The following is a 72,089-nucleotide window of genomic DNA, read 5'->3' on the forward strand; positions in this document are numbered from 1 at the left end:
AATAATAACAAACGGAACATAATCCTTAAATATTTTCAATAACCACACATTGCGCGCACGGATGTCGTAAAACCCCCGAAGATGTTTATGTTACTCGTCAAACTAATTGGCGGCATTATGACACGATTTCGTTACGACATCGATGTCGTAATGTAAATACACATCTAATCGTTATCCAACCGGGAGTCCCGCTGAGGACTGCTGATAACGTTGATTAAGAGACGAGATGATTTATTAAGGATATATCTAAATAAATATTTTGTAATGAGACTGCTAGCATCTTGTTAATATGTATTCAGGCGGAAACACAGTCATATTTGCGTGAACACGAACATGTTCTAGACCATTAATTTGTTTCACTTACAGCGCATGTTCGACGGTAACCAATTTATACATTTAATGCCTAACGAAATGGGTTTAAAGGTTAAGCAATTGTCCACACCTACTGATTTGAATTTAATATTCATTGTTACTATATATTGTTCTATGTATTCCATGCGTTTGAAGCTTTATACGACAAAATACCACAAAAAAGGAACGACACTTAACTCGTATACGCTTCCTGGCAGACCCAGCAAATAAATGTATGAAAAAAGAAATACATGTATTTAAAATCAACATCAGCAGCAATTAACAGTTACTGGCAGATCGAAACCAACATTATTGGAGAAAAAAAACGCAGACAATAAAAAATACAACAATACGGTTTTATGATTGAAATTCTGGTTTATATTTGAAGGCACAGTATGGGAGAAAAATTTAACGGATGCATATTGTACTTTTCCTTAGTTTGTCTCCCTTCTACTAAATAATCATTTTCTAAAGTCTGCATTACCTGCTGAAATACTGAAGAGAAAAATGCAATCGGCTTTTGAGAAATTCAAGTTGAACGTGTTTTTGTGGTTGAATATTTTAACAATAAATAATAAATTGTTTAGTTTTGGTCGTCGTTTTAATAACTAAAATATGATAATGCGTATGTATGTAAATATATCATGCATTGTTCAAAATTGATATGCTGTTGTTTTTATAACGAAATATTGATACAAACATATAGTCTTGATTGATGTTCATCTCGTAAACGAACGAAACATTACTATACGGTTAAACAAATCTTTAAAAAAAAATGTGTCGCATATCACAACATGTTGGAGGTAAGCACGTATGAAAACAAGAGCCGGAAGAAACAAACAAAAACATAATGTTTCATGGTTAAGTATATTTAACAAAGATTTCAAGAACATATAGTATCGTAAATTTCATGCAGTACAATTAGAATTATTGATACTAATAACTGTAACTGTTTGCAACGGTTGAAGTGTCAATAAATCAATCGTTTTCCCTATTTTGCACACGCTTACCGCAATATTGGCATTCAAAATAAAGAACGTGGACTTAAGTTTCCAGTTGATTACACTGAAGCACCTATGATCACTGACCTTAATTACAACTATTTAACCATCTTGTAATGTTTGGTCAGCGCCTTAACATTACGCCATCACTTGTATTACGCCATCGATTTGATGGCATGTTTACAGTACGGCCCGTCATTAAAAGCATTGCCAGACCCATTGATTTGTACCTTTCTTTATGGATACTCTATAATGCACTTCGGTTTATTGTTTCCTTTTCGTTACTTGGAGTCACCTAATTGTTGAAATATTGATAGATATTTATTTCAGTCCAAATGCATTTTGTCTGCCTACGATATAAACTTCTTAGTCAACAATTGAGCAATACGAAAAATAATATTACATAATTGGTGTGTTGACAAACGAATTCAATTATATCTTTGTATGTTATTCATAAATAGATTTCGACGTAAATGAATATATGCCTTTATTATTTTATTTAAACAGTTTTACAAGTCGCATATAAAATTTCACTCCTTGTCAAAATAATATCTCAAAATAAATATATTTCAAAATGTTCGTTTACTTTTGTCCAGCAATTAATTTCTTTCAGGAGCAAATTTGTTTTGTATTTAATATTTATCACTCGATATCACATGCGCACATTTTATGACATCGGCCCGGGGTGGGTGATTTTCTTTAGAGATATTTTTGCATGATTTGTCACAAAGTAAATTAAGTTGAAAAAAAAAAACTTATAAACTTTGATTGCCCGCGTACATTAAAGTCGAATAGTGTGATGTACACATGTCTGAATATCGTTGTTTGTTTACTGAACAACTTTTTAGCGACGTTTATTTTCTATTAATCTATGGTAGACACGCGTAATGTAAGCGTTATTGACCAATTTTGTTTTTGCAGCCGACGATGTTTTTTTTTTCATAGTATAGAGCAACGTTTGGCGGAAACTTATTTAATCTATTTATCCCGATGTGTTGTTTTAAGTACACAATTGAGGGGGGGGGGGTCTGATCAGTAAGGCGCCAAATTACGCTTGGAATTAACCCTTTAAACTTAGAAAACGCATTGTGACGCATTTGTAGTCCCATAGAAAGTATTATATTCACGTTTTAAAGGCTTCATTTCCAACACTGATGAGCAGCAAACAGCATTAAACCTGAACAGACTGCGAGTTACTCGCAGGCTGTTCTGGTTTTATGCTGTTTGCACATAGCCATTTTCACTTTGCTTCTAAGTGGGAAAATGATAAATGTTTTGTAAATACCACGCATGTACATGTTTACAATTAATAGTGATTTTATGTAGTAATATGAGGGGTTCAACAAACGATTACAATCAACAACAAATGAATTACCATCCTAATTTTTTAAACCCTGTATATATGATTCCCAATTTTTCGTATTTATAAAAGAACCCATGTTTTGTTTCAATAACTATCTGTCAACATACCCAGTTAGCATACCGCAAAGAAAACGTTTCCTAAAAAGTGGACGTAGATCTAGGAAAAATTATAGCATTTTTCATTAATATTTTTTGCTGCTGCGATGGTTGTTTTTGTTGTCGCTGATGTTGTTACTGATGTCGTCGTCGTCGGTGTTGTTGTTGTTTTGATACATATTTATAAAAGTATTTACTGCATCTTAACGAATTCAACGTTCTTAATAATCCCACACGTGTATACTATCCTTTCGCGGGGATTCGTGATTAAGGATGCTTGTTGACCGATCACAAATCTTTGATGTGCGAAAAATCGAGATAGTTACTAGTAGGCAAAATCGGGCGAAATCACAATTTGATCAAGTTATTGACAGATAGTTGGTGTTATTGATTTATATTTGATCGTTTCTTTAATCTGCTATCTGCATAACCATTCGACAGATGAGTGATGTGCAAACAAACAATATTGCTGTAACATTTAACAAATTTAAGAACAAATATGCGTTCAAAATCTCGCTGTAATATTTAAAAAATATTAGGAAAATAAATGTTCAAGATATCGCATTTTAGCAATGAAACTCAATTACTAATAACTTAACGTGCACACGCGTTCTGAAAGTTTTTATTTGATATAAAAAAAAATATCTGTTCGTCAGTGCTATTGATGTGTTTGAGATAATGTCTAATATATCATTGAAGTTTTTGTTATTAATCAGTATGTACTGCTTAATATTTATCATCACCTACACCACAACCAGCAACAACGACGGAAGCAGAACTAGCTTGGCATCTTTCTCTTAAAGTTATGCTTTTTTCAATACCCTGTATGCTTTCAATGTAATTCATACACATAGTTATTTCTAAAGATAGTGTAATTGCGTTTGCATAGCAACAATTACTTCATGAAGCCTGGTAGATTATAGAACAGTGGACAAGAATTATCATGTTTTCGTGCGCAAGTCTATGCAATCCCATAAAACGCGGAATTAATCCCGTTAATCTTTGGTTTTAAGGGCTCCGCACGGATTACCTTTGACCCTTAATCCGTAACTAAAAGAGAAGTGTTGAATGTATACTCTAAGAGTTGAACCAATAACTCTTTGCCGCTATCTATCATTCTATCATCAGGTCTTCCACATATACTATTGAATGTTTATTCAATATAGTTTCAAAACAACATTAAATATTTGTTTGTTAACATTGCAAAATAAACGTGAGTCATGTCGCAAGGCCGTAATCGTACTTCATCAACATATGAAGCATTCCACTCTTTACACAGAGACCAATACATAAGAATTTTATCTAACCAAGACATAAGAATATTATCTACTTAACATTAACGTGTATAATCGGGTATATCCCAACAATAAAAAGATTTATACATTTAATAATACTACATCGCATTATTGCATTGTGTATGTGCGGCGAACAAACGGGAGATAATAACAGCCATTAATTTCGGTTTTAAGATGGAATTGTACTAGTGACTGTCCCGAAATTTGATTCAATTTTTGTTTATTTTTCAAATGGCTTTGTTCTCTTTAAACGGACTAATGTCTCTTTCAATAGCATTTTATAGACTTCAAAGAGCAAACAAGTCCGTTAAACATCGTAAATATTTGGTAAGGTAACGCTGATTTGTAGACATAAATGACGTAATCTGTAATTGTTCTGCAAATTAATGCAATAACACAAGGCAGTAAAGATGATGAGATATCATTTTAATGACTTAAGAAATTCGCCTTTCGATGTGTGACATTTTCTTGGCTTCTCGTGCGAGTAGAAGGTAACGCATACATGGAAGCAGTTTGCTACGGTGAAGTCAAAGATATATGTGTGCCTGTTACAAAATATTTATACATGTAGCATAATTTTTTTATACAGTCACCATGTTGCATTAAAGTTTTGTCCAAACGACTGCTGTATATTAGTAAATCATCTGATAAAAGTGTTTGCATTGTTTTGATTTATGGCATACATTATCATATCAGAGTCTTTTGCAAGGTCAGTGTCTGTTTGGGTCCCGCTAAGATGATCCATTCAATCACCAAAATCGATGACAGAAACGATGATGTAACGAATTACTACGCAGTGTGTTAATCCCTTTACTGATAAGTATAACAAAACAGCAAGCTGCATGTCCAAATGTCATAATAATCAAACAAATGAGCGGTCGAGAATTTGTTTCTACATCAACAAGATCGAGCGTCACACTTTTAATTGTTTAATAAATGGTTCTATAAAGTATACCAAGGTTCCATGCTGAATATAAATTCTAAATGCATACGTCTGCATTTTTATTAAATCAGAAAATTAATGTTCAGATGAATGTCAAGTTTTTAATAGTATTTCATTTATTTGACGTTTATGTGACATATAATAAGGCTAACGGTAGTAAATTTGTTAAATTTTAAGGGCGTGAAGTAACAACAGACAGTGGTTACGTTTCACCATCACTTTATTAAATTTTATTGAAATGTGTATGTTGTTTAACATATAGGCTTAAACATTCTTTAAATGTGGAAAAAGTGCAAAGCGCAACTTTAACTAGCAACTTTAACTTAAAGTCCGTACTGATTTCTTGTGTAAAAATGGTGTGTGTTTCTTAATGTACAATACAATAATATGTACAATAAAACTGTTCTTGATGAAAGAAACACATATAATTAAACCAGTAACGAAATATGCACGACTTTATCAGATGTTTCTCTTTATCTTCGAACATTTACCAACAATAAAACTTCAAATAAAGGAATATATTAAGTAAATATATAAAACGTCGACATTTCCTTCAACACGTGGTATTTTTGGGCTACGAGAAAGAAATAGCCAGTCGATATAATACCGGTACAAGAGAGACGATATGTGAATAATTTAGCTTGTCTTTACAGGAAAATAGATAAAAAAAATATGGTGTCTGTTCAATAGGGGCATGTGTTAATAATATATGAATTGATATGAATTGTTTGCTGTTGTTTTCTGTTGAACAGTTCCGATAAAGCATATATTTAACAAGGTGGTCATATTTGTGACCATTTCCGTGATTGGCCTGAGGCTAAGCTTATCTATATTCTATTCTATTCTATTCTTTTTCTATTCTATTTTATTCTATTCTACTATATTTTATTATGTTTTATCCTATCATATCATATCATATCATATCATATCCTATCCTATCCTATCCTCTCCTATCCTATCCTATCCTATCCTATCCTATCCTATCCTATCCTATCCTATCTTATCCTATCCTATCCTATCCTATCCTATCCTATCCTATCCTATCCTATCCTATTCCATTCCATTTAATTCCATTGTTTTTTTCTTGTTTGCGTGTCAAAATTGTTCACATTGTTTTTCGAGATAAAATATCGTGCTGATCGCTATCAGATACTAACACATGTACTTGATGATATCTAGCCTCGTCTTTAAGCTGCTAATTGTTCCTATTGTATCTCGAGTAATTATATTTTTTGTCAAACATCAATTGCCGGTAGTAGAGTTGTTATCGACGCAATCTTTGATCGATAAATTCACAGAGATGCTTGATTTGCCCATTGTATTTTGGGCGTGTCGATAACAATATGTACATTCGTTCGTACACGCTTTCACCATGGAAATACTGAACGATTATTTTAATTAGAGGTTATTGAACACTGTGCAATTCACTGCATCAATTACGTGATTTAATTACAATCGAACCGGCGAGCCTCAGGTCACACCGGATTATTATCGGGTTTACTTTATCTTATTATTCGCGACCATGTTAAATGAGTTTTATTTACGTTTAAAGGGACTGTCAACCGCGATAGACGAAAAAATAAAAGTTTTAAAATACAGTATTTTTTTATTATTTATTTACATTGATTATAATATCACGACTGATATATTACATTACTTGAAAACAGATCATATGACATAACATAACATAACTTTATTCTGGCATAAAATAGCACAATGCATACTTATAGCCAACAATTCAATTATAGCGTGAAAAGTGTACATGTATGTAGGAACATGAAATATTATAAACATTATTCTGAGAAAAAAGTTCATATATTCAGTATATTTGGTAATAAAATTTCGCGATGTGAAATCGAAAGAACATCGCGAAAATAGGTGACATAACGATATACACACTATAAATAACACAAGTAGATTAATCATTTTATGTATATATAATATATATATACAATTCACTACGCATGCACAATTTGCATTCCTGGGTTTACCACGTGATCAATGATCAATCTACATGCGTTATTTATAGTAAACTGGTAGTTACCTGGTAGACATACTCAGTAACATTTATTACCGAATATACTGAAACTATGATAACCAAACAACGTTGTTCAAGTAATGTAATATAGCAGTCGTGATATTTGAATAAATTTTAACTAATAATTGTAAAAAAATAATGTATTTTAGAACTTTTCTTTTTTCGTCAAGCGCGGTTGACAGTCCCTTTAAAATATCTCTCGCCAGTTTGTGTGTATTGCGACAAAATGTTGTAAACATGGTTATATCGTTAAATGGTACATGCAATTATAAAAACACCTCTCTGTTCTGCTCGAGTATCAAGCGACAATGCAATTTCCGGCTTACGTCTTCTATTGAAGCTTAGATGCTTTGATACTCGCCTTCTTGCTTTAATAATACAATATGCTAAACATCTCAAAGTCATTAAGATCTCACTATTGCCATGTAAAGTAGGAGTTAAGCTGTAACGCAAAAGATTGTCATTTTTACTTTTCACCAACTGTATAAAAATGAGTAATAATCAAAATTGAATATACATGTAGTAGTGAGTCGGGAATATTTCGATTGAACTCTAACTGTGTATGAAATCCCTCAAGAATGTTAATGGCAAATTTATTTCAATTAATTCTTATTGACATTTTAACGTGTATATCTAGATAAAGATTTATGGAAGCCAAATATAATATATTCAAACAATTGTGAACATGTTATCACCTTAACAGCAAGTAATTTCAATTTTACGTAATAAAAGAACGTGTACTTCTATTAGAAAAACATGTTATATTTAATGTACCGTTAGAGAAAATAACAATTAAATACGGCACAGAAAGCTAACAATCAAACTTTAGATGACGTACTTGTCAAAAGTTATCAAGTCACATCTAGCGTCACATCAGCTTCAATGTCTACGTCAGTCAGCATGGCGTCAACACTTCATATGGCAGACGGTCTCCGACTCTGCTGATTTGTCCATGACAACCATTTTTCCATAGTCAACCGCGTTTTTCCCGACCATGACACATCTTATGAGTGGCGTTTTCTGTTCTGGCGTCGTCTATGAATATTGATTGACGTACATTATGCCTTTATAAGCATTTCAAGCCACTAATTCTTGTAAAAGTATGGAACTTTTATTACAGTGTAAAAACATAAAGTTTATCAAACTCATCAAGCAACACAGTGACAACAATTCAAATACAAAACGTACGTCGCGACTCAAAAGCTATTAAATTCGATGATTTGAAACAATAATCTTTACAACAAGTTTCTTGATAATACTGTGCAGTCCGCACAGGCTAATCAGGGACGACACTTTCCGCTTGTATGGTATTTTTAGTCTCAAGGAAGTCTCTCCTTACCGAAAATCAAGTTTAGGCTGAGAGTGTCGTCCCTGATTAGCCTGTGCGGACTGGGACGACACTTTACGCACAGGAATCAAGTCCAGTTTTCTCATGCAACGAAGTCATATTTGTATGAAAACGTCCATGTTCTTCAACACGGACGGACGGACGGACGGGCAGAAAGACAGACATACAGACAGACAGACAGACAGACAGACAGACAGACAGACAGACAGACAGACAGACAGACAGACAGACAGACAGACAGACAGACAGACAGACAGACAGACAGACAGACAGACAGACAGACAGACAGACAGACAGACAGACAGACAGACAGACAGACAGACAGACAGACAGACAGACAGACAGACAGACAGACAGACAGACAGACAGACAGACAGACAGGCAGGCAGGCAGGCAGGCAGGCAGGCAGGCAGGCAGGCAGGCAGGCAGGCAGACAGACAGACAGACAGACAGACAGACAGACAGACAGACAGACAGACAGACAGACAGACAGACAGACAGACAGACAGACGGACGGACGGACGGACAGACAGACAGACAGACAGACAGACAGACATGCAGACAGACAGACAGACAGACATGCAGACAGACAGACAGACAGACAGACAGACAGACAGACAGACAGACAGACAGACAGACAGACAGACAGACAGACAGACAGACAGACAGACAGACAGACAGACAGACAGACGGACGGACGGACATTTAAGAATGCAAATATAAATAAACACAATCAATTGCAAGAATTCTATCGAAGCGTTAATGGCATATATGAAACAGCATTATTTTTAATCGTATTTCTTACAACAAAAGCTTCTTTCATATATTGACAACCATTTAAAATTACATACTTACATACCGAAATTACTTACTCGTCACATGAAACTAGCGGTAATAACATGTGGAATGTATATACATATGGGTTTGTATAAAAATACGGCTAATATATTTTTCTTATATCAGTGTTACATCCCCATCAATTAATTGTAAGCTTTTGTTACCTTCGCTTATCGCATTGTTGGTGTTAGAAATAATGGACACGGACTTAACTTTCCAGTTGATTAAATCTGTGAATGTTTGGTGAGCGCGTTAACATCACATCATCAGTTGTATTATGCAATCAATTTGATTAAATAATTACAATGCTGTCTGTCATTTCGTTGCGTGGTTCCTACTAATTGTGGAAATGTTGATATATCACTTTAGATGCATATTGTCTGTCTACGATATAAACGTATTAGTCAACAATTGAGCCATATGAAATGGAATATTACATATTTTACGCGTTGTCAAACGAATTCAATTCAAGTACCGGTATATCTGATATATCGTTGATAGAGTGATATATAATATATATAATTTGCGCCTCCTCGTGTTTATGCTATGCCTGTATAGATCGTGGCGTAAATTGATATCGCCTCTATTATTTTATTCATATTTACATGTCGCATATAGAATTTCAAAATTAAGATTTGAACATGTTTGTTCAATTACCTTGAGAAATTGATTAAATTTTCATTCATATTTCTGTTATTTATTTTCGAGTTATCACAGACGCACATTTTATGACATCGGCCCGGGGTGAGAGATTTTCTTCAGAGATATTTTTTCATGATTTGTCACAAAGCAAGTAGAAAGTAAACGTATAAACTGCGAATGCCCGCTTTTATAAATTTTGTACAAATGTTATGTACACATGTTTAATATCGTTGTTTGTATACCTAACAAACTTTAAGCGACGTTTATTATTTATAATTATATAGTAGACTTGCGTAGTTTTAAGCGTTATTGGTAAAGCAATGTTTTATGTAGACGACAATTTTGATATTTTCAAAGTTTAGAGCAAAGTTCCGCGACAACTTATTTCTTCTATTTATTCTGCTGTGTGATTTTAATACAACATTTTAGGAGGATGCATGATTGGTATGGCGCCAAAGTGTACGTGAAATTGACTGCTTCGATAATACCACTTTCGTTGTTGTCGTTGTTATTGTTTTTACATATATATATATATATAGCCTATGATAGAGCTGATTAAAGAATGCAATGTTTATTATTTTCCCACACGTTTATATTTTCCTTTCTCGGAGATTCGCGATAAAGGATGCATGTTGACCGATCACAAATCGGTGAATGTGCGAAAAAACCAGATTGGCAAAAATCGACCGAAATCACAACGTGGTAAATTTATTGACACGTTGTTAATTGTTTTTTATTGATATTTGGTCGCTGGTTCAATCCGCTATCTACACAACTATTTGATCGGTGATTCCTATGTAAAGCTAAAATCCTTTCGTGATATTTTACAAATATTAGAAAATATATGTTCAATATATCGTATTTAGGCAAAAAATCATTTAAAAATAAGTAAAGTTTTAGATGTTTTTGTTATAAAGCAGTATCTTAATGCTTAATTTTAATCACCACCACCACCATCACCACCGGAAACAGCTTCTATCAGAACTAGCTTCCGATCCCGTATGCTTTTATTGTAGATATAGATATACATAAATATTTATAAAGATAGTTTGTTTTTGGTTGTATTCGAATATCACAAGTAGAAAAAAAAATCAAAAATTATATATTTGAAATTATATGATATACAATGGGAACCATGTAAAGCGTCGAAATCAGTTGATTTGTTTGCAAAGAAGCCATGAAAAATATTTTGACTTGCTAAAAATTATTCCGAATTCGCGGCAAGTCATAAAGTAAAAAGGAATGATTGCAATCAGAAATGAATGAAACTACACATGTATTGCGCAATAATTAAAAAAAAAGATTTGGGCCCGACGTGGCACGTTTAGTACTATTTTAATGGCTTGGTATGCATGGCAACAATTACTGATTGCAATATGGTAGATTATAGAGTACTGGACAAGAATTACTACTTTTTCCTATGCAAATCTATGCAATCCCCTTAAACGCGGAATATATCCAGTTAATCTTTGGATTTAAGGGCTCAACAAGGACCACTCGGGACTCTTAATCCGTAAATGAAGGGGCAGTTTTGAACATATACTCTCAGTGTTTTACCAAGAAGACCAAGCAACTGTCAATCCTTCTATCAGGTCTTCGATAAATGTGTTTGAATGTTTATAAGTCATGAGGTCGCAAGGCTTTACTATAGTTCATCAGTCAGACAGACGGACGGACGCTTGATTTCACATATCAACTCTGAATAGTAAACACCACACTTTGTAAATAATTAAGAATTAATATAAATAAGGAACTGAAGTATAAGCTTTATTATAACAATCCACATGTATGTGAAATAATGCAATATACACACAATCAGATATTCCGCATATCGGAGATTTGAACAATAATTCTAACCTTTGACGCCAGTCAAGATAGTAATGACTTCATATCAAGCATTCCGTTCTTTATACAGAGACCAAAATATTAGAATATTATCTACATAAAATGATTTGTATTATCGCGTATATCAAATCACAGCGCTGAAGGCACTGAAGTTGTTCGCTATTGCATAATTTAAGACGCAATTCATTTTTCAAAATTAATCGCAAGTTTGAAATGAACACACGTCATTCAAATTTATAAAGAGTGTGTCATAACGCACGGGTCGAGCTTTGTGTGCACTTTTTATCATCCTATTTATTTCATAGAGATAACTTTGACAAAATAATAACAATGTGGCCCTTTTTGGACGTTCTGAAAGCATACAAAGTATTATGTAAATGGTAGTGAGAACTGAATATAAAGACAATTTGCAATAACCATCATATTAAAGGAATATTGTTGGAATATCGAATACCTATCTCACTAAGAATATAATTTCATGATGAAAGTTTCCTGTACAAAACTTTTGATTTTTGACACCATATACAAATTTAACAAATTCAATAAGATCATTGATGAAAATAAATATTTAAAACAAATCTGCGAGCAATACTTTTTACTCACGAAGTAGGTAGTCATCAAGACAGCCCTGTTGACCCGTACATTGTTGTTTATCCATTACTTGTTACTCTAGCAGTTCACACGGTGTCAACAACTCTGATCTAAACATAGGTATAGAGCACTAATGCGATTTTTTTCGGCAAAGCTGTTTTACTCGGCGTTTCATCTTAATGACATTTACACCACGCCTGCAGACACGCATGAATATTTTCAAATATTTCATAGGCTGATTCGAGATAAAACCTCTGAACTTTGGCTTCAGCACTGTGTCTGTGCTCAGCGCAAAGGATGTAGCACTGTTCAGTGTAAGGAATATATATATATATCCCACTCAGCCGGCGCATCTCTCAGTCTGGTCTGGAGATACATAATGAGACCATAACATATTGAGTGATGTTTAAGCGAACAGCATCGCTTCTGACCTGACTGCGCAAATGCACATGTTGGATTAAAGAAACGCTGGCCGAAACGCATAAGACCCATTTTCGCATGACACGGCTATGAAAGTGTGAGTTAAGTGTGTATAAAGAAAACTGCGTTCACATCAAATATTAACATACGATGTATTTCGATAGTGAATAAATATACTCATAAGGCACGTGAGGACACATATGATGTGCAATCCCGTAGTATATTGTTTGTATATATTTACACTAATGTGTGGTTTGACAATGATAACACACATTCATGCGGTGCAACTTACAAGTGAAAAAAACAACACAATAGTTAAACTTTTGCTTTCATTTTATTTATTTATTTAGAAAAGTTAATTGAAAACTTTATTTCAAAGTCAGCGTTTACGCCGATTACATTTTTAAAAGATATTTCTTGTTATATTTAGTGGTTTTCGGTTTTAGCGATTATGAAGCATTTGTGATGTTGTCTATCGTATCCCTGTAGTTATTTTTGAACTCAACGTTTTATAAATTGAGAACTGTGAATATAAACAAACGGAATCTTATACTATTGCGTTGCTATCACCCGTGCCATTGCACTCTCCCTTGTTTATCGGCAGCCGCATCTATAATTGCCTCAGATTATGATTGAGCTGAGCTAAAATACTACGTCATGAAGACGCAGCAGAAAGTGGACTATTATTTTTAATAATTCATAAACAATCTCTTCCGCGACAGGTATAATACAATCATTGTTTATTGATTCTTTTCTATATAAGCTCCGTTCGAAACTATTACATTTAACACGATATTCATGTAACCCAGCCAGAAAAATCCCCGACCATACTGGGGATCGAACCCGGGACCTCCCGGTTCCAAATCAGGCAGACACTCTACCCGCGTCGCTATAAAAGCTAGCTCATATAGCAAGGCAGTATAAGTTCCCCTTATACCGAACCCTGCTACATACACCCCCTCTAATTATGAAATTCTTCCACGAATTTCTCATTGCCATGACATCTGTGGGACGTCTGACACACATGGTGGGTTTTTTACGTTGGGCGCCAATGTAACCCAGCCAGAAAAATCCCCGACCATACTGGGGATCGAACCCGGGACCTCCCGGTTCCAAATCAGGCAGACACTCTACCGCGTCGCTATAAAAGCTAGCTCATATAGCAAGGCAGTATAAGTTCCCCTTATACCGAACCCTGCTACATACACCCCCTCTAATTATGAAATTCTTCCACGAATTTCTCATTGCCATGACATCTGTGGGACGTCTGACACACATGGTGGGTTTTTTACGTTGGGCGCCAATGTAACCCAGCCAGAAAAATCCCCGACCATACTGGGGATCGAACCCGGGACCTCCCGGTTCCAAATCAGGCAGACACTCTACCGCGTCGCTATAAAAGCTAGCTCATATAGCAAGGCAGTATAAGTTCCCCTTATACCGAACCCTGCTACATTCATATTATGTTTCCATTTGTGAATGAATATGGTTGGAGAACTCAAACCTCTTGCATAAATTATACAACTCTTTCTCGCGCGGATACGGCATGTGTGGCTTTCCGTAGATAAGCCGAACCGACTTGAAATTTTTAGTAACAACATTAGTGTTCGCTTCGCGAACAACTAAAAAAGAAAACAATGATTATGTTTGTATATTTTATTTTAATACGTTTACTTTTAAACGTTTCCGAATCGATCTTATTACCTTGCATAAAACCCATAAAAATCTGCATTTAAACAATATCGTCACTAGCTAAAGAAAATTCAGCGTACAGTTTATATAGTATTGACAGACCTGTAAAGTCGTGCCAGTCAAACATCATAAAAAGAGATATTTAAAGTTATGGTAGCCAGAACTATATCGTCACCAATCAAAAAATAGCAGTTAACTACTACTTTTCTTCTTCTTCTTCTTCTTCTTCTCCTCCTCTTCTCTACTACTGCTACTGCTACTTCTACTGCTACTGTGCTACTGCTGCTGCTACTGCTACTGCTACTACTACTACTACTACTACTACTACTACTACTACTACTACTACTACTACTACTACTACTACTACTACTACTACTACTACTACTACTACTACTACTACTACTACTACTACTACTACTACTGCTGCTACTACTACTACTACTACTACTTCTACTACTACTACTACTACTACTACTACTACTACTAATACTACTACTATTACTTCTACTACTACTACTACTACTACTACTACTACTACTACTACTACTACTACTACTACTACTACTACTACTACTACTACTACTACTACTACTACTACTACTACTGCTACTACTACTACTACTACTACTACTACTACTACTACTACTACTACTACTACTACTACTACTACTACTACTACTACTACTACTACTACTACTACTACTACTACTACTACTACTACTATTACTACTACTACAACTACTGCTACTACTACTACTACTACTACTACTACTACTACTACTACTACTACTAATACTACTACTACTACCACTTCTACTACATTAAACTTTGAGATTTTGACGTTTTTATGACGTTAAATAAGACTACCGGTAGTAAATTTGTCAAACTTGGACCGCGTGAAGTAACATCAGAAAGACGTTACCTATCATTTTATTGAAATGTGCAGGCGTTTGCACTGATAGGTTAAAACATGCTTCAAATGTAAAAAAAAATCTAAACTGATTTAGTGTGAACACTTTTTCCGGCATAGCTGTTTAACCCAGCTTTTCAGCTTAAATGGCCTTTAAACCAGCAAACCCGAATGAATACATAAAAATATTAAATTGTCTATTGGCTGATTTGAGCATAATCCCCAGGAACGTTGGCAACGTCACCGCGTCTCTGTAGTATAGAATGTAACATTTCAGTGTTGGGAAATGCGGATTACTCTCACATTTTGGCACATTTACAATTACGCATTTACGGTAAATTCCATCCCCAAGAATTTCAGGGTCAGTGCTGGGTCAAGAAATCGTCAGTGGAAGACGGAATGTACTATCAATAAACGCCTTATATTGATAACAGGACATTGCTTTGATGCTTTCAATGTAATTAATAACTTTTGCCTCTTTTTATATCAGCTGGTACAGCACGCAAGAGCAGCCGAATTAATTCGCTATAATTAAAGAGTTACGTCTGTATAAGTGGTTAATAAGCGTGAATAACATGGCACGAACGTAAAACAAACGGTCGGCTGTTCGGCGTGTAAAATTTTTCACTTTGTTGTCCTGAATAATATATCGTTATTATTGTTATCGGATTCTAACACATATGCTTGATGAAATCTAGCCTCGTTTACAAGCTGCTTATTGTGCCTATTGTATCTAGTAGTAGAGTGATTATATTTTTGTACAACAGTGATTGCCCGTAGTAGGATTGTTATCGACGCCATCTTTGATCGATTAGCTCACCGTGCTGCTTGATATGCCGCATGCCTTTTGGCCGTGTCTGTAACTATTTGTACATTCGTTAGAACTCGCTGTCATCTAGAAATTGTGTGCGATTACTTAAATTAGACTTTATTTAACACTAGGAAAATTCACTGCATCAATAACGTCATTAAATTTAAAAAGAACCGACAGGCCTCGGGGCGCCCCTGATTATTAATCGGGAATTTCTTTTATTTCGTTATTCCAGACCATGTACAATGGGTTTTAATTACCTTTAAAATATGCAATCTATTGTCATCGCGAGATTGTGTGTATTGCGACAAAATGTCGTAAACATGGTATTATAGTAAAATGGTACATACAATTGAAAATACAACAAATATGTTTTCTGCTGTCTTAGGTGACAATGTGATTTCCGTCTTACAGCCTCTGGTGAAGCATATATGTTTTCATACTAGTCTTCTTTTATGGAAACGAATAGACTATGCTATTCATCACCATTGTTTTAGATCTTACTATTGCCATATAAATAAGGGTTTAAAGCTGTAACGCAAAAGAACGTCATTTGAATTTTACATCAAGTCTAATAAATGAGCAATCAACATTTGAAAACATGTAGCTGTGAATTCTGACTTATCTGTAACCCCCTTATTTTAGAATAATTTGGAATAAGTTATTTTAATTCGTTTATATTGAACTTTGAACATGTATTAAAAGATTAGTGTTTACAGCAATGATAACAATATATTTGAACAGTTGTGAACGCTATAACACTTAAACAGTAGTAAATATATACAAAACATGTTATATAACATGTATGGGTAGAGAATATACCCAATAAATGCTGCATAGACAGCTAACAATCATAGTTTACACGACATATTTGTCAAATGTCATATCAAACTTCACGTCAGCATCAACGTCTTCGTCTGTCAGCATGGTGTCACTGCTATGAATGACAGCCAAAGTCGACATTGGAGATTTCTGTAACAGCCATTTTCCCTTAGCAACCCCGTTGTCTCATATTTTCTCATGCCCATCGTTTTTGTTTTGGCATCGTATATAAATGTGTATTGCCATTTGGTGTACTTAATAACTGTATCAGCAGTTTAAGCATTTATTATTTAAAATGTATGCACTTTTTATTTGATTATTAAAGTTTACAGTTTATTAAACTAATCAAACAAGAAGGAAGAAACAATTGAAATGTTTTATGCACGTCCCGGTCCAAGAACTTTAATGTTTGATGAGTTGAAACATAAATCTCTTTAATACGTATCGAAGTGGTAAAGGGTTAAATACGTATCTAAGTGGTAAAGGGTTAAATACGTATCTAAGTGGCAAAGTGTTAAATACGTATCTAAGTGGCAAAGGGTTAAATACGTATCTAAGTGGTAAAGGGTTAAATACGTATCTAAGTGGTAAAGGGTTAAATACGTATCTAAGTGGTAAAGGGTTAAATACGTATCTAAGTGGCAAAGTGTTAAATACGTATCTAAGTGGCAAAGTGTTAAATACGTATCTAAGTGGTAAAGGGTTAAATACGTATCGAAGTGGTAAAGGGTTAAATACGTATCTAAGTGGTAAAGGGTTAAATACGTATCTAAGTGGCAAAGTGTTAAATACGTATCTAAGTGGTAAAGGGTTAAATACGTATCTAAGTGGTAAAGGGTTAAATACGTATCTAAGTGGTAAAGGGTTAAATACGTATCTAAGTGGTAAAGGGTTAAATACGTATCAAAGTGGCAAAGGGTTAAATACGTATCTAAGTGGCAAAGGGTTAAATACGTATGTAAGTGATAAAGGCTTAAATACGTATGTAAGTGGTACAGGGTTAAAGGAAATTCCAGGTAATGGTGTGTATACCGGTAAAACGTGTAATTGTCATTTTATGAAAGCATTTCCGACATTCAAGAATACCGTCTGTATAAAAAGCTTACATGAAAAAATAAAATATTAGAGTGCAAGTCACCAAAGAGTTTCCAGGAAAAAATATGTCGTTATATTTGAAATTAAAAAAAAAATGTACTTGTATATCTTCGTATAACAGAATACAAACATAATAAACATTACTGGGGAACAAATGGTGCATATTTGTGTGGATGTGATCGTAAAAAGTTCATTTTTTCAACACTGACGTTTCAGCTTCAAAATCTACACAGCTTTGCGTCACCGCGTAATACTTGTTTCAATGTCCACACTGAAGCTTTGTTGAAACCGAGGGCAATACTGCGATGATATCCTTGTTGTTGTTATTGCTGAACACCACTGGTGACGAAATTCCTGATGATCAGAAGTTTACCCATTTGCACATAACTTGTTCGAACACAGGTGCAAATTCCAAAAAATATTATTAAAAACATTTGAGCCGTGCTCTGTGAAAAGGTGGTTAAATGCATGTGCGTAAAGTGTCGTCCCAGATTAGCATGTGCAGTTCGCACAGGATAAGCAGGGACGACACTTTCCGCTTTAATGATATTTTCTGTTTAAAGAAAATCTCTTCTTAGCAAAAATCTAGTTTCGGCGGAAAGTGTCGTCCCTGATTAGCCTGTGAGGACTTCACAGGCATATCTGGGATGAAACTTACGCACATGCATTTAACCCCCTTTTCAGAGCGCACGCCCCGTATAAAATAAAAATATAAACAGATGAATGTAACAAAATCAGAATAACCTTCTTGAACGGTATAAATACAAACATAAAAGCTTTAAAACGTGTTGTAATTTTTTTTAATAAAGCCTGAACTGAAATAATTACGAACGGAACATAATCCTTAAATATTTTCGATTACCACACTTTGCGCGCACGGAAGTCATAAACCCCTGGAGATGTTTACGTTACTTCTCAAACTAATTGGCAATTATGACACGATGTCGTTACGACATCGATGTCGTAATGTAAATACACATCTAATCGTTATCCAACCGGGAGTCCCTCTGAGGACTGCTGATAACGTTGATAAAGAGACGAGATGATTTATTAACCCTTTGCATGCTGGGAAATTTTTCAAAAAGTACTATCAGAATAGCAAAGAGTTTGGATCATGATGAGACGCCACGTTTTGTGGCGTCTCATCTGGATCCAAACTGTTTGCAAAGGCCTTCAAAATTCGGTTCCAGCACTGAAAGAGTTAAGGATATATCTAAATAAATATTTTGAAATGAGACTGCTAGCATAATGTAAATATGTATTCAGGCGGAAACACAGTCATATTTACGCTAACAAGGACATGACTACTGATTTGATTTTAAGATTATTTTTTACTAAATATTCTTCTATGTATTCCGTGCGTTTGAAGCTGTATACGACAGCAATACCACACAAAAGCAACCACACTTAACTCGTATACGTTTATTGGCAGACGCAGCAAATAAATGCATATGCCCGTCTCGGACAAAAGACAATACAAGTATTGAAAAATCAACATCAGCAGCAGTTATCTGGCAGGTCGAAATTAATATGATTTAAAAAAAAATGCAGACACTAAAAAATTAAACAATACAGTGTTATGTTTGAAATTCTGGTTTGTATTGTATACTGTGCCAGTATGGAAGAAAACTTTAACGGATATATAGCTAACTGGTCCTTAGTCTTTCTCCCCTGTACTAAAATATCATTTTCTAAATTCTGCATCAACTATTCAATAATTTTACAGAAAAATGCAATCGGCTTTTGAGAAATTATATTTAAAAGTGTTTTGTGGTTGGTTACTTAAACTATAAATAATACATTAGTTTTGTTTTGGTCGTCGTTTTAATAACTAAAATATGATAATGCATAAGCCTGTAAATGTTATGTGCACTGTTAAAAAATGACACGCTGTTGTTGTTATAACGAAATAGTGATACAAACGCAAAGTCTTGATTGTTGTTCATCTTGTAAACGAACGGAACATTACTATATGGTTAAACAAATCTTTAAAAATGTGTCGCATATCACAACATGTTGGAGGTAAGCGTTTATATAAACAAGAGTCGGAAGAAGCAAACAAAAACATTATGTTCATGGTTAGGTATATAAAGATTTTAAGAACATATAGTATCGTACATTTCATGCAGTACAATTATTATTCTTGATTCTGCAATTTAGACTGTTATTTGTAACTGTGTGCTACGGTTCAAGTGTCCATAAATCAATCGTTACCTAATTTTGCATACGCTAACCGCAATGTTGGCATTCATTATAAAGAACGCGGACTTAAGTTTCCAGTTGATAACACTGAAGCACCTGTGATTACAATCATTTAACCATCTTGTAATGTTTGGTCAGCGCCATAACGTTACGCCATCACTTGTATAACGCCATCACTTGTATTATGCCATCAATTTGATGTCATGTTTGCAGTACGGTCTGTCATTAAAAGCATTGCCAGACCCATTGATGTGTATCTTTCTTTATGATACTCTTTTGTGCTCTTATGTTTATTGTTTCCTTTTCGTTGCTTTGAGCCGCCTAATTGTTGAAATGTAGATAGATATTTATTTCAGTCAAAATGCATTTTGTCTGCCTACGATATAAACTTCTTAGTCAACAATTGAGCCATACGAAATATAATATTACATTAAAAAAAACTGTATTTGATGTGTTGACAAACGAATTCAATTCAATTATATCTGATTATCATTGAAAGGTTTACGAATTCAATTCAATTATATCTGATTATCATTGAAAGGTTTACGCTTTAGTTTGCTTTCATTATCTTGTGTATGCAAGGCCTAAATTAATCTCGACGTAATTTAATATATGCCTTTATTATTTTATTTTAACAGTTTTGTCCATTAATTGATTTATTTCAGGAGCAAATTTGTTTTGTATTTAATATTTATCACTCGATATCACATGCGCACATTTTATGACATGGGCCTGGGGTGGGTGATTTTCTTTAGAGATATTTGTGCATGATGTGTCACAAAGTAAATTAAGTAAAAATAAAACTTATAAACTGCGAATGCCCGCGTATATAAAAGTCGAACAGTGTGATGTACACATGTCTGAATATCATTGTTTGTTTACTAAACAACTTTTGCGATACGCTTATTTGTTTATTAATCTATGGTAGACACGCGTAATGTAAGCGTTATTGACCAATGTTGTTTTTGCAGCCGACGATGTTTTTTTTTTCAAAGTATAGAGCAACGTTTGGCGAAAACTTACTTAATCTATTTATCCCGATTTGTTGTTTTAAGTACACAATGGAGGGGGTGTCTGATAAGTAAGGCGCCAAATTACGCTTGGAATAAACCCTTTATCACTTAGAAAACGTATTTTGACGCATGTGTAGTCCCATAGAAAGTATTATATTCACGTTTTAAAGGCTTCATTTCCAACACGGATGAGCATCAAACAGCATTAACGCTGAACAGACTGCGAGTTTTATGCTGTTTGCACATAGCTATTTTCACTTTGCTTCTGAATGGGAAAGGGTTAACTGTTTTGTTAATATCACGCATTCACATGCATACAATTAATAGTGATGTTTTGTAGTAATTTGAGGGTTTCAACAAACGATTACAATCAACAACAAAGATATTACCATAATAATGTTTGAAACCCGTATTTATAAAAGACCCATGTTGTGTTTCAATAACTATCTGTGAACATACTCAGTATGCATAGCGCAAAAAAACAACTTTTCCTATATAAAAAAAGAGGACATAGAAAAAATTGATAGCACTTTTTTATTTGTGTTTACATACTTTTGCTGCTGCGGTGGTTGTTTGTGTTGTTGCTATTGTTGTTACTGCTGTAGTCATCGTCGATATTGTTGCTGTTGTTTTGTTGCATATTTATAGGAGTATTTACTGCAGCTCTACGAATTCAACGTTTTTAATACGCTGTAATCCCACACGTGTATATTATCCTTTCGTGGGGGAATCGTGATTAAGGATGCTTGCTGACCGATCACAAATCTTTGATGTGCGAAAAATCGAGATAGGCAAAATCGGGTTAAATCACAATTTGATCAACTTATTGACAGGTTGTTGGTGGTTATTGATTGATATTTGATCGTTGGTGTAATCTGCTATCTGCATAACCAATCGACAGATGATTGCCGTGCAAACAAACAATCTTGCTGTGACATTTAACAAATATTAGAAAAATATGCGTTCAAAATCTTGCTGTGATATTTAAAAAAAAATGAAAAATATGTGTTCAAGATATCGCATTTTAGCACACACAAGTTTAAAAGTTTTAATTTGATATACAATATATATTTTTTATCTGTTCGTCAGCGCTATTGATGTGTTTGCGAGGATTTCTTATATACCATTGATGGTTTTGTTATAAAGCAGTATATACTGCTTATATACTTAGCATCACCTACACCACCACCGGTAACAACAACAGAAGCAGAACTAGCTATATCATCTTTCTCTTAATATTATGCTATTTCGATTCAACGTACGCTTTCATTTTAAATACATACACGTAATTATTTCTAAAGATAAAGTGATCGCATTTGCATTTAAATCTCAAAAGGAGAAAAGTATCCAAAATAATATACAACTGGAATTATATGTATGCAGTGGGAACCGTGTACAGCGTCGAAATAAGTTGATTTGTTTGCAATGAAGCCATGAGAAATACTTTAACTTGCTGATAATTATTCTGAACTACCAGGCATCTTAAAAAGGAATGATTACGATCCGTTCTGATTGAAACTATTGCGAAATACCTTTAAAATCACTACGTTGGCACAATATGCCACGTTTAGTCCTGATTTTCATTGCTTGACATGCGTCGCAACAATTGCTTCATGAAGCCTGGTAGATCATAAAACAGTGGGCAAGAACTATCGAATTTTCGTGCGCAAATCTGTTCAATCCCATAAAACGCGGAATTAATATCGTAAATCTTTAGATTTAAGGGCTCAGCAGGGATTACCCGTGACCCTTAATCGGTAAATAAAAGAAAAGTGTTGAATGTATACTCTCAGAGTTGAACCAAGAACTCCTAGCCGCTATCTATCATTCTATCAGGTCTTCGACATATACTATTGAATGTTTATTCTATATAATTTTGAAACAAAATTAATTGTTTATTTGTTTACTTTGCAAAATAAACTAAAGTCATATCGCAAGGCCGTAGTCGTACTTCATCAGCAAGACAGACGGACGGACGCTTTATTTGACATGTAAACTCTAAAAAGCCAAAACCACAGTTTGGTAAAAAAAGAAGGAAACTTGAATAAAAATATAGCACAAAGATTGACTTTGACTATATAAGAACATTGCACATGTATGTGAATATTATGTTATATACAGATAATCTGTTTTTCCGCATATCACAGATTCGAAAAATAATTATAACTTTTGACGCCAGTCAAGATATTTTATATCGTCTTATGAAAACAATAAATGACTTCATAGAAAGCATTCCACTCATTACACAGAGACCAAGAGATAAGAATATTATCTACTTAAAATGAATTTGTTTAATCGGGTAAATCCCAACACTAAAAGGAAAAATATACAAAGATTTATTCCTTTAATTATACTACATCGCTTCATTGCATTGTGTATGAGCGGCGAACAAACGGGAGATACTTAAAGCGATTAACTTCGGTTTAAAGATGGCATTTTACTATTTACTGTCCCGAAATTGTATTCGGCTTTTTTTAATTTTTTAAATAACTTTGTCAATCTTGAACAGATTAATTTCTCTTTCAATAGCGTTTACTAGACTTCAAATAGAAAACAAATCCGTTAAACATTGTAAATATTTTGTAAGGTAACGCTGATTTGTAAAGATAAATGACGTAATCTGTAATTGTTCTGCAAATTAATGCAATAGAAAAAGGCAGTTAAGATGATGAAATATCATTTTAATGACTTAAGAAATTCGCCTTTCGATGTTTCAGTCTTCAGGCAACACAGACTTTATTGCCGCAAAGAACATTTTCTTGGTTTTTCGCGCGAGCAGAAGGTGACGCATAGTAGTAAATAGATACAGTTTGCGACGTTGAGGTCAAATTTATATGGGTGCCTGTTACAAAAAATTCATAGCAGAATTTGTTGGTACGATCACCATGTCGCATTAAAGTTTTGTCCAAACGACTTCCGTATATTAGTAAATGATTTGATAAACTTGTTGACATAGTTTTGATTTATGGCATACATTATCATATCAGAGTCTTTGGCAAGGTCAGTGTTAATTTGGGTCCCGATAAGATGGTCCATTCAATCACAAAATTCGATGGCAGGAACGATTATGTAACGAATAACTACGCAGTGTGTTTATTCCTTTACTGATTTGTAGGCAAAGCTACCCTATTCAGTTGCATTGCATGACATTGCATTGCATTCCATTCTAAGCGTCACTGAACTGACAAACTTGGAAACCGGTGATCACGAAGATTAAATAGGAAGTGCAGCCTGATATTTCATTCACCCTTTTTTAGCCATCATTCTGTAGCTCTTTTCATATCAGCTGGTACAGAACGCTAGCAACACTCAATCAATTCGCAATAATTAAAATGTTTACGCTGCATAAGTGATTAAAGAGTGGAAATAACATGACACGATCGTACAAACGATTTTTCTTGTTTGCGTATAAAAATTGCTCACATTGTTTTCCGAGATAAAATATCGTTCTGATCGTTATCAGATTCTAACACATGTACTTGATGATATCTAGCCTCGTATACAAGCTCCTAATTGTTCCTATTGTATCTCGAGTAATTATATTTTTGTCAAACATCGATTGCCGGTAGTAGAGTTGTTATCGACGCCATCTTTGATCGAAAAAATCACAAAGCTGCTTGATTAGCCCAATGCCTTTTGGGCGTGTCGATAACGATATGTACATTCGTTCGTACACGCTGTCACAATGGATATACCGAACGATTATTTTAATTAGAGGTTATTGAACACTGTGCAATTCACTGCATCAATTACGTTATTAAATTACAATCGAGCCGGCGAGCCTCAGGTCACACCTGATTGGTATCGGGGTTTATTTCATCTTAATATTCGCGACCATGTACAATGAGTTTATTTACGTTTTAGATATCTCTTGTCAGCGCCAGATTGTGTGTATAGCGACAAAATGTCGTAAACCTGGTATTATCGTTAAATAGCACATGCAATTAAAAAAAAAAACACGTATTTGTTCTGCTCGAGTATCAAGCGACAATGTAATTTCCGGCTTACGTCTTCTATTGAAGCTTAGATGCTTTGAAACTCGCATTTTTTTTTAATTCAATATGCTATACATCGCAAAATCATTAAGATCTTACTATTTAGGAGTTAAGCTGTAACGCAAAAGATTGTCATTTTAACTTTTCATCAGTTGTATAAAAATATTAGTAATAATCAAAATTGAGAAAACGAGTAGTTGTGAATCGATAATATTTTGATTGAATATTTCGATTGCACTTTAAGTGTGTATGAAATCCCTCAAGACTGGTAAGGGCAAATTTAAAACTATTAGTTCTTATTGACATTTTAACGTTTATTTCTAGATAATGATTTGTGGAATACAATTATAATATATTCAAACAGTCGTGAACATTTATCACATTAACAGCAAATGATTACAATTTCACGTACTAAAAGAATGTGTTCATTTATTTAAAGAACATGTTTTAAAAAATGTACGGTTAGAGAGAATACCCATAAAGTATGACAAAGAAAGCTTACAATCACAATTTAGATGACGTTCTTGTCAAAAGTTATAAAGCCACATCGAACTTCACGTCAGCGTCAATGTCCACGTAAGTCAGCATGGCGTCAACACTACGAATGGCAGGCAGTCTCCGACTTTGCTGATTTGTCCATGACAACCATTTTTTCTAGTCAACCGCGATTTTCCATGACACGTCTAATGAGTGGCGTTTTCTGTTCCGGCGTGGTCTTTGAGTTTTGATTGACGTACATAATGCCTTTGTAAGCATTTCAATTCACGTATTCTTGAAAAAGTATGGATTTTTTATTTGAGTGTATATACATAAACTTTATCAAAATCATCAAGCAACACAGTGACAACAATTCAAATATTGAACGTACGTCGCGACTCAAGAGCTATTATATTCGATGATTTGAAACATAAATATTTACAACCTGGTAATACTGTATATAAAGTTAAAAAAAATATTTTGAGTAAGTCTTCACGACATTATAAAATAAAATAATGTCTGTACAAGATGCTAGCGTGCGAATCGGCGATTTGATTGCTTAGAATAATTGCTACACATTTAAAACAAAAGTCTCCAAAGAGTTTTCAGGAAATAATTGCTGTTATACTTGAACTAACCATACACGTGTTTGTCTTCGTACAACAGAATAAAAACAGAATAAAATAACAGGTGGTGACACAACGGCTACATATTTGTTGTGTTGCATGGTAAAATGTGTATTTATTCAACGATAATTGCAGCTTCGAAATGTATACAGCTTTGTGTCACCGCGTAACAACTTGTTTAAATAAATGCACTGAAGCTGCGTTGACCCTTATGGCAATCCTACGATGATTTTCTTGTGTTGATGTTTCATGGACACCACTAGCGACAAAATTCCGGACAGTCAGACGATTCGCCATTCACTGATAACCTATTCAAACACACGTGCACATTCCCAAAAACATTGATGTTCCAGAATCAGAATTAACTTCTTTTATTTGCCGCTATAAATACAAATATAAAAGCCAAATGTGTTATCAAATAGTTAAGAAAGCTTGAAGTCAAATAATAACACATAGACCATAATCCTTAAATATTTTCGGATTACCACACTTTGCGCGCACGGATGTCGTAAAACCCCCGAAGATGTTTACGTTATTTCTCAAACTAATGGGAATTATGACACCATGCCGCTATGACATCGATGACGTAATGTAAATATTCGTTATCTCACCAGGAGTCGCTCTGATGGTTGCTTATTAGGGTGCAGGATCAACGGGCTTTACAAAAGGGCTGGACAGAATGAAAAAAACACCGTTAAGAATGCTAATTTTGGAAATATCTCAAGTTATTGAAATATGTTTGCGAAAATCTTTAGTGAAATAAAGACAATTTTTCTTATAGTTATCTTAAGATTTAAGAAAACATTATTGAATACGCCTAAAATCAGTGCTAGAATTTCCTCATGCGTGCAGAATTACCGTGTATATGAATGTTTGTTCACATCGAATTCATGTATTCGGGAGGCAACTCAGTAATATTTGTGTGAACGCGGCCATGTTCTTCAACACGGACAGACGGACGGACGGACGGACGCACAGACAGACAGACAGACGGACGGACGGACATACAGACATACAGACAGACAGACAGACAGACAGGCAGACAGGGACAGACAGACAAACAGACAGATACACAGACAGACACACACACACAGACAGACACACACACACTTGCACACACACACAGACAGACACACAGACAGACAGACATTTAAGAATGCGAATATAAATAAACACAATCAATTTCAAGAATTATATCAAATCGGTAATTGCATTTATTTTGAATCGAATTTTTTATAACAAGGCTTCTTTCATATATTGACACACATTTGAAATTGCATACTTACATACTGAAATTACTGATTTGTCACATGAAACTAAAAACATTTGGAATGTATAAACAGATGGGTTTATATAAAATATTCGGCTAATATATTTTTCTTATCAGGGTTACAGCCCCATCAATTAATCGTAACCTTTTGTTACCAACGCTTATCGCATTGTTGGTGTTAAAAATAGTAGACATGGACTAAAGTTTCCAGTTGATTAAACAATCTGTAAATGTTTGGTGAGCGCTTTAACATCACATAATCAATTTTATTACGCCATCAATTTGATTAAATAATTACAATGCGGTCTGTCATTTCGTTGCTTGGCTCCACTTAATTGTTCAAATGTTGATATATCACTTAAGATGCATATTGTCTGTATACGATAGAAACCCTTTAGTCAACAATTGAGCCATATGAAATACAATATTGCATAGTTGACGTGATGTCAAACGAATTCAATTCACTCCCGGTGTTTTTTTTTCAAAATTAAGATTTGAATATGATTGTTCAATTACATTGGGCAATTGATTTCTTTACACGTGTCTTAATATCGTTGTATGTACACCTAACAAACTTTAAGCGACGTTTATTATTTATAAAAATATGGTAGACGTGCATAGTTTTAAGCGTGATTGATCAAGCCAATGTTGTTTATGTCGACGGCAATTTTGGTATTTTCAAAGTTTAGAGCAACGTTTGGTGACAACTTTTTTCTTTTTTTTTTTATTCTGCTGCGTGATTTTAATACAACACTTTATGCATGATTGGTATGGCGCCAAAGTGTACGTGAAATAGACTGCTTCGGAAATACCACTTCCGCTGTTGTTGTTGTTGTTGTTGTTATTGTTTTTACATATCTATACCCTATGATAGAGCAGATTAAAGAATGCAAAGGTTTTTTTTCCCCACACGTTTATATTTTCCTTTCTCGAAGCTTCACGATAAAGGATGCTTGTTGACCGATCACAAATCGGTTAGTGTGCGAAAAAAAACAGATAGAAAAAATCGGCCGAATTCACAACTTGCAATATACAGATAATCCGTTTTTTCCGCATATCGGAGATTTCAACAATAATTCTAACCTTTGACGCCAGTCAAGATATTAATGACTTCATAGAAACATTCCGCTCTTTATACAGAGACTAGTAATACTATTACTACTACTACTACTACTACTACTACTACTACTTCTACTACTACTACTACTACTAATACTACTACTACTACTACTACTACTACTACTACTACTACTACTACTACTACTACTGCTACTACTACTACTACTACTACCACTACTACTACTACTTCTACTACTACTACTACTAATACTACTACCACTACTACTACTACTACTGCAACTACTACTACTACTACTACTACTACTACTACTACTACTACTACTACTACTACTACTACTACTACTACTACTACCACTACCACCACCACTACTAGTAATACTATTACTACTACTACTTCTACTACTACTATTTGTCTGTTTAGTACGTCCAGATAGATATCGTATGCATATAAGATGTGTTATAATAAACGTTTACACATCTACATGTTTATAAATCAAACGCTACATCTATTGCGCAACGTTTGCCCGTTTTCCAAATAATTAATATTTGATATTGAATACAACATGGTACATACAATAAAGATGCAATACAGATTTGGTAATACTTTTTTGCATTTGACTATTCTGCAATAAACTCTAAATGCACACGTCTGCTTTTTATCAGATATAAGAAATTTTAAGTTGGATGTCAAGTGTTATCATGAATTACATTACATTTTGAGATTTTGACGTTTTTATGACGTTAAATACGACTACCGGTAGTAAATTTGTCAGACTTAGGACGAGTGAAGTAACATCAGAAAGTAGTTAACTATCACCGACATTTAATTGCATTTAATTGAAATGTGCCGGCGTTTGCACTGATAGGCTAAAACATGCTTCAAACGTAAAAAAAAATTATGCAAAACGCAACATCAACTAAAGATTTGTACTGATTTAGTGTGTGAACATGTTTTTGCTACTATTGACTGATTTGAGCATAATCCCCCGGAACGTTGGCGACGTCACCGCGTCTTTGTAGTAAAGAATGTAACTTTTCAGTGTAGGGAAATTCGGACTACTCTCACATTTTGGCCCAGTTATAATTACCCATTAACGGTAAATTCCGTCACCAAGATTTTCAGGGTCAGTGCTGGGTCAGTAAATCGTCAGTGGAAGACGGAATGTACTTTCAATAAACGCCTTATATTGGTAACAGGACATTGCTTTCAATATATCGAATAACTTTCTCTTTTCATATCAGCTGGTACAGAACGCCAGAATAGCCGAATGAATTCGCAATAATTAGACGGTTAAGTGATGAATAAGTGTTAATAACAAATGGCACGAACGTAAAAAACGATTGGCTGTTCGGCGTGTCAAATTGTTGTCCTTGATAAAATATCGTTCTGATTGTTATCAGATACTAACACATATACTTGATGAAATCTATCCTCGTTTACAAGCTGCTAATTGTGCCTATTGTATCTGGAGTGATTATATTTGTGCACAACAGTGATTGCCCGTAGTAGAATTCTTATCGACGCCATCTTTGATCGATTAACTCACAGTGCTGCTTGATTTGCCGCATGCCTTTTGACCGTTTCTATAACTACATGTACATTTGTTAGAAGTCGCGGTCATCTAAAAAAATCGTGTGCGATAACATTAATTAACATTAATTAACACTAGGCAAATTCATTTCATCAATTACGTCATGAAATTAAACTAGAACCCGGCCTCGGGGCACCGCGGATTATTCATCGGGAATTTCTTTTATCACATTATTCCGGACCATGTGCAATGAGTTTTAATTACGTTTAAAATATGCAATCAACTGTCATCGCCAGATTGTGTGTATTGCGACAAAATGTCGTCCACATGGTATTATCGTAAAGTGGTATGTACAATTGAAAATACAACTTAGGCGACAATGTCATTTCCGGCTTACGGCCTCTGATGAAGCATAGATGTTTTCACACTAGTCTTCTTTTATTGAAACGAAAAAAATATGCTATTCACAATTATTGAGATTTTACTATTGTCATGTAAACTAGGGTTTAAAGCTTTAACGTCATTAAATTTTACATCAAGTCTAGAAAATGCGCATGATGATTAGCTTCCGACAACATTGTAACCCCCTTATTTTCAAATACTATAGACAAAGTTATTTTAATTCATTTATATTGAACTTTGAACATGTATCAATAGATAAGTGTTAATAGCAATAATTACAATATATTTGAACAGTTGTGAACGCTATAACACTTAAACAGAAGTCAACGCAGTTGTAAATGTATACAAAACATTATATATAACATGTATGGATAGAGAATATAAGCAATTAATGCTGCACAGACAGCTAACAATCATAATTTAGATGATATATGTGTCAAATGTCATATCACGTTAAATACGGGTTAAATACGCATGTAAGAGGTAAAGAGTTAAATACGCATGTAAGTGGTAAAGGGTTAAATACGCAAGAAAGTGGTAAAGAGTTAAATACGTATGTAAGGGGTAAAGGGTTAAATACGCATATAAGTGGTAAAGAGTTAAATAAGTATGTAAGTGGTAAAGGGTTAAATACGTATGTAAGTGGTAAAGGGTTAAATACGTATGTAAGTGGTAAAGGGTTAAATACGCATGTAAGAGGTAAAGGGTTAAATACGTATGTAAGTGGTAAAGGGTTAAATACGCATGTAAGAGGTAAAGGGTTAAATACGCATGTAAGAGGTAAAGAGTTAAATACGTATGTAAGGGGTAAAGGGTTAAATACGCATATAAGTGGTAAAGAGTTAAATAAGTATGTAAGTGGTAAAGGCTTAAATACGCATGTAAGAGGTAAAGGGTTAAATACGCATGTAAGTGGTAAAGGGTTAAATACGTATGTAAGAGGGAAAGGGTTAAATACGCATGTAAGTGGTAAAGAGTTAAATACGCATGTAAGTGGTAAAGGGTTAAATACGCATGTAAGTGGTAAAGAGTTAAATACGCATGTAAGAGGTAAAGAGTTAAATACGTATCTAAGTGGTAAAGGGTTAAATACGCATGTAAGTGGTAAAGAGTTAAATACGCATGTAAGAGGTAAAGAGTTAAATACGTATGTAAGTGGTAAAGTGTTAAATACGCATGTAAGTGGTAAAGGGTTAAAGGAAATTCCAGGTAATGGTGTGTATAAAACTTGTAATTTTCATTTTATGAAAGCATTACCGACATTCAAGATTACCGTTTTCATAAGAAGCTTGCATGAGAAAAGAAAATTTCTTATTTTAGAGTTCACGTCTCCGAAGAGTTTCCAGGAAAAATTTGTCGTTATATTTGAAATTTAAATGAAAAATGTACGCGTGTATCTTTGTAGAACAAAATGAAAACATAAAAAATAACTGATGAACAAATGGTGCATATTTGTTTGGATATGTTCGTAAAAAGTTTTTTATTCAACTCTTAAGTTGCAGCTTCAAAATCTACACAGCTTTGTGTCACCACTTAACACTTGTTCCAATGTCTACACTGAAGCTTTTTTTACCCCGAGGGCAATTCTGCGATGATCTACTTGTTGTTGTTGTTGCTGAACACCACTGGTGACGAAATTCCGGATAATCAGACGTTTAGCCATTTGCGAAAAACTCGTTCAAACACAGGTGCACATTCCAAAAATATGAATTTAAATATATGAGCAGTGCTCGGTGAAAAGGTGGTTTAATGCATGTGCGTAAAGTGTCGTCCCAGATTAGCCTAGGCAGTCTGCACAGGCTAATCAGCGACGACATTTTCCGCTTTTATGATATTTTTTGTTAAAAGAAAATCTCTTTTTAGCAAAAATCCAGTTTCGGCGGAAAGTGTCGTCCCTGTTTAGCCTGTGCGGACATGCATTTAACACTCTTTTCGCAGATCACGGCCCATATAAAATAAAAATATAAAAATATGAATGTAACGAAATCAGAATTACCTTCTTGACAGGTATAAATACAAACATAAAAGCTAAACGGGATATTTTTTACGAAAGCTTGAACTGAAATAATAACAAACGGAACATAATCCTTAAATATTTTCGATAAACACACTTTGCGCGCACGGATGTCGTAAAACCCCCGAAGATGTTTACGTTATTCGTCAAACTAATCGGCAATTATTACACGATGTCGTTACGACATCGATGTCGTAATGTAAATACACATCTAATCGTTATCCAACCGGGAGTCCGTCTAAGGACTGCTGATAGCGTTTATAAAGAGACGAGATGATTTATTAAGGATATATCTAAATAAATATTTTGTAATGAGACTGCTTGCATCTTGTAAATATGTATTCAGGCGGAAACACAGTCATATTTGCGTGAACACGACCAGGTCTAGACCATTAATTTGTTTTACTTAAAGTGCATGTTCAACGTTAACTAATTTTTACATGTAATGCCTAACAAAGTCGGTTTAAAGGTTAATCTACTGCATACACCTACTGATACGATTTTAAGATTCATTTTTACTAAATGTGTCTTGTTCTCATAAAACTGGGCATAATACATGTGCGTAAAGTGTCGTCCCAGATTAGCCTGTGCAGTTCACACAGGCTAATCAGGGACGACACTTTCCGCCTTAACTTGATTTTCGGTAAGGAGGGACTTCATTGAAACTAAAAATACCATTAAAGCGGAAAGTGTCGTCCCTGATTAGCCTGTGCGAACTGCACAGGCTAATCTGGGAAGTCACTTAACGCACATGAATTAAGCCCAGTTTTATCAGAGCAAGACACAAATATTCTTCTATGTATTCCATGCGTCTTAAACTGTATACGACAACAATACCATTACAAAGCAACGCCACTTAACTCGTATACGCTTCCTGGTGGTTGCAGCAAATAAATGCATGCACCCGCCTCTGACAAAAGAAAATATATTTGAAAAATCAACAGCAGCAGCAGTTATCTGGCAGGTCGAAACCAACACGACTTGAAAAAATCCAGACAATAAAAAAAACAATACAGTGTTTTGATTGAAATTCTGGTTTATATTTTTTAGGCACAGTATGGGAGAAAACTTTAACGGATGCATATCTAACTGGTCCTTAGTTTTTCTCCCCTCTACTAAAATATCATTTTCTAAAGTCTGCATCAACTGTTCGAGAATTTTACAGAAAAATGCAATCGGCTTTTGAGAAATTCTATTTCAAAATAAAGAACGTGGACTTAAGTTTCCAGTTGATTACACTGAAGCACCTGTGACCACTGACCTTAATTATAATTGTTTAACCATCTTGTAATGTTTGGTCAGCGCCGTAACATTACGCCATCACTTGTGTTACGCCATCACTTGTATTACGCCATCGATTTGATGGCATGTTTGCTGTTCGGTCCTTCATTAAAAGCATTGCCAGACCCATTGGTTAGTACCTTTCTTTATGGATACCCTTTCGTGCTCTTCGGTTTATTGTTTCCTTTTCGTTGCTTGGAGCCACTTTATTGTTGAAATGTTGATAGATAGTTATTTCAGTTCAAATGCATTTTGTCTGCCTACGATATAAACTTCTTTGTCAACAATTGAGCAATACGAAATATAATATTAAATACAAACCTGTAATTGATGTGTTGACAAACGAATTCAATTCAATTATATCTGATTATCATTTAGGTTTACGCTTGAATTTGCTTTCATTATCTTGTGTATGCAAGGCCTAAATTCATCTCGACGTAATTTAATATATGCCTTTATTATTTCATATAAACAGTTTTTGATTTGGATAATTAACGGATTATATGTACTTTGCATGTTTTCATATAAATGTTTAATGTTCTAACATAGCTTAAGTTGAAACGTATTTGCTACGTTTATTCAAGTTTACTTTTTTAAACAAAATTTTTTACTAATCAGAGTATTCATGGCAAAAAGAGCGTCCGTCCGTCTGACTGATGAACTATATTAAGACTATGGCCTTGCGACTACATGATTGACGTTTGTTTTGAAATTTTTAAATACAATAAATGCAACTTATTTTTTAATTTTGTTAAAATAAACATTCAATGTTATATATCAAAGTCCTGATAGAAGGATTGACAGCGGCATGGAGTTCTGGCTACATTTCTCAGAGTATATATTCAAGGACAGTTCTATAATATACTGCGACATCTATATAGCACTTCTCGGGCAAGGGTTGATGTTAATGGATGTCAAAACTATGTGTCTATACAACTACCAAAGCACTTGAGATCTTACATTGCTCAAATAAGAACAGGTACCTTGCCGCTGCGGATTGAAACCGGACGGTTTAGAAACTTAAAAATCGAAGAAAGACTGTGCCTTCTGTGTAAAACACCCAATCAGGTCGAAACAGAATACCATTTCTTATTTGAATGTCCATTCTACCTTTGTTTAAGATTGTCATATTATAACTGTGTATCAAATATAAAAATAAACATAACTAGCATTCCATATAACGAGAGGATAACATGTATGCTGACTGATTAGAGACTTATTTATAAATCTGCATTGTTCATCCAAGATTGCTATATGAAACGATCGGAAACATTATATGTTCCGACTTAAATTAAAACAAATCAATATGTAAAGTATATTACCTATGTAAATAATATTAGTTATTTCTACATGAACTTGCAATACTATGATTGTAAGTCTACTTTTTAAATATTAACAAAAGTTATTCATCTAAACTATCCATGTTTATACTTTAAACAATTTAACTCTTTTTATTTTCGTGATCTGTACTGCACTATTTTGATGTAATGTTATGACTACACCGATAACATGTCAACTCAGTGACTCGTAAGCCATTTATATGGCTGGGTAGTACAATGTTTTTGTAAATAGTTTTGCTTATTATAATATTGATCGTATTATTGCTGGATTTGTGATTATTTATGTACTATGCGTCACTTTAAAAAATACCTTTATCAATGTTAATCAGCGAGGTATGCCGATTCGAAAAATCGAGCTATCTCAATCGGACTGGCTCGGTCTTTTACATAGGTTGCCATTGTGAAGAATTTTTTCATGATATGATAACTTAGACGATGCTTCGCAGCATCGTCAAAAATACAACTACTATTCAACACAGCTCCTTTATTTACGGATTAAGGGTCCCGGGTAATCTCTACTGATCCCTTAAAACCGAAGATTAACGGGATTTATTCAGCGTTTAAGAGGATTGCATAGAATTGCGTACGAAAATGTGATAATTCTTGTCCACTGTTCTATTATCAAACAGGTTGCAAGTAGTCACTAATGCCAAGCATGTCAAGCCATGAAAATCGTGAATACATATCATGCCCACGTGGTTGATTTCTAAAGTATTTCGCAATAGTTTCATTCAGAACGGACCGTAATAATTCCTTTATAAGATGCCTTGGAGTTAAGAATAATAGTTCAAAGTTCAATAATGTTCAGCCAGTCAAAGTTTTTTACATAGCTTCATTGCAAACAAATCAACTGAATTCGACGCGTTAAATGCTTCCCACTGCATACATATAATTCCAATTGTATATTATTTTTGATATTTTTTTCCTTTTGAGATTTAAATGCAAACGCAATCACACTATCTTTAGAAATAATTATGTGTATGCATTTAAAATGAAAGCGTACGTGGACTAGAAATAGCATAATATTGAGAGAAAGATGATAAAACTAGTTCTGCTTCTGTTGTTGTTGTCGGTGGTGGTGTAGTTAATGATAAGTATATACTGCTTATATACTGCTTGATAACAAAAACCTCAATGGTATATAAAAAAATCATCGCAAATACACCAATAGCGCTGACGAACAGATAAAAAATATATTTTGTGCATCAAATTATAACTTTTAAACGTGCACGTGTGCTAAAATGCGATATCTTGAACACATATTTTCCTAATAGTTTTAAAATATCACAACAAGATTTTGAAAGCATATTTTTCTAATATTTGTGAAATGTCACAGCAAGATTGTTTGTTTGCACAGCAATCATGTGTCAAATGGTTATGCAGATAGCAGATTAAACCAACGATCAAATATCAATCAATAACCCACAACAACCTGTCAATAAGTTGATCAAATTGTGATTTCGCCCGATTTGCCTATCTCGATTTTTCGCACATCAAAGATTTGTGATCGGTCAACAAGCATCCTTAATCACGAATCCCCGCGAAAGGATAATGTACACATGTGGGATTATTAAGAACGTTGAATTCGTTAAGCTGCAGTAAATTTTATAAATATGCAACAAAACAACAACAACAACATCGACAAGGACGACTGCAGTAACAACAACAGCAACAACAAAAACAACCACCGAAGCAGCAAACATAGGCAAACACTATAAAAAGGGCTATTATTTTTCCTATCTCATTTTTTAAGGAAACGTTTTCTTTGCGGTTTGCATATTGGGTATGTTCAAAGATGGTTATTGAAACAAAACATAGGTCTTCTATAAATACGAAACATTGGAAATTTAATTGTAACGGGTTTAAAAAAAAATAGATGGTTATGTCTTTGTAGTTGATTGTAATCGTTTGTTGAAACCCTCAAATTACTACACAATTGTTTACATGTACATGCGTGATATTAACAAAACATGAACTTCCAAGAGCAGTGTTGCGCCTTACCGATCAGACATCCCCCTAAATTGTGTACTTAAAACAACACACCGGGATAAATTGACAAAATAACGTTCAGTCAAACGTTGCTCTATGCTTTCAAAAACAAACATCGTCGGCTGCAAAAACAATATTGGTCAATGACGCTTACATTACGCGTGTTTACCATAGATTAATAGAAAATAAACGTTGCTAAAAAGTTGGTCAGTTAACAAACAACGATATTCAGATATGTGAACATCACACTATTCGACTTTCATGTACGCGGGCAATTGCAGTTTAAAAGTTTTATTTCAACTTATTAAATTTACTTTGTGACAAATCATGCAAAAGTATCTCTAAAGAAAATCACCCACCCCGGGCCGATGTCATAAAATGTGCGCATGTGATAACGAGTAATAAATATTAAATACAGAACAAATTTGCTCCTGAAATAAATAAATTGCTTGACACAAGTAAACGAGCATTTAGAAATATTTTTATTTTCAGATATTATTTTGACCACTAGTGAAATTTTATTACTAGTATGCGACTTGTGTATGAAAGTTTACCCATACCACAGGCTTGAACAATAATTCTCACAATTGACGACAGTCGAGATATTTTGTATTGTCTTAACCCATTTATGCCTAGTGGACTCTCCCATCCTTCTAAATTGGATCAATTTATTTCCAAAATTAGGGATGTCTAGTATATTTATTTCTATATAAAGAATATTTCTTACATAAATTCCTTTAAGCAAACAGCGCAGATCCTGATGAGATGCCGCATCATGAGGCGTCTCATCTGGGTCTACGCTGTTTGCCAAGGCCTTTTTTCTAGACGCTAGGCATAAATGGGTTTACAGAACAACAAATGACTTCATAAAAAGCATTCCGCTCTTTACACAGAGACCAATAGATAAGAACATTATCTACTTAAAATTAACTTGTATAATCGGGTATATTCTAAAAATAAAAGGAAGACAATAAAAATGGTTGCGTATTTAATTTAATACGTTTAGTTTCAAACGTTACCGAATCGATCGTATAACACTGATTCCAAAGCATTACGTCGAACACAATACCAGTTAATATATGCGATTAAGATTTTTTTTTGAATAATAAGAAAAAAATAATGGAAAATAAAATCGTAACGTTGGAATATCAACACAACTTCTGTTGCTACTACTACAATACTATAAATTCTACCAATATTACCAGGGTTCAGAATCAACGGGGTTTTCAGGGCTTTAAACTGGGGCCTGGCAGAATGTTAACATAATTTCACGTTGCGTGACCCTTATAAATGAATGTAGTTCACATAGAATTTTTTAACAAAAACACATGCTTATTAAATAAAGTAATTCTGATGTCTTTCACATTGCCATAAGCAGCATAAAAATCTGTATTTAATGCACCAGTTGAAATTATTAAAAAAACTGTTTTTAAAAGTTGTTTGAAGAAAAAACACCACCACTACTGCTACTAATAGATTCACTGATGGTTTATCAGTTATTAACAATAAAATTACCTATTAGTTTAAAACATGGTATGTTTCAATAAATATCTACAGGCATTTCAGAAACGTGCATTTATAATTTTGATCACATTGCAGTTGATGTATAAGCCCTCTTACGCGTGCATCGTCGCACGGTATATGGGCGGCGAACAAACAGGAGATAATACTAGCGATTAATTTCGGTCTTTATGATGGCATTATAATATTTACTGTCCCGAAATTTTATTCCGCCTATATTTTATTTTCAAAAGGCTTTGCAATTCTAAAACAGACTAATTTTCCTTTCAATAGCGTATAGTAGACTTCAAAGAGCAAACAAATCCGTTAAACATTGTAAACATTTTGTAAGGTAACACTGATTTTTAAAGATAAATGACATAATCTGTAATTGTTTTGCAAATTAATGCAATGGCGAAAGGCAGTAAAGATGATTAGATATCATTTTAATGTCTGAAGAAATTCGTCTTTTTATGTGTCAGCCTTCCGGCTAAACAGAATTTATTGCCGCAAGGAACATTTTCTTGGTTTCTCGCGAGAGAAGAACGTAACGATTTCAGCTCGCTAGGTGGCGGGCGCGCGTCAGCTGTAGGGCGCGTTTTGATTGGTCGAAATCCGATAGAGAGAAAACTGATGCGATACGGTTTCGATAAAGTCGATAAGTGTACATTGCTCGGTTTGTTGTGGTGGAAATTAGACGTATCGAGCGCAGGGAGGCTGTGTGCTATTTCTGTTAAGTGTAAATTGTGTTTGTACTGCGATGGATATTTGTAAGTGTTACGGAATTAAGTGTTATACTTGAAACTGGATAAAAGTAAGCGAATACACCAGCGAAGAGCCGTTTCAGCGGCTTATTTAGTGGATTTCGTGAATAGCGGTTTTATGATTTAAACAAGTGTAGCCTGTATGTTGTACAGCTGGGCTCTTGATATGTGCGGAATGATGTAAACACTGTTTTTCCGGAAGTATACTCAACTATGTTCGGAACGCTTCAAGAAAGTGTGTACGCCTTGCTCCTCTTGCTATATGTGGTCACGTGCCCACGAGTGACCGCCACGACATGCCCGGCGGTGTGCTTCTGTCCGTCTGTCTCCCGGGTGGTCTACTGCCCGAGGAAAGCGCTACCGTTCATTCCGGCGGGTATACCGACCGACACTGTCCAGCTGACGTTGAACGATAATAAGTTCCAGAATCCGGTCATAAGCCGGGCCAACTTCTCTAACTACCGAGATCTCGAGCAGTTATACTTGACTGATTGCGGAATCGAGTACATCGAACCGGACACTTTCGTGGACAATAAGAAGCTGAAGTGGTTGGACTTGGGTAAAAACAAACTGAAAAGGATCTCAGACTTTACTTTCAGAGATTTGACCCTTGACCACCTTTTCTTAAACGATAACCCCGGGGTCGAGATTTCGACACGGGCGTTTGGAGGTCTGAAAACCACGGGGTTGTACATGCAGAATAATGCCATGGATAAGTTGTCTCTGGAGGTCATTCGACCGATGAACGGTACCCTTAAGACGCTGTGGATTGACGGGAACAAGTTTGACAAGTTCAATCCGCAGTGGTTATTCTTGTTTAGGACGCTGAGCCACTTAAGGATCGGTGACAATCCGCTCCACTGCAACTGCGAGGCGCGGTGGTTGCACGAGTTCTACACAGCTTCCTCGAGAATCTTTGAGAACGTGCTCCCGCCCGCTTGCCGGTCGCCGGGTCAGCTTAGGGGCCAGACCTTTAAAGACCTTCACACCGACGACTTCAAGTGTCAGCTTCCGGTGTTCAAAAACGTCGACGTCATTCTCGAGAAAAACGTCGGCAAACTGACTTGTCTTGCAAGTGGCGACCCCGTGCCGACGATCTACTGGATGAAGCCTGACGGCACGGCGGAAGTGTTCATTCCAAAGTCGGAAGACATTACCAAAGATATGGAAGGAGTGATGTATATTCGAGATCCGAGAGCGGAACTGAAGAACAGATACCAGTGCGTTGCGAACAATCCTGCGGGTAACGTCACGTTCTCAATAAACGTTGCGTGGCCGGCTGACGAGGTTGACGTTACGAAACAGTACGAACAACACGATAATCCCGCCATTGAAAAAACAGACGATAAGAAAGTCGATGAAAAAGACGAGAAGAAAATACAGGACACAAAGGAAGGAACAGCAATTGAAGTGTTTCAATCAAACTCTAGTAAAGTGGTTGGAACAGAAATCGCAACGGTCTCTGCCGTTGTAAAGGACCGTTTTACGACATCGGACCTTATCGGTGCCGTTGTCGGTACGTTTGTGTTGACGTTACTGTTGTGTGTTATAGTGTTTTATGTGATTGTGAAATACCAACGAAAGCCGGGCACACCCGTTCATCATCATCACCATCATAATGGGGTCCATAATGGGGACATAAAAAGGGGCCCGCCCAGTCGTCATGAGCTCGACGAGGTTGAGCATACCATGAAAATGTTAGATAAACGGAGTTACGATATTCATGTATAGAGAGATCTCTACGGTACACAGGTCTGCTTTGTTTATAATCCCATATCTCATCAACACACGTGAACACAATCTTTTTTATTTTTATGCTCAGCTATTTTCTTATGTCTAATCCAAACCGTTGAATAAATTCAATTAATTAAGTTCAACTGTCTTTTCTATGGACTTAAGATATAAATGGTTAAAGTCAACAATCAATATTGTATGCCTTAAAGTATAAACTATTAAAGAAAATTGTATACATGTACTTCCCTAAATCATGTTATCATCTTGCCTTGTTGCTCCGTGGATCTTTCTCGTATATAGATAACTTCACGTCAAAAAGGGTCAGTAGGTTATTACGAAGATATAAAAGTACTATCAATTAATAATTATTATTTTCTGCATTTTAATGTTTGCTTTATTTATTACTATGTAGTCTGTACAATTGTCTGAAAATTCTGCATTAACACTGTGGAGTTTCTTTGACGTATTATTGAAGTTTTATTTCAAAGTTCATGGTCCAATTTTTTGCAATCTTTCTATGTTATGGTCTTAAGAACCAAAATGTGCTATCAATGCAACATGATAATTGTTTGTAATTATAAAATAATTCTTACGTTTTACCTATTTACGGATTATTTTAAGTTATTTGCATTAAATAAGTTGTGTTTATATGTCTTAAGATTATCTTTTTAAAACAACTATTCAGTTTCTCACAAAAGTAGTAAATGGGGTATTATCCATTTTAATTCTATAAAGCAACAAGAACAAAACTTTAATCTTGCTACTATGTGTTATTGAATTCTTTTTATTGCATTATGTAATAAGATATCATTGTAGTTTAAAGATTATTATGAAAAATAAGTATTTTCGAAATCGGTTTTAAATATATTCAAATAAGCCTTCATTTGGAGCAAACACCTGGTCGAAATAGTGCTAATCAAATAAAACCTGATCCGAATGTGTATTAAACAACACTTGAGATTGCTTTTGAATTGAAATAATGTAAGATTTCGCTGGGGTGGTATTTTGGTGTCACTTGAGAAAATAAGCGCGATATTTTTGCAGAGTGAACTAGCAAAGAACGGTGCATTCATTTACGAAGAGTATTATGGGAGTATTATGGGTTTAAGAGGAGAAGTATAAATCAGGATCCTACTGGGGCATTATGCAGTTCTTTTTAAAACTGGAATCTTTGACACTATACAAATATGGTAAGTCGTCACTTGAGACTCGGTGTTTGCTTGCAGACGCAGTGCGTTCGATGAGATAATTAAGATCGGTAACAATGACACGTTATTACTAAGCTAGGTCATGACAGCAAGCTGATATGCAAACAGCAATGTTAATTGGTAGTCCGAATGTCATTATCATCACCTGCGCGCGCTCGATTGCGATAACGCCCGTTTTATTCCATGACAAAAAAATGCATGTTAGCGGAAAGATAATTTGGACCGAATGTGTCGAAAAGACCTCGAGGGGTCGAAATTATCGGCAAGTTTTGAACCATTAAAACGTTTTGTGAACTAGGACAATAGCATCGATGATATCAGGGCTACACAAAAAAAGCGAAAAATAGGCTTAGCCTTTGAAGTTGTTCAATCGAGAAGGTTAGTCAACGCGGATTGATAGTTTTCACACACGTGTTAATTTTTGTTAGATCGGAACTGATAATTTTGGTATTTCTTTAGTTGGACACCTTATTAGCATTCCGTTTATTGTAAACGCTGATCACTAACCGAAAACGATTACGTTTAGTTTGTTGTTTACAATAGTAGATTTTTCTTTTAAAGTAATTTTGAAGAGTTAACAGGAAATAGTTTCAAACAGTTTTCTTCCCATCCATATGTATTTTAAAAAAAGCTAAAACATATGTACAGCAAACCGCCATGCGAAATTAAATAATTATGGTCATATCTTTTCCGCAAATTTCAACTGTCTACCCTTCGGCCAATATCACGAATGTTCAATCACATATATACGGCGCCTTAGTATGTTCAATACATGTCATAAAATATCATGTTTTATCGAACATTACTTGTCAGGTTTTCATATCAAACAACGCGGTTGTGATGAATCTCGTCGTACATATGCAGGCAATATGTGATTCTGCGATGTGTTTGGAGAAGCACAGCTTGCGCGCCAATGCGCAACTTCTAATTTAATATTGATACTGATATTAAAGGGACATATTTGACGTTCGTTATAAAAACGGAAAATTTCATAATAGTGAGCAAAAACCTATATACGCATGTTTACAAAGTTATTGCTATGAAAAATTATATTATTTTATAATTCTTGCTATTTGGAAATTTAAAACACATTTGTTATTGTCAGAATGAAATAAATAAGTGAGATTTTTTCAAAATTACATAGTTCTATTAATCATTTATTATTTGTGCAATCAGTATTGCTGTTCTGCTTCATTTTTTCTATTTATTTGCTATTGAATACACATGCTTTGCCGCCACTGTATTATCACATATTATTCCTATGACGGGTAGTACGCCTTTTATTAGATATGGCGATCATGAAAAAAGAACAGGAATGAACGTACATTTTGCAAGACTGATTTATGGTGCGTGTTGGCGTGATTTGTGTCCGATACGATAACTTTGAAGTGGTCACTGTTTTCGATGTCTCACTGAGATTGTCTGGAATTTATTGGCACGTGTGTTATTAGCAATCATTTCAACTGAACTGTTGGAAATATTAACATTTAATATGATAAGGTGCGAATTTGTTAACGTTATGTCGAATACTTAAAACTACGAATTCTGCGAAATAATAATAGAATCAAATGCTTATAAAGCGGACAGCCAGTGGTATTTTAATCAAGAAATCAATTTAAATGTTTATTTCTTCTATTGACTAGAACTCATTCAAAACAATTATATGTTGATGATAAAATGGTTAAATAACTTTTTCGCTAGCATAATATTTACGTTAAGCAAATATCAATTGTTGGTAACGACAAGACTAGTATATTTTGTTAACAAGATTGACCCCGTCACCTATCGTAAACCATATAAATATATCAGCAATAAGGTAATAACTTTTTAATGGTGATGGGTTTGAAATACTGTAGGCAATTTAACCCGGCCGATCGCATTCTAGATATGAGACAAGGGACCGCAGTAATGCGATACTTTAATTGTGTACACATGGTAAATATTGCTATAGAAATAGAGTAAATAGAGTGCAATGTAGACTAACAAAACAATCTTAACCAATTGGACAGTTTTGAAAGCGGTCAAATTTCAACTTTTTTGCCGTTAGCTGAATACGTTATTAAAATACATGCCAAGTTCTACTGTGTGGTTGACATTTAAATGTGAAGTATTACTCAAATGCCGCATAGGCGACATTGAATAATTAATGTTCTGTCATTAATTTTACTAATTTCAAGGTAGACGTACAGTTAAATAGGTACTATGGGCCTGTTGACAGTTGAAACACCCTGGGGTCCTCGTGCGATAATTACAACTGATGATTATAGATGGCGAAAAAACTCAAACGCAGTTTTCAAAGAATCAAGATCGGTTTAAGATCTTTTACATTTCAATTCCTGTCTTGTTTTCATAAAATTTCTCACATCGAAAGTGAAAAGACCCATTTCCAAATTGAAACATCAAAGAAAACGTTCGTCTTTTCTTCATTGGGTTAATTACAGAGGAACTCGAAACAAAGATTATCACGAGTACAAGAAATGATTCACCTTTGTCAGTCTGTTCTTTGTGGCGAAGACTTAACATTAAAATCGCATTACGATTGTTTCAGTCTTACTCAAAGTCCTGTGTCCGCGCAAGGTCTAAGACTTAATAAACGAGTGAGAAGAAATATTTTTGCTTAGATTGAAGGTTCATATTAAAGCCTGTCGATGATGAATATTCCAGTTCGTTCGGTTCAGTGCCAAATATTTGTATATAAAAAATACCTGAATTGCGCGCATTACCGTTGTATTGATGTTTCCGATATTTATTCCAACACTTAATCACTTTTCAGCTCAGGGTTTCTGCGTAGCGATTTAATTCTAGATTGCATAGTCGAACTTCATAATTGCCGATTTGTTTCAGTGATGCGCATGCGCAAACGATGGTGTGTTGTTTTTGTACATTCTTTTGCCGTATAATTCGAAATACAGGTACACCGTTATGATAAAAACATGAAACCCATCAAAACATCCCAGCGATTACGTTTTCTTGAAATCGGAATGCAAATTTGATATATAAAAAATAAATACATGTTTTTTTTTCATATATTAACATGGACAATCACATAAGCGTAAGCATGGCATATTTGATGACGTAGATAATACGTTTGATGACGTCATTGTGTATATATGTTTTTATTTATAGATATGTTTTACTTTGTACATATATGTGTAAATGTGTAAATATTGTGTGTACATAAAGAAGAGTGTACAAAGGCAGTCTAGTGCAATGACATTTATGTATTTATCACATGTTACATGATATATTTTGTCTCACTTATCGACTAGTTATTCTGAAATACAATGTATAGTTTTTTCTTTAACTGTTAAAGTAGCGATTGTTTGACAAGCATTTTCATGTTACATTTCACAATCTTCTCTGATTCACACATTTATAATGTAAGTACTGTTTTCCATTTTTCATATTTTATTGTTATGTGGATTTTTGTTTCATGACCATTCAGGTCCCATACAGGACATTAAATAATTGTGAAAACAATTTTAATGGCTTTGTTCTTTACATCCCAACCCCTCACCCCACCGCCCCACCACCCCCAACCATGCGTATGTTAAGAGACATAAACTATTTTTAAAAGTGAAAGTATTATTAAGGTATTCTATGGATATAAAGCTTTGTAAATGTTTTCTGTTGAAATGTATTAAGACCATGTCCACGCACCTTTAAATTCAGTACACTAGATCTATTGTATACATTAGTTTAGAGATTAATTAATTTCGTCGACGTCTTCACTACATAGTTCTAAAAAATAAATCGTGTTAACACAATATAGGTCACGTATAACTTAAAAGGCAAAGCGTTTATTCAAGACCCATTCCTATTTATTGGGGACTACTTGATAAATTCCTCCGCGCGAGGACAATCAGTCCATCCGGGCAACTCTCATTTAGGGCTTCATCTATTAACATTGTCATCATCCTCGTTTCGAATGAAGATACTTTGTTGTCATGGCAACGATTTCTTTGACAGTTTTCTAGTAATTACTGGCCGACAAAGAGGCTGTTCAATCTTAGATTACGAGAAAATGGCCACTGCGTCGCGTTCTTTATTCGATTTAAAGCGTCTAACGACTGTACATTGATATAACGTCTTGTTACTAAAATCCCCGTCTATGAGAACATGTTACTTAATATGTTGGGGAAGTGCATGAGTCCGTATTTAGAATCATGATTAATCTTAGACTTGAGACACATTATTAGGGCATGTCTTCAAAATGCTATTTTAAAGAACGCTGAGAAATACACTATTGTTTACAAAATAAAATGCATTAATGGCCAATTTAGAACTGCATGTAAAGCATTATGTTTTTAGTATATAAAAAGGTTTTATATATTATTGTTTAGCTCACCTGAGCACAACGTGCTCTTGGTGAGCTTTTTTGATCGCCTTTTGTCCGTCGTGTGTTGTCCGTTGTGCGACGTCAACATTTGCCTTGTTCACTCTCTAGAGGCCACATGTATTGTCCAATCTTCATGAAATTTGGTCAGAAGATTGGTTTCAATGATATCTTGGATGAGTTCGAAAATGGTTACGTTTGCTTGAAAAACATGGCTGCCAAGGGGAGGGGCATTTTTCCTTATATGGCTATAGTTTAATCTTGTTAGCACTCTAGAGGCCACATTTATTGTCTGATCTTCATGAAATTTGGTCAGAAGATTCATCCCAATTATATCTTGGACGAGTTCGAAAATGATGCCGGTTGGTTAAAAAACATGGACGCCAGGGGGCGGGGCATTTTTCCTTATATGGCTATAGTAAAACCTTGTTAACACTCTAGAGGCCACATTAATTTCCAGGTCTTCGTGATATTTGGTCAGAAGATTGGTTTTAATGACATCTTGGATGAGTTAGAAAATGGTTACGTTTGCTTGAAAAACATGGCCGCCAAGGGGCGGGGCATTTTTCCTTATATGGCTAAATATGGCTATAGTAAAATCTTGTTAACACTCTAGAGGCCACATTAATAGTCTGATCTTCATGAAACTTGTTCAGAAGATTCATCCTAATAATATCTTGGACGAGTTCGAAAATGATGCCGGTTGGTTGAAAAACATGGCCGCCAAGGGGCGGGGCATTTTTCCTTATATGGCTATAGTAAAACCTTGTTAACACTCTAGAGGCCACATTTATTGTCCAATCTTGATGAAATATGGCCAGAAGATTACTCCCAATGATATCTTGGATGAGTTCGAAAATGGTAACGTTTGCTTGAGTAACATGGCCGCCAAGGGGCGGGGCATTTTTCCTTATATGGCTATATATGGCTATAGTAAAATCTTTTTAACACTCTAGAGGCCACATTTATAGTCCGATCTTCATGAAACTCGGTCAGAAGATTCATCCCAATAATAACTTGGACGAGTTCAAAAATAATGCCGGTTGGTTGAAAAACATGGCCACCACAGGGGCGCACATGGGCGGGGCTATTTTCCTTATATGGCTATAGTAAACCCTTGTTAACACTCTAGAGGTCACATTTATTTTCCGATCATCATGAAACTTGGTCAGAAGATTTTTCCCAATGATAGCTTGGATGAGTTCGAAAATGGTTTTGGTTGCTTTCAAAACATGGCCACCAGGGGCGGGGCATTTTTCCTTATATAGCTATATATGGCTATAGTAAGCCCTTGTTAACACTGTAGAGGCAACATTTATTGTCCAATCTTCATGAGATTTGGTCAGAAGATTGGACTCAATGATATCTTGGATGAGTTCGAAAATAATTATGTTTGCTTGAAAAAAAAATGGTTTCCAAGGGGCGGGGCATTTTTCCTTATATGGCTATAGTAAAATCTTGTTAACACTCTAGAGGCCATATTTACTGTCCGATCTTCATGAAACTTGGTCAAAAGATTCATCCCGATAATATCTTGGATGAGTTCAAAAATGATGCCGGTTGTTTATAAAACATGGCTGCCAGGGGGCGGGGCATTTTTCATAATATGGCTTTAGTAAAACCTTGTTAACGCTCTAGAGGCCACATTTATTTTCCGATCTTCGTGAAACTTGGTCATAAGATTTGTCCTAATAATATCTTGTTATCTCAGGTGAGCGACTTTGGGCCTTTCATGCCCTCTTGTTTAACACAAACAATAACAATATCGCTGTTGGTAAACGGAACCTATTTTGTCATAAGTACCAATATCTAATTGCGGAAATAAAAGATAACACGCCCAATTTAATTTATGAGTGAACAAACACTATCTAATTACGGAAATGAAAAGATAAAACTCGTTGTCAGCTCCGTTCACGAAAGATATTTCAAATGTTCTTTCGCCCGTACATGTAAAATGTTGCAGACACATGTTACGCAATTCGCAACGCTTCGGCGATACCCGCTTTTGTAAAAGCTGTTGAACAAAACTGTTACCCAAAGATAGAGACGATTGAAATGTCACCCAAGGAGGTTGCGATGTAATTATAGGGCATTAGAGACGGAGTTTAAATTGTCTGCTCAAGATGCAATATTGAGTCATCGTAGAGCAGGTAAAATGTTGAAGTTCAATGCTAACTATTTGCGGTGAAGTATTTACATGAATTGGCTCCGTTTAAATAAAGCAAATTGCTAAGACAACACAATGTCGGCATCTCGTGAAATTCGAATAATATGCAATTTAACACATATTGGTTTTAATGTGTTTTTTGTGCTATAAAATACATAATATTATCAAGTCGGCGCTCGCATACGTTTATTTGCATAACATTTACTACATGAAGTATTTTTTAATTGCACAATCAACTTAAATGAACAAACCTATTTTCTTCATTTATGTCATTTCGATGAGAGAGAACATTGCATGGTTGTGTGTACAGAGAAAATAAATCCATATCTCGGCGAATGTTTCAATATAGTGACAGACGTGGCTTCCGTATCTATAAATAATTAATTAACAATTGACGCTCATGATCGTTGCATATGATGAATTATTAAAGCAGGTATAATTGACATCAATCTCTCGTCTTTGGCATTCTTGATGCGTCTAATAATGGTCTTTGCCTTGTATAAAACACATTAGTTGACAGCGTTGACACATATTTATGAGCTTTGCTACGAGACTATCTTAACTAAGCCCCAATACACGCGGAGTTACACTACACGCGGAGTTACACTATTATGGCTCGCATAGGCGAGAATATATTCTCATTAATGGTCATTATTACAGAAACGTATCTTCAATGTTAAACAATATGAGTTACATTGTTATTATACTTATCTCATGTGAATATATAATGTTGAAAGTAAAAGTTAAAACGACATGCAGCACACTAAATTATATGACAAAAAGTTGTATTCAAAGCTGTAAGTTCCTCCGCGTCTTGATGACGTCATTCTAAGGAGACGTATACATTATAATTGGGCCGTGCTCTGTGAAAAGGGGGCTTAATGCATGTGCGTAAAGTGTCGCCCCAGCTTATCAGGGACATCACTTTCTGCTTTTCAGTTTAAATACAGTCTTTAATTAGCACAACACTAGTTTAAGCGGAAAGTGTCACACACTTTTTCACAGAGCACGGCCCATATTTATTTATCGCCAGCCTTTCTATAGCATTCATTATGTAAACGTTTCCTATTTCTGGCAGATTTTTAGTTTGCTGTACACTTTATTTCATGTTAATGCTACTGTGATAACTTCATTATTTTAGTATTTCTTTATTTCCGGGTTTTAAATAATGCAGTGAATATAAACAAGGCGCGTATGTGATATAAGATAGCATACAATTTGCGCATGAAATTTTCTGTTCATTTTAATTAATAAAATGTTTTAGGAGAAAAGTAAAATGTCAAGCTACATTAATGATATAATTATAACACAAAACATTAATTTGAACCCTTTGCCGAAATGAACAGTATATAAAAGAGCACTTATAACAAACTAGCAATTATGACCAAGGCATCATTTTAAAACTTATATGTCAGACGCTTGGGCCAAAATTAAACATTACCTAGGTCATAATATCTATAGTTTTCGCTAAAACGTCAAACACAACAAACCCGAGGGAAACCATGCAAACGACACCACACTTGCGCTAAGTAGTGACAAACACTGCCATATTTCGTTCAGAAACTGAATATTGAAGTCAAAATGGAAGTCCGGCTATCGAAGTGGTTGGTACACTCGATTCTCACCTAAGCGACCCGGGTTCTATTTCCGATCCCGGCAGCTGGTGAGTATGGTTGGTGGTCACCATAACGTTGGCGAATACTCTTAAAGACAGAGAAACAAACAAATTGTAATGTTATGATCAATATGTTTTCTGCTCCATATGGTAATTAAGAAGTTCACGTATTTACTAAAGAACACAAAATAACAAGAAAATAAATGTATATGCGATTCTGTTGTTTTCTATGATTTTATTTATTCGGCCACACTCCGGGATTATAGGACTTAATTTATGTACGTGCGTCAAGTGTCGATCCAGATATGTGCAGTCCGCACATATGTTTCATGGACGGCACTTTCCGCCAACACTGAATATTCGTTTAAACAAAAAATACCCATAACAGCGGAAAGGGTCGTCCATAATAAGCCATGGACTGCACAGGCTAATCGGGCATTACAATTTACTTACATGCATTAAGACCCGTTTTCCCAGAAAGTGCGCAGTTGCATCGGTGAATTATATCAAGCTTCCAAATGCTAATATGTTTATGTGAGTGTATTTTGTACACAATAACCCCCAGTTTTGTAGTCAGTAATAATGCAATTAGTCTGGAATGTTGTACGTACAACTATTTCTCCATTTGGTGAAACAAATGAAATGCCACTTCCATTGTACTAGAACATAGTTTTCTGTTGTGACCTTGGCTGAGAAATCAGCATTAAAAGTTTTGCGTTAGTCTGTCTTTCGCCATAATGATAAGGCAGTCTTTGAGTAGCGAAAATCCAGTTGATGCGAAAAGTGTTGGCCCTGATTAGCCTGTGCGGACTGCACGTGCTAGTCAGGTACGACACTTGACGCACATGTATTAAGCCCGTTTTCCAAAAGAAGCTGAAATCCATTCAGCTCGTGTCAACAGCTGAACGTGCAATGAACGCTGGTGGCCCCTTATAGCTTTCCTCTCGGTATTTCTGCATACAATTCATTTATTTGCCTGATTCAGATTACTGCAGAATTACTTCACATGTACAGCTTATTGTACGCTGTCAATGTTGTGTGTTTTTTACATCAAAAAGAGAAGGATTTTTTCCATGTTGGCTTTCCATACAAATATATGAAAACATGTACTTAAATAATGCCGTTTTTATTAAATGCGTACACATGTCCTATATACCCTTACCGTCTCGTGTAAATAAGCTTATAACCCTGACAACAACGTAAATATAAATGTGAAAACGTTCAGCTGACAAATTGCCCATTTATCCGAGATAATGTATTTGTTATGTTCTCTTGAGGCTAGAATAGACTTCACCTAAAATCATGGAATATTTGTTTCACACACGACAAAATACGTATACCACAATTATCAAGGACGAAAAGGGACGTGTTAATAACACTAAGGTATCAAATGATAGTTTGTGCGTAAGAAATTATCATAATGATTATCCCCCGGATAAATGTACCAAACAGTTGACAGCCCTGAAATCTCCAAATACAAATAAATCATACGGTTATGTGATTATGTATAAGGACGTTGACTTATTTACTTATTTTATGGGAAGTATTTGTGTATTTTTTTATTATTTGTGATATTCAACAACACTACAGGCATATAATTGCGGTTAATCTAATCACAAGTTGCATAAAATAAATCTAAAACGATCTTATTTGCAGTGTAACAGCGATAATATAACAAATGGAAAATCATTCACCAGAGCAATTTAATTTTGACAATGATGATAAAAAGCGTTATCTCACCTAAAAGTTAAAATATCCACTTAACATAATATTTTATTGCTATTAATCATAACAATAAATTATGTGTTTACACATTTCGGATAATTTATTTTCCTTGTCAAAGATTAAGTTCTTTCCAGCCTTTAGCAATCGTTTTCTTTAGTTAAGTTGTTTGGAATCGCCAGATTTATATTTACTGATATAATACACAAACCTTTGAACATGTCCCTCTAGGACCAAGAAAAGCTTCATAGTGATGTATCCAACAATGTAAGTAGCTATAAACGATGCAAGTTTTATATTTCCTCACCATGTGAAAAATTAGATATATTTTATGAGTAGTGCTATGAGACGACGGGAATACATGCGTGTGCGTAAAGTATCCGCACAGGCTAATCAGAGACGACATTTTCCGCGTTTATGGTACATTTCGTTCGAAGAAAGTCTCTTCTTATATCGAAAATCCTGTTCAGTAAGAAAGTGTCGTCCTTTTTAAGCCCGTGAGGACTGCACAGGCCAATATGGAACGACACTGAACACACACGCATTAAGCCCAGTTTTCACAGAACGAGACTAATATGTGGTGATCCAGCATTTCCAGTATCATCAATCGTGATACCTCGGCTATCTCCGGACTCCCCCGTAAGATTTAAGCAATACATCGTCTGCTGATACAGAGTGCAGTATCATGTGTTCGAACATTTCGGAACCTTTATTTTTGTGGAAAAAGATTCAGTTTTTTTTACCTTAAGCAATCGATCTCATAGTCTGGTTGATTGAAATCGTCAGAGGTATATTAAACTAACTAATATACAAATCTTGAAGGCAAGAAGCGCTTTAAAGGGAATTATTTAACTAAGTTAGTATTTGCAAACGATGAGACAAGGGTTGGTCATTCTGCTCGAAATTATTTATTCTCTTAACATGTAAATAATGAAATACATGTATTTCTGTACCGTTTCTGTCTCGTGGTCTTGGAATATCGCAATGGTTACTATTTGTTGTTAATAAAATGTTTATTGTTATGTTCTATATAAATGGCATACGATTTTCTCACATATATCATGGGCATTGTAAACCAATATAGGTCTGAATTTTTGTAATGTTTTGTACTGAGTTTTGCTTGTGTCGCTGATAACTGAAAATAAGTTTTGATCAATGAGTTTGAGGCTTTTGACATGGTTGATCAAAAGAAAATGACTTCAAATGAAAACAAAGCGGTACTGGGCATTAGAATTGAGATTCCTGACGTATGCTAAATTAACAATTCAGGATTTTTCTCTTTTGGCGCAGCTAAAAAAAACAAGTAAACAACTCTGATATTTTAAACCAGGTATTGTAAGATTACCGAAAGACAAATAGAATCCTCTCGCGACACCGACACGTACATGAAAGGATAGTCGCAACCCACGGGCGGAAGAGTTGTCGATAGGTCGTTGTGGGAGCAAAAGAGGTGACTTACTGAGGGTCGCGTGATCTTTTCAGCCCCTAATAAAGCAAGGCAAGAGGGCAGAGGTGGTAAGATATGATAGAGATCACATAATGAGGGGTCACGTGGTAAAATTTCGAGTATTAAGTTGTAAACCAGTCTATCGGACAAATACTGAGAGCGGAGATGCAGCAGTTTCACTTTGAGTTATTGATTAGGTCTATTATAATATTGCAGCCCAAATATAATGCTGTAATCCAATTATAATACTGCAACCCAAATATTACGCTGTAAACCAATTATAATACTGCAACCCAAATATTACGCTGTAACCCAATTATAATACTGCAACCCAAATATTATGCTGTAACCTAATTATAATACTGCAACCCAAATATTACGCTGTAACCCAATTATAATACTGCAACCCAAATATTACGCTGTAACCCAATTATAATACTGCAACCCAAATATTACGCTGTTACCCAATTATAATGCTGCAACCCAAATATTACGCTGTAACCCAATTATAATACTGCAGCCCAACGATTACGCTGTAACCCAATTATAATACTGCAACCCAAATATTACGCTGTAACCCAATTATAATACTGCAACCCAAATATTACGCTGTAACCCAATTATAATACTGCAACCCAAATATTACGCTGTAACCCAATTATAGTACTGCAACCCAAATATTACGCTGTCACCCAATTATAATACTGCAACCCAACGATTACGCTGAAACCCAATTATAATACTGCAACCCAAATATTACGCTGTAACCCAATTACTGCAACCCAAATATTACGCTGTAAACCAATTATAATACGACAACCGAAATATTATGTTGTAACCCAATTATAATACTGCAACCCAAATATTATACTGTAACCCAATTATAATACAGTAACTTTATCTTATGAATGAATCTTGACGTACGTTTTTGTATGAATGAAGCTCGGACGAATTCTCGGTTTCATACACATTTTTAGTACACCCCGAATGTTTATTTACGCCTGTAAAATAATCGTAAAGTAAAGGTTTTATGAGCGTTCTCTTTGGTAAGGTACAATTGGTTGTTCGGTCTCACCCGAACTGGGTTAGATTTCATCTCGAAAGACAACTATTACGTCTCCAGGGAGCGATTTCCGGTTGTAAAAGATCCAGTTAGTGAAATCGAATATTATGCGAATACACACAAGCGAAATGTAAGAACAACTCGCCTTAAGACTTTTCGGCACCTAAGGTAGGAAAACCAGCTATTTAATTGGTTAAGCTTAGGTAGAAAAACCAGCTATTTAATTGGTTAAGCTTAGGTAGAAAAACCAGCTATTTAATTGGTTAAGCTTAGGTAGAAAAACCAGCTATTTAATTGGTTAAGCTTAGGTAGAAAAAACAGCTATTTAATTGGTTAAGCTTAGGTAGAAAAACCAGTATCAATGTCAAACAATCTTATACTTGTTTCTGAACGTAATACTAGTTCGAGTACACAGTCCCTTTTTCAAGAAAATGTTTCAGGGCAATTCTGTGTTATTTCCTTTCGATCATTTTCGGACGGCACAACATTGATTATTACATAATTGTCATGTGACACGTGAGTTTTTTGAAAGTGTTATGAAAAAACCTGGTACACAGTTTACAAAAAAATATGAGTATATTGCAAAAAGACACATTTATTAACCTGCATAATACAGAAAGGCTACTTATCATTATACTGGGACGAAGGACTGAATATTTCGTTTCCCATTAGGCCTACTTGTGTTTTTTGTTGAAAAAAAAAACCGACTTAAATACGCATTTTGCAACAACCTTGTTTTATGCAAAGTTACACAATATAAAATATAAACATGGATGTTATACTCATTGATTACAATAGCGCATGTTATTTCCATTTAATAAGTTTACTTAATGTAATGGTGCAATGTTCAGCTCTTTTTCATAACGTCTTTAATAAAGAGTACATCTATGTCGGCTATAAAAAAGCATTATGATTATCTTTAACAAAACATAATTTATTGTGCTCAAAATAACCCTTGACAAACAACTTCATTGGCTTCAAATGTCGCCTAAAAATAAATAAATATAGGTCTAAATACAACCCGCTAACCCAGTGATCCAGGGTCAATATTGCACACTTGCATATTATATGTCATTTATAAGGATTAATATCCGTACAAACGTGTCACCTCGCCATCATAAATCATCCGCGACAGACCGACACTGAACGCGATTTGCCTGTTATGATACCATCTCTTCGATTAATCATCCGCGACAGACCGACACTGAACGCGATTTGCCTGTTATGATACCATCTCATCCGCGACAGACCGACACTGAACGCGATTTGCCTGTTATGATACCATCTCTTCGATTAATCATCCTTTTCATTTATATATTTTAATTGGGGGAAATGAAAAAACATTTATTGAAAACTATGTGAAGTTTCAAGAAAATTTTCAATTTTGCGATTCCGATTTAGTAATATGCGATTATTATAATTAAAGAATATGGCATCTTGATTTATCACAGTGTACTGTATGCACTCTATATAAGCAAAAATACATTTGGTCTGTTTTATCGACGCCTGAATTAATATGAAAAAAAAACTTTCCAAATAATCAGGAATGTGGGTGTATTTGAACCCCCTAATTATTTAACTGCATAAAAAGCTCATTTAAGAACATATTTCATCACAATAAAATGTAAATACTCATTAACGCAGATCTATTGAAGGAAATAAAATAATAATACTACTGAGAATCAAAGTTTATAAGCATTCATGGATAGATACACACACGATTTTATTACTAACATCATCCCAACCAAATGCCTGATTTTCGAAAACGGGAATTTAACCCTTACAGCGCTGGAACCGAATTTTAAAGGCCTTTGCAAACAGTTTGGATCAAGATCAAGATCAGACGCCACATAACGTGGCGTCTGATCTTGATCCAATCTGTTTGCTATTCTGATAGTGGTTTTTGAAAAAAAAATGAAGAAAATGCTAATTTTAGAAATTCAGCAGACGACATTTTACCAGATGACAAATTTCCCAGCATGCATAGGGTTAACGCCTCTAACATGTACAACACATGTAGCGAACATGTTGCACATCTATGCTCAAATGTGGTATGTAGGCTAGAGATGAAAGAATGTTCGGCCCATGGTTGTAGCATGTTTACCACGGACAGTGGACACTTCAAACCAGCAGTCAGCTATGAGTCATTTGCGAGTGCCCTGGTTTCTTGAATAATGGCGATTCGCGGGAACAGCAGAACTGATCGACAGCTGTTCGAACACGTGGTTGTTTAAGTCGGATACTGGCGTCGTTTAAACGAAGTATCTTCTTAGCGAATATCCAGTTAAGTGGGGAAAGAGTTGTCCAAGATTAGACTTGCGGACTGCATATGCTAATACGGAACGATTCATTACGCAGATGCATTAAGTCCCGTTTTCACAGCAAGCATGCAGTTTGAGCCTTAACTGAAGTCGACTACAATGAACAAATCGCAATTTCATCTTCGGCTTGCCCAACATTGTATAACGCTATCGGGCGGTGTAATCAAGTACTCTTAAATGAAACGAAAACACCAATTAAGTCGATGCAGTTTGCGTGTCAGAATTCCCTAGCAAGAATATCGTCTATAGTATGAATAAACGTACCAAATACCTTCACGATTTGTGGCATTTGACATTTTTGTACTACAAAGTAACAAAAATAGAAAGAATGGTTAAAAAATTGTCGTGACAAAATCGATCAAAGTCCTGATATCACAGACTTGAGTTTAGGCATCGCCCCGTACGTTTGTACTTTCTGAGAGCGAAGAAAGTGAAAAACAATGTCATCATTTGCCCACCAAACCGCTTGCACGCCACATACTGCTCAATTGTGTCTTGAATTGGTGCAAACTCAACGATCTATATAAGATTGTGGCATGTGTCGCATGCACTTAAATGCTCATTGTGAATCAATATATTCTAACACTGAATGCTGAGTTTATTTGCTTTTGACACGAAGTATTGTAATTACAGCAATTATGCGACTCAAACAATTTTATTTAAGTAAATACAGGCCACCGGCCCAAAAATACACAATATACACAACTTTTATACAATCACATAGTTGCCTTGTAACTATTTCTATACATAACTAATTATACATTTTTAGATAAATATATAAATACCTACACATTGATGTTGTTTCACATGTAGATATACATATAAATACAAAGTTATGAATTGGTGTTGTTTAACAGATGGTATACAAAACTTGCGACTTAATGGATAATTTCATCATTATTTGATCCCATTAATGAATAAAAATCAGATATTGAACATCCCCCATGGTGCCAATTAAAAAGATATTGGGTACGTATGTCTCTGTGTTTAAAACAATAGAAAAATACATGAAAGTCACAATCAATAACACGTACATTATTGTTATCCAGACAAAAACAACATAGTCTATCATCAAATGGGATATTTGATTGTCTACCAATCTCAATATTGAATGTGTGATTAGAACATCTTAATTTAGAAAATGCAATTTTATGTTTAAATGGTATGTTTTCTAAGGTAAGTTATCTTTCAGTATTTAGCTTTGTTTTGTAATACATGTAATGGTGACAGCGAGTAGAATTGTTTTTATCACTTTGCCAGTTTTGAGTATAACAATCAAAAATACGTTGGCGAAAGTGTCTACTGAATAAATTAACATCACCAATGTATTGACTTATCCATACATTTCCATAGCCATAACGAAATAGCATTGTTTGACTTTTGAAGCCCAACATTTTCTTCCGGAGTCATCAAGCGCTTTTAACATTATATAACATTGTTTACGGTATCTATGATTAGGCATAGTTAGTAACGTACACCAATATTTTATAAAATTGACAAAGTAGGTAACACATAATGGGAGACGTCCGCATTCACCATTCAACATGTGTAAGTAGGTTTTTTTAACATGCAAAATTCGTTTACAAAATTTGTTATGTACAACTTCAATTGAGTCAATATACTCGTAACCCCATATTTGTGATCCATAACATAGAATTGGTTTTATCATACTATCAAACAATATAAATAATTCTTTTGTCGGGAAATACCCAAATGATTTTTTATAGTTGTAAATAGAAAAAATGGCTTTTTGTGCTTGTGCACTTAGTTTTTCATGTGCAGCGCTCCAAGATAATTTTGGTGTTAACATTAATCCCATGTTTTTAAAAATAGATGTAGTATTTATTCGCGTGCCCCGGAAACTCCAATGTTCGTAATGTCTCAAAGGTCCACTGTTTCTAAATACAATTATTTCTGGGGTTTTTTTGGTAGATTAATTTCCATTCCAGTCAAAGCACAAAATTCGTCAATAAAGTTTAATTGCTGTTGTAATTTAATTGCTGTTTCGGCACAGCTAGCTACATCATCGGCGAACATTAGACATGCAATGTCGTAGATTTCATTAGTAATGAATATTCCAGATCCACATTTCTCTCGTAACATCGTAGATAATTAATCGATAAATAATGTAAACATCGTTGGACTGGTTTTATCACCTTGTCTGGTTCCAATATTGCATTAAAAAATTTCTGTTATATTTACATGTGAAAACAAAGAATGTCCGTCGGGTTGGATTTTAGTACTTTGAAATTTAACGCACAAATACAGCGATGTATACATATTAAGTAAAACATTCAAAAAATCCGTGTATGCCTTTTCTTTGTAGGGACTGGAAGAGTACAAGATGATTGATTTTATCGAAGGCTTTGCGGAAGTCAATGTATAAACAATAAAATCTACCTCCTTTTTTGACAGATATTTTTTAGCTATAGCTTGTAGACAGAATATATTATCGATAGCTGATTAACCCCTACGAAAACCTGACTGTGATTCATCAATTTTATTGTTGGTTTCTGCCCATTCGTACAATCGTTTATTAATGACACCCGTGAAGATTTTATACATTGTATTTGTAAGTGATATCCACGATAGTTTTCTGGCATATGTGTTGGTCCTGATTTATGAATAGGACAGATAATACTGTTCCCCCATGAATTCGGGAATTCTTTGGTTTCAAAAATGATGTTAAAAATCTTAACAAGATATGCTGCTAAAATGTCAAAAGTATATTTATAATATTCTGACGGGATGCCGTCTATACAACAGATTTTGCCATTTTTCAGTTTTCTAATGGCATCTTCGACTTCTGATAAAATGATTGGTGAATTAAGGGATATTGTATTAGGAGCAGGATCTACAGCTATATCGTCCAATAAAATGGGTGGTGCGTTATTATCATATAGTAAATCAGAGAAATAATTTCGCCAATCATTTGGACTTATACTTATGTCAGTGCATATTTTTTGTTTTGCTTGCTTAATTTTTGTCCACAAATAATTTGGGTTATTGCGGTTATTAATTAGTTCCCTTCTGTTTTCTGTTTGGTAATCCCGTATTTTGTTTCTGCAGTTATTTCTGCGATTTTTGTATTCCCTTAGGTCAATTAATGAATTGGAAAGCCGAAATTTCCGTAAATACTTATATTTCTGCATTTTAAGAAAGTTACAATTTTCGTCCCACCCTTTCGGTTGTTCGTCTCTCATCCTCGGAGACTGTGACATAACTTCGCCAGCTTCGTGACTAAATGACGTAATTTTATCAATACCTGCATTAATGTTTTCGTCTATAATGTTAATCAATGCTTGGCTGTTTATATTAAACAAACTTTTCAAGCGATCTAGAAAGACATGTTCAAATTTACTCCTCCATTTATACTTTTTAATACGATAATTTACCTTGGTTATTACTGACAATATTTATGTCATCAACATACTTCATATTCATATGACACGTAATCGGAAAATGATCGGATTCGCCACGGTTAAGCACTTGAAAATCGTTCATATGATCGAACAATTCAGATGATGCAATCATATAATCAACCACACTAGCCCCATCGTTTGAGATACACGTAAATTGACCATCTTTATCTCCTGGGAATCGTCCGTTTAAAATATGAGTATCAAAAACACAGCACATATTTACTAGAGATCTGCCAAAATTGTTTATCCGAAATTTATCTTTGTTTGCTCGTGGTATGTCGAATAAACTACCTTCGTAATCGACTTCTCCAAAAATGTAATATAAATTGTCATATTGTATATAATCTATAAAAATCTCTTGTTCTTGCATTAAAATCACCTGCTAAAAATATCGATGCGTTTGGGTATAGGAGTTTTAACTCTTCTAAATTAGAGAATACAATCGATATACCATTCTTATCATTCTGTGAGTCATATATAGGGGACCCTTCTGGTGAAACGTATGCAAAAACATGATAATATCATTTGATTTAAATATAGATGATCATTTGAAATATAATAAAATACAGTCAGAAAATGAGTTCATAATACGGGTCACAATATTAAGTTTCATTACATGGCTTTTGACAAAAACACATACCCCGCCACTATTTCGAATACTATTTAAACTTAAATTTCTTACATGATCGAAACAAATATACGAGTCCAAAATTGTATTAAATTCCCCGATACTCTTACCCCATGTTTCACTAAAATGAACTATATCGAATGACCTTAAAATGATTTAAATTCTGCATTATCTACATGTTTATTTAAACCAAAAATATTCCAACTAACAAAACTAAAATTAAACTGATTTTCATTGCTATTTATAACATGTGCATGACTTCGGCCGTTTTCCTAGTCCATGACAGAATCGTCAGAAAATATGTCATCTGCGCCAAGGTCCGTGTTGTGAGCGATTGGTCGGTTTCTGTTCGGTGTTACGCGTCGTGTTTCTACGTCATCAACCACGTGGTTGGTATCCATTCCGTGCTCTGAGTTTATGTTGTTGGTGGGTTCGTCATTTGGAAGATCACGTGGAAATGCACGTGGTCGAAACCCTGATCTCCGTTTACCGACAGATATAATTGATTGTGTTGAGTCGCTGTATTTGTATACCGTGTCATTGATTATCAATTTGTCGTAACGAATGACTGCGTAGTTACCCTTCGACCGTTCGGACATCATGCGTTCTCCAAGGTGTTTTCTTTGTTGACTTTGAATGGTGTTGTTGTTACTTAAATTTCGCCTTTCTCTCCTTGTCAACATGACAAGGAGTGTGTACGTTTCATATTGGGGTAAACAAATATCGATGAATATAATGATCAATTATAAATTCGGAGCCATTTTTTATTATTATGAACATTTTTATATTGGACAAACTTCCACAAACCTGCATGTATTATAGACCTTGCAAAATACGGATGTTTATTTTTAATATTTCTGAATCACATAAAAAACTATGCTGATCGTGGACATATTGAAATAACGTTTAATAACACATATAGTTATGTTTATTACTGCTGACTGTTATCGTGATATCGCGTTGGATATTTTTTCTTTTTGAACGGTGCTTCTTTTTGATTTTGCAAAAGCGTTCGAAATACTCCTTCCAACTAAGCTGAAACTCTATGGGTATCCGTTATACCACACTTACTTAGTGGGTATCCTTGTTTGTAAACAACAGAGCATATAAAATCCCATTAAAGTTAGTAGACTTCTGAGAAAATTCTAGGTCTCAGGTGTGAACCAAGGACACGTGTTTTGTTCTCTTATTATCTTTGTTTATAAAATACGACCTCCTTTTAAACCGTTATACAAATAATAAAGATTGCCATTCGTCGAATTATGTCCATCCCTTTGCCGTCGATGATGCACTTCCTTTGAAAGAACTGAATAGTAAACGTTTCTTAGAAGACAAAATGCATTTTTTAAACATTTGTATAAGGTTTAAAAATTATTAATTAGGTTGTAACATTTCACTAAAATGCGTGTCAAACTGTTTGATTATGATGTATGACGAGCCACAGGTGGTTAGCGTGTGGCTATGATATCAATTAGTGAAAACATCATTTTGAATGATAAATAATCATATTATAACGAAAAATTAACTTTTCTGAAAAAAAAAGTATTTCACTATCAAATATATATATAACAAGGTATGCAACTCAAAATCAGCCCAAAACGGGGTGCATCGCTTTGAACAGCCATATCTTCATACATTTTGCAGCGATTTTCACGATCTCGGTCTTATTCAACGCAGAAATGAATTGCCTTTCTGGAAATGTATATGTCTTGCAATATTTTAACAAATGCTGGGTCAACTTTTAAGAAATAACACGATACACAACACGCATGACCCAGTTGACAGTGATCATGCTGTCTTTAAGACTGAAATCTTCACGGAGTAAAGGGCAACTTCCCTACAAAGTTCATGTAGTTCGATACCATAATTCAATAAAACGTATGAAAAAACATTATTACCGTTCTTGTCGTTACATTCTGCATCAAGACTAACTGTCCAGCGCCGTTTGAAACCTTTGTTTACATACATTTCAACTAACTGACATTTTAAACATACGAGTGATTTCATTGGTCCAATGCGGAGGTGTGTCTTTACATCTGGAGATTTCATTCATAAAGAATACATGATCACTGTCAACTGGGTCATGCGTGTTGTGTATCGTGTTATTTCTTAAAAGTTGACCCAGCATTTGTAAAAATATTGCAAGACATATACATTTCCAGAAAGGAAATTCATTTCTGCGTTGAATAAGACCGAGATCGTGAAAATCGCTGCACAATTGATGAAGATATGGCTGTTCAAAGCGATGCACCCCGTTTTGGGGTGATTTTGAGTTGCATACCTTGTTATATATATATTTGATAGTGAAATTTTTTTTTTCAGAAAAGTTAATTTTTCGTTATAATATGATTATTTATCATTCAAAATGATGTTTTCACTAATTAATATCATAGCCACACGCTAACCACCTGTGTGACGAGCAGGGGATAACCATCAACTTATACTTGTAAAATTATGATATTGACCTGTATAAATACATATTTTTTTTCAGACGAAGTGCTAGCTTCTATACTAGTATATAAATTTAGTTAATTTTGGAAATAGTGCCGAATTTGGTTACTTATTTTGTTGGTGTGTTTGTTTGCTTTTTAAATCCTGACAGTGATTATGATGTTTATATGGATCATGCTATTGCTGTTAGTAACAAAATTGATTGCTATGTTGTTGGTCACAGTGGCAATATCACTAATGATAGTGATTATTGTGGGGATAATACTAAAGCTCATCATGTACGTGATAAGCATGTTGACGACGGTGGAGTAACAGTGCAGGCTTGTGATGATTAAAATAATAATGAAACGGTTAAATTCGTGCCGCTGTGATTAAATATCTTGAGTGACGTCTTAAAGACTGGGTATAGAGAGAACGGTTATTATTCATTACATCATTGACACGCGAGAGCCATATATTTCGCTGATACTTGAATATACACACAAAGACGACTTTATTTCTCCCGAAAACTGATGTACATGATCTATGCGCGATAGAAGTGTGAATGAAAACCTAATGCGAAAACCAGAACTGAACGCTTCGTTTCGTGCAGACGAATGTCTGTTTCGTCGTTAAGATGAATATGTACCGGTCGAGTTCCACACGAATACATGATGTCCGAACGCTGGTGAACAACGCCCTGTTCTCTAAAAGTTATCGCAAGCAAGAAATATCTTTTAAAAAGATATTCTGCGTATATCCTGACTTTAAAAAGGGTAAACAATTTACGTTAAGTTATCAAATTAAAAACAAAGGTTTACCGGTAAGTAGTGTTGTGTTCTTTTGTCACTTAAATAGTCTCATATCCACCGCATGAAATGTTTGTTATGAAGTGCACGTATTAAACCACATATAATAATAATGTTCATTTAACACATTTTAGTACTTGAGATCACATCATGTGTGTCCTCACATGGCTTATTATGAATTTATTTCTTCGCCATCGAAACATATGGTATGTTGATATTTAATTAAGACGCAGTTTTTTCCATGCATTCAAATAACACTGTTACATCCGCATCATGCGAAAATTTGTCTTATTGCATATGCAGCCAGTGCAGTATGGTATGGGGCCGCGCTTTTTCCGTTATAACAAAGCACGCAAGGTTTCGTGGTATCTCCTGAGTATCCACCTATACCGTAATTACTCTAAGTTTTCGGACACTTTAAATAGTTATTAGTATTAGAACAAATCGCATATATAATTTGGTATGTACAATGGAGAAAAAATGGCACAATAGTCTCCTGTTAATTAATCAATGCTCTGTTAAAAGATTATGGAAAACACGTCGTTTATACAAGTAAGACGAATTTCAAACACTTCATCCAGCACTATTTTCTTAGTGACAGAAATATTGAAGGAATCTAATTGACAGATCGATAATTTATGGAATTTAACGGTTTTCTTATATATGTCGTTTGCAAAGTACAGTTCAAATACAAGTAAGTCGTTTGTATGATTCTATTACAAGCTATATTAAACGTTATGTGTCAATAGAATGTTACTCATAGTTGTGTTTTTTCCAAGTTAATTAACCTTTCCTTTGTTCCCTTTACCTTATACGAACGCAATAATTGTCATTTTGCATGGTTTGCATCTTATTCACGATGACGAATTAGTTTTCGTTACCTTCATTTCCTTAAGTGCATAACGGTGTATGCTATAGCAAGTACACTCGCTAGCATGTATCAGAAGTGTACAATCGGGCGTGGATGTTGTTTTTTCTGTGATTTTTTTGTTCATTTACCTCAACACACTATTTAAGAAGAATCATGATTGTAATTGTTTCTTATCAAGGTAAAGAACTCTAAACGCGACTCGTCACAAATAAATACACGTATAAATACATAAGTCACTTCATCCATATATTAAACCCAAAGTTTATGTATAGCCTTTGAAGCTGCACGCGCGAACAATTCATCATGCACACATATGCACGCGCCTGTCTCAAAAGTACAACATAAATCAGTCATGGGTATTACCGAGACATCATAGTCAATGGTGCGGTAAGCATGTAACAGCAGATGGCTCAATCGCGAATGCGGTTAACCGCTGAAAGTTTACAGACCATAATTGAGCCATATGATCATTATTTACACGCGTTCCCTGACAAATGAGTCCCCTTAAATGCAAGGAAAACGTAGTTTGGCATTTCCTCTCTGGTTTTTGTGTTTAATCTGAGACTCTAATTGTGTCTCTCCAAATAAGTATCACTTTCTGTCTACTGAACATGTAAATACAAACAAACATTTAACCGCTTAAACCGCAAGATTGTTTTTATGAAACTTATTCTAATTGCCGTTATCGCCGATTTCATACATTTCGCGCACTACAACAGCGAAGTACCGGTACTTTAAGTGTCGGTATTACACTGCAGCTTTTCGACCTTTGACGAAAATATACGAACTTTTCCGGAAACTCCAGTACAGTTGGATAATGCTTCAGTCCAAACAGCACGTTAACTATACTGAAAGTAGTATTAAAAGGTAGTTAGAAAGTAGTATTATCGTATGGAGAAAATATGTTTAAACATTAAAAGGCGGCTTGCTTATTAAAAATATGACCGACAAAGAGGCTGTTCAATCTTAAATTACGAGAAAATGGCCATCGCTTTGCGTTCGTTATTCGATTGAAAGCTCTTAAAGGCTGTTCATTCATATAACTCAAATCTCCGTATATGCGGAAATGTTTCTCAATATGTTGGTGATTGGGCTGAAAGAGCCTGTGTCCATTTTCAGCAACATGATTAATCTTAGATTTGATACTCATAATGAAGAAAAATCTTGAAGCCGGTTTGTTTGACGAACGCTAAGAAATTGACCCTTGTTCACTTAATAAAACGGATTAAATGGTCAATTTTGAACTACGGGTTAAGGACATTTGTTTTAGGGAAATTGGAAACTTGAATATGTAAGATCGTCATTTTAAGTTTGCGCCGATGTTTGCACCGCATTGTGTCCCGGCTGTACGACGTGTGTAGGTGTCGAGCCGGGGCACGGAAAACAACCGGATTTTGTTTGTATTAAAAATCGAATAAATATTGCTTTTAAAGGAACTATTCACAAAATCATGAGTATCATCGTTTACGATAATATTCAACGGTGTCTTAATTACGAAGTAGCTGAGCAGTTACTTTTCAATAGTACAACAACGTATGAACAACTGGTTAACACTTTTAAATAAAAGTACATTCACAGGTCGTATCGTTTTGAAATACATCTCTTAGATTGTAAAAGTATGCATATATATCAGTTTACTAAATAAACAACATCATGCCTTAAGTAACCAAATGCATGTTATCCAAGACCCCAATGCCGATGCATGGTACAACAAATCTATTGCGGAAATAAAAGATAACACGCCCAATATAAATTATAAAAAATCTTATTACGGAAATGAACAGATAAAAACTCGATGTCGGCTCCGATACCGAAAGATATTTGCAATGTTTTTTCGTCCTTGCATGTACAATGTTTCACACAGATGTTACATGTACGTAATTCGCAACGCTTTGGTGATACATGCTTTTGTGAAAGGTGTTGAAACATTTCTGTAACTCGAATGTGAGAATATTGCGATGTCACCGGGGGAGGATGGGTTGTAATAATCGGACATTTGAGATAGAGCTTCAAATGTCTTCTAAAGATGCAATATTTAGTCATCGTAGACCAGGCGTGCAATTTGCTTGTCTTTTAGTGCTTTAGCTCCGATTGAATGCAGTAATGTGTAAAGAAAACACAATTTCGGCATCTTGTGAAATCCGAAGAATGTGCAGTTTTACACACGTCGATTTCGTAACTTGTTTGTATTTTAAAAACCACTTTTCTCATTTAATCGGTTCTTATATTGGTTTATTCGCATATATACCATACAATAAAAAATACTTTTGCACCATCATTCTTAATGAACACAGTTTTCAATTGTGTTGTTTCGAAGCGAGATATTATTACAATGTTGTATTTACAGAGAAAACCAATCAAAATCTAGACACATGTGTCATTATATTGACACTTAAGGCTTCAATATCTATAACTAATTAATTAAAAATGGACAATCATGGACGTTGCACATGATGAATTATTCAAGCAGGTTTAATTGACATCAGTCTCTCGTCTTTGTCATTCTTGATGCGTCTAATAATAGTTGTTGCCTTGTATACAACACTTTATTTGACAGCGTTGACATATATTTATGAGCTTTGCTACAAGAATATCGTAACTCAGCACCCATACAAAAATGGATACTCAGGTGTGGCTTGAATATCGGATAATATATTGGAGCCATGCTCTATGAAAAGGGGGTTTAATGCATGTGCGTAAATTGTCCTCCCAGATTAGCATGTGCAGTCTGCAGGCTAATCAGGGACAATACTTTCCGCTTTTATAATATTGTTCGTTTCAATAAAGTCTTTTCTTGGTAAAAATTGAGTTTAGTTGGAAAGTGTCGTCCCTGATTAGCCTGTGCGGACTGCTTAGGCTAATCTGCGACGACACTTTATGCACATGCATTAAACCCCCTTTTTTCACAGAGCTTGGCCCATTTATTTTATGGTATGTATTTAATTAGCACATCTTGAAATCATGTCAAACAATTTGAGTTACATTCTTTGTATACGTAGCCCAATCTTGAAAGCCAACGATAGTTAGGACGACACGAAAGAGAGAATATTATATTTGTGAATATTATATTAGTGCGTTGATTCAATGATTTAATTCCTTCCGCGTCTCCACGACGACATTCTGATGGGAACCATTAATTATTTAAATTTATTGCTAGTCTTTATATAGCATTTATTATGTAAATGAATACTATTTCTGGTATATTGTTACTTCGCTTTGCACTTTATTCATCGTAAATGCTACTTTAATAGCTTTTTAGTGCTAATTTACTTCCTGGTTTAAAACACTGCATATAACGATTATATTAACGGCGCTTATGTGGTTTTAAGATACATGTATCATAAAATGTGCGGACTTTCGCGTGAAATTTACTTCAGATGAATTAATCAAATGTTTTAAATATAATTGTAAAATGCGAAACAAATTAACTGATATAATTATTACGTACAACAAATATTGAAAATATTGGCCTAAAATTAACAGTACACACGAAAGCAATTGTAACAAAGTAAGTGACACTCGTGGCAACATTAGCACATTTAGCCCCCAATCTGTCAGACGCTTTGACCAAATTGATTATTGCCAAAGCACAGATAGATCTTTGGCAAAAGTCATTATATAAATAGTTTGTGCTTAAAGGTCAAACGCTACAAACCCGAGAAAAGCGCCGTAAACGTCACCACATATGCGCCGAGCAGTGATAAACATTTGCATATTTGATCAGAAACTGAATACTGCTGCCGCAAATAGATGCTTTCAGTAAAATACTGCATGTTTTGTTGTTGTTTTATATAGCTGATTTCAATAAAATACTGCATGTTTTGTTGTTGTTTTTATATAGCTCATTTCTATAAAATACTGCTTGTTTTGTAGTTGTTCTTTTTTAAGCTAGTAACGCTTTTTTGCAAAATCAATACCTTGATAACTCATTATTATTAAATATTGGAATAAAAGAAACATTAAAAGTTCCAAATTATGTATGAAATCTTGTTTGAAAGCAGATTTAACACACATAAATAACATTATAAAAAACAACATTCTTCATTAATTGATTGATTGATTGATTGATTGATTGATTGATTGATTGATTGATTTGTTGATTGGTTGATTGATTGATTGATTGATTGATTGATTGATTGATTGATTGATTGATTGATTGATTGATTAAAGAAAAATAGTAGGAAAATATTGAGACAGAAAAACGAATCGATTCATCTTTTATGCGTGTTTTTCCGATCCAGACGATAATTATGGCGTTTACGTATTAATTACAGAGAACTAACGAACAAAAATAGAGGATATTTGTTGGATTCGGTGGAATATCTATTTTAATTCACGAGTAATGATAGAAAATAATATTTTAACGAGTGGCTCATCCACGAGTGAAAATATATTTTTTCTTTAATTACGAGTAAATTAAAATCAATATTCCACCGAATCCAACAACTTTTCTTATTATGCCATGCTTTATCTACTGTTGTTTTTTTTTACGTTGTAAAAGAGTTTGACTGGATAATTTCGATGGAAATTTGACGTCATTTCTGAAAAAAAGACGTTATTTTACAGTAAAACGTTTATTTTTCACTGTTGGAAACAGTGAATTATCAGTTGCAATTCACCGATATTTCCCTATAAACCACCAGAAACCATAAAATGAAAGAAATAACAAGTACATGCTATCCTGTTATCTTAAATGATTAAGATTCTATATAACAAAGCGGTGACTTGTCAAAGAAACACTTTTGGCTGGCTTTCAAATGCTAGTCTGTTTATGTGAATGTATATTGTACATTATAACCCTTGGTATTGTAGTCAGTAATAATGCCATTAGTCTGGAATGTTGTACCAACTAGTGTACTATCTGTTATGTGAAACAAATGCCATACCACTTTTATTGTACTATAACTGTGGGTTCTTTTTAACCTTACCCAATAAATCAGCATTGCAAATTATTCTGTCTTTCGATCTATTTAATAAGCCGAAACCTGAATCTGGTCAATCTGGTTTCATTAGTTGTTTAAGCATGAGGAAAACAATTAACCCATTCATGCCTAATGTCTAGAAAAAAAGACCATGGCAAACAGCATGATGCGGCGTCTCATCTGGGTCTGCGCTGTTTGCTTAATGGAATTTCTGTAAGAAATATTCAAAATATTGAAATAAATATACTAGACATCCCTAATTTTGGAAAAAAATTGATCCAATTTTAAAGGATGGGAGAGTCCACTAGGCATAAATGGGTTAGTTTGAAACAAAAACTGAAACATTCCCGACATAATTTTCGAAGCGGTTGAATTCCGATAATTGGCTAAGGTTATATTCAGTCTGATATGAAATGAGTAGTATCTGAAATATACGTTATTTTTGTCCAATATTTCAACATGAGGCTTGGGACGATGTTCTTATTTTCTGTTTAAGTCATCATAGCGAAACAAGCATAACACTCAGGCATCCGTGAGATTGGTAATCACATGTTCTAATCATCAAAGAAGGCATATTAGAGGAACTTTACAAAGGACTTTAATCAAATACTTAAATGGTGTACATTTGGGCCGTGCTCTGTGAAAAGAGGATTGAATGCATGCGCGCAAAGTGTCATCCCAGATCAGCCTGTGTTAATCAGGGACGACACTTTCCGCTTTTATTATAATTTTTGTTAAAAGAAAGTATCGTCTTAACAAAAATCTAGTTTAGGCTGAAAGTGTCGTCCCTGATTAGCCTGTGTGGACTACACAGGCTAATCTGGGACGACTATTTTCGCAAATGAATTAAACCCTTTTTCACAGAGCACGGCTCATTTAATAAGGAATTAACATGCAACAATGAAACGAGTCTCGCTCTGGCAAAACGGGGTTTAATGCATCTGTGTACAGTGTCGTCACATATTAGCCGGTGCAGTCCACACAGGCTAATAACGGAGGTCACTTACGGCGGAAAGTTTCATCCAGGATTAGCCTGTGCAGACTGCACGTGCTAGTCTGGCACAACACTTAAAGCTTATGTATTAAGCAGCGTTTCCCAAGAGCGCGGCTGAAATGCGTTCGTCGGGTGTAACCAATTTAACGTGCATTGGTGGCCTCATACGTAATGTCTTTCATCGGCGTATTTCTGTATAAAAACTATTTATGTGCCTCGTTCACATAACTACAGATTTATAATTACATCCGCGTTTGTCTCCATGGTTTTCTTTTCAAATGTCTGATTACATTAACTTAAATAATGTATTTGTTTTGCCTTTTTCTTATACACTGTCTTTTATACGTGTACACTCCCGTCTCGTGTAAATAATCTTATAACACAGACAACAAGGAACATATTTACCCGTTTATGCCTAAGGTCTAGAAAAAAGGCCTTGGCAAACAGCGTAGACCCAGATGAGACGCCGCATGATTCGGTGTCTCATCAGGGTCTGCGCTGTTTGTTTAAAGAAATTTCTGTAAGAAATATGCTAAATATAGAACTAAATATACTAGACATCCCTAATATTGGAAATAAATGGATCCAATTTAGAAGGATGAGACAGTCCACTAGGCATAAATGCGTTAATGTGAAAGCATTCAGCAGACAAATTGCCCATTTATCCGAGATAATGTATTTGCTATGTCATCTTTAGGCTAAAATAAACTTCACCTAAAATCATGGCATCTTTGTTTCACAAACCACAAAACACATACACAAAAATGATCAAGGACGAAAAGGGAGGCCTTGTTAACACAAGGGTATTAAATGTTG

The 72,089-nt window shown here is 34.8% G+C and overlaps 1 protein-coding gene across 1 annotated transcript; it reads left to right on the forward strand.

Moving 5' to 3' along the window:
- The first annotated feature begins 39,469 nt into the window (after positions 1-39,469).
- LOC127841812 (leucine-rich repeat and fibronectin type-III domain-containing protein 5-like) lies at positions 39,470-46,006 on the forward strand. Its single transcript, XM_052370922.1, has one exon. The coding sequence runs from the start codon at positions 39,798-39,800 to the stop codon at positions 41,313-41,315; it is 1,518 nt and encodes a 505-aa protein (XP_052226882.1). The 5' UTR covers positions 39,470-39,797; the 3' UTR covers positions 41,316-46,006.
- The last annotated feature ends 26,083 nt before the right edge of the window (positions 46,007-72,089 follow it).

The sequence above is a fragment of the Dreissena polymorpha genome, chromosome 8 (assembly GCF_020536995.1).
Source record: "Dreissena polymorpha isolate Duluth1 chromosome 8, UMN_Dpol_1.0, whole genome shotgun sequence".
NCBI classification, from domain to species: Eukaryota; Metazoa; Mollusca; class Bivalvia; order Myida; family Dreissenidae; genus Dreissena; species Dreissena polymorpha.

Coding starts and splice junctions, on each gene's coding strand:
- LOC127841812 (XM_052370922.1), top strand. CDS start 39,798: ATGTTCGGAACGCTTCAAGAAAGTGTGTACGCCTTGCTCCTCTTGCTA.